The 72089-nt window shown below is 31.3% G+C and overlaps 1 long non-coding RNA gene across 1 annotated transcript; it reads right to left on the bottom strand.

Annotated features, from left to right (window-relative positions):
- Nucleotides 1-51563: 51563 nt before the first annotated feature.
- Nucleotides 51564-68466, bottom strand: LOC143238485 (uncharacterized). The gene is made up of 3 exons (XR_013020604.1): nt 67679-68466; nt 57812-58010; nt 51564-52384 (listed from the first exon to the last, which is right to left on the bottom strand). It is a non-coding gene; the product is annotated as an uncharacterized LOC143238485 (long non-coding RNA).
- Nucleotides 68467-72089: the final 3623 nt, after the last annotated feature.

Genomic DNA, 72089 nt, shown 5'->3' with positions numbered 1-72089 from the left:
GATGATGTCGCTACTAATAACGAATCGCTCGTTAACAATGAATTTAAAACCACATTTAAGAGGTTTTAACATGATCGTCATCAGAAATCGTAACATTTACTTTCAATATCTAATATCACTGGTGAACTATTTAAATAAAAGAAAAGATAATTCGTGAACGAAGAACGTTGTTTGACTCTTTACGTAGTGCTTTGTCTACCCATACCAGCCGTTTTATTAACATATACATATATAAAAGAAAAGATAGTTCTGCTGACACACATACAGTAGAGGTACACTAATATTAATATTACTGGTAATCTATTTATATAGACGAGAAATAATTATGTTTATACACAAACAGTAAAGATGCACCAACACTAATATCACTGGTAAACTATTTAAATAAGAGAGAAGATACTTCTGTTTATACACAAACAGTAAAGATGCACCAACACTAGTATCACTGGTAAACTATTTAAATAAGAGAGAAGATACTTCTGTTTATACACAAACAGTAAAGATGCACCAACACTAATATCGCTGGTAAACTATTTAAATTAGAGAGAAGATACTTCTGTTTACACACAAACAGTAAAGATGCACCAACACTAGTATCACTGGTAAACTATTTAAATAAGACAGAAGATAGTTATGTTTATACACAAACAGTAAAGATGCACCAACACTAATATCACTGGTAAACTATTTAAATAAGAGAGAAGATACTTCTGTTTATACACAAACAGTAAAGATGCACCAACACTAATATCGCTGGTAAACTATTTAAATTAGAGAGAAGATACTTCTGTTTACACACAAACAGTAAAGATGCACCAACACTAGTATTACTGGTAAACTATTTAAATAAGACAGAAGATAGTTCTGTTTATACACAAACAGTAAAGATGCACCAACACTAATATCACTGGTAAACTATTTAAATAAGACAGAAGATAGTTATGTTTACACACAAACAGTAAAGATGCACCAACACTAATATCGCTGGAAAACTATTTAAATAAGACAGAAGATACTTCTGTTTATACACAAACAGTAAAGATTCACCAACACTAATATCACTGGTAAACTATTTAAATAAGACAGAAGATAGTTATGTTTATACACAAACAGTAAAAATTCACCAACACTAGTATCACTGGTAAACTATTTAAATAAGACAGAAGATAGTTATGTTTATACACAAACAGTAAAGATGCACCAACACTAATATCACTGGTAAACTATTTAAATAAGACAGAAGATAGTTAAGTTTATACACAAACAGTAAAGATTCACCAACACTAATATCACTGGTAAACTATTTAAATAAGACAGAAGATAGTTATGTTTATACACAAACAGTAAAGATTCACCAACACTAATATCACTGGTAAACTATTTAAATAAGAGAGAAGATAGTTATGTTTATACACAAACAGTAAAGATGCACCAACACTAATATCATTGGTAAACTATTTAAATTAGACAGAAGATACTTCTGTTTATACACATACAGTAAAGATGCACCAACACTAATATCACTGGTAAACTATTTAAATAAGACAGAAGATACTTCTGTTTATACACAAACAGTAAAGATTCACCAACACTAGTATCACTGGTAAACTATTTAAATAAGACAGAAGATAGTTATGTTTATACACAAACAGTAAAGATTCACCAACACTAATATCACTGGTAAACTATTTAAATAAGACAGAAGATACTTCTGTTTACTCACATACAGTAAAGATGCACCAACACTAATATCACTGGTAAACTATTTAAATAAGACAGAAGATACTTCTGTTTACACACATACAGTAAAGATGCACCAACACTAATATCACTGGTAAACTATTTAAATAAGAGAGAAGATAGTTATGTTTATACACAAACAGTAAAGATTCACCAACACTAGTATCACTGGTAAACTATTTAAATAAGACAGAAGATAGTTATGTTTATACACAAACAGTAAAGATGCACTAACACTAGTATCACTGGAAAACTATTTAAATAAGACAGAAGATAGTTATGTTTATACACAAACAGTAAAGATTCACCAACACTAGTATCACTGGTAAACTATTTAGATAAGACAGAAGATACTTCTGTTTATACACAGACAGTAAAGATGCACCAACACTAATATCACTGGTAAACTATTTAAATAAGACAGAAGATACTTCTGTTTATACACAAACAGTAAAGATGCACCAACACTAGTATCACTGGTAAACTATTTAAATAAGAGAGAAGATACTTCTGTTTATACACAGACAGTAAAGATGCACCAACACTAATATCACTGGTAAACTATTTAAATAAGAGAGAAGATACTTCTGTTTATACACATACAGTAAAGATGCACCAACACTAATATCACTGGTAAACTATTTAAATAAGAGAGAAGATACTTCTGTATATACACAGACAGTAAAGATGCACCAACACTAATATCACTGGTAAACTATTTAAATAAGACAGAAGATACTTCTGTTTATACACAAACAGTAAAGATGCACCAACACTAGTATCACTGGTAAACTATTTAAATAAGAGAGAAGATACTTCTGTTTATACACATACAGTAAAGATGCACCAACACTAATATCACTGGTAAACTATTTAAATAAGAGAGAAGATACTTCTGTTTATACACAAACAGTAAAGATGCACCAACACTAATATCACTGGTAAACTATTTAAATAAGAGAGAAGATAGTTATGTTTATACACATACAGTAAAGATGCACCAACACTAGTATCACTGGTAAACTATTTAAATAAGACAGAAGATAGTTATGTTTATACAGAAACAGTAAAGATTCACCAACACTAGTATTACTGGTAAACTATTTAAATAAGACAGAAGATAGTTATGTTTATACACAAACAGTAAAGATTCACCAACACTAGTATCACTGGTAAACTATTTAAATAAGACAGAAGATAGTTATGTTTATACACAAACAGTAAAGATTCACCAACACTAGTATTACTGGTAAACTATTTAAATAAGACAGAAGATAGTCATGTTTATACACAAACAGTAAAGATTCACCAACACTAGTATCACTGGTAAACTATTTAAATAAGACAGAAGATAGTTATGTTTATACACAAACAGTAAAGATGCACCAACACTAATATCACTGGTAAACTATTTAAATAAGAGAGAAGATAGTTATGTTTATACACAAACAGTAAAGATTCACCAACACTAGTATCACTGGTAAACTATTTAAATAAGACAGAAGATAGTTATGTTTATACACAAACAGTAAAGATGCACTAACACTAGTATCACTGGTAAACTATTTAAATAAGACAGAAGATAGTTATGTTTATACACAAACAGTAAAGATGCACCAACACTAATATCATTGGTAAACTATTTAAATTAGAGAGAAGATACTTCTGTTTACACACATACAGTAAAGATGCACCAACACTAGTATCACTGGTAAACTATTTAAATAAGACAGAAGATAGTTATGTTTATACACAAACAGTAAAGATTCACCAACACTAGTATTACTGGTAAACTATTTAAATAAGACAGAAGATAGTCATGTTTATACACAAACAGTAAAGATTCACCAACACTAGTATCACTGGTAAACTATTTAAATAAGACAGAAGATAGTTATGTTTATACACAAACAGTAAAGATGCACCAACACTAATATCACTGGTAAACTATTTAAATAAGAGACAAGATAGTTATGTTTATACACAAACAGTAAAGATTCACCAACACTAGTATCACTGGTAAACTATTTAAATAAGACAGAAGATAGTTATGTTTATACACAAACAGTAAAGATGCACCAACACTAATATCACTGGTAAACTATTTAAATAAGAGAGAAGATAGTTATGTTTATACACAAACAGTAAAGATTCACCAACACTAGTATCACTGGTAAACTATTTAAATAAGACAGAAGATAGTTATGTTTATACACAAACAGTAAAGATTCACCAACACTAGTATCACTGGTAAACTATTTAAATAAGACAGAAGATAGTTATGTTTATACACAAACAGTAAAGATGCACTAACACTAGTATCACTGGTAAACTATTTAAATAAGACAGAAGATAGTTATGTTTATACACAAACAGTAAAGATGCACCAACACTAATATCATTGGTAAACTATTTAAATTAGAGAGAAGATACTTCTGTTTACACACATACAGTAAAGATGCACCAACACTAGTATCACTGGTAAACTATTTAAATAAGACAGAAGATAGTTATGTTTATACACAAACAGTAAAGATGCACCAACACTAATATCATTGGTAAACTATTTAAATAAGAGAAGATACTTCTGTTTACACACATACAGTAAAGATGCACCAACACTAGTATCACTGGTAAACTATTTAAATAAGACAGAAGATAGTTATGTTTATACACAAACAGTAAAGATTCACCAACACTAGTATCACTGGTAAACTATTTAAATAAGACAGAAGATAGTTATGTTTATACACAAACAGTAAAGATGCACCAACACTAATATCACTGGTAAACTATTTAAATAAGAGAGAAGATAGTTATGTTTATACACAAACAGTAAAGATGCACTAACACTAGTATCACTGGTAAACAATTTAAATAAGACAGAAGATAGTTATGTTTATACACAAACAGTAAAAATGCACCAACACTAATATCATTGGTAAACTATTTAAATTAGAGAGAAGATACTTCTGTTTACACACATACAGTAAAGATGCACCAACACTAGTATCACTGGTAAACTATTTAAATAAGACAGAAGATAGTTATGTTTATACACAAACAGTAAAGATGCACCAACACTAATATCACTGGTAAACTATTTAAATAGGAGAGAAGATACTTCTGTTTACACACAAACAGTAAAGATGCACCAACACTAATATCACTGGTAAACTATTTAAATAAGACAGAAGATAGTTCTGTTTATACACAAACAGTAAAGATGCACCAACACTAATATCACTGGTAAACTATTTAAATAAGACAGAAGATAGTTATGTTTATACACAAACAGTAAAGATGCACCAACACTAGTATCACTGGTAAACTATTTAAATAAGAGAGAAGATAGTTATGTTTACACACAAACAGTAAAGATGCACCAACACTAATATCACTGGTAAACTATTTAAATAAGACAGAAGATAGTTATGTTTATACACAAACAGTAAAGATGCACCAACACTAGTATCACTGGTAAACTATTTAAATAAAAGAGAAGATACTTCTGTTTACACACATACAGTAAAGATGCACCAACACTAGTATCACTGGTAAACTATTTAAATAAGACAGAAGATAGTTATGTTTATACACAAACAGTAAAGATGCACCAACACTAATATCACTGGTAAACTATTTAAATAAGAGAGAAGATACTTCTGTTTACACAGAAAAAAGAAAGATGCACCAACACTAATATCACTGGTAAACTATTTAAATAAGACAGAAGATAGTTCTGTTTATACACAAACAGTAAAGATGCACCAACACTAATATCACTGGTAAACTATTTAATTAAGACAGAAGATAGTTATGTTTATACACAAAGAGTAAAGATTCACCAACACTAGTATCACTGGTAAACTATTTAAATAAGACAGAAGATAGTTATGTTTATACACAAACAGTAAAGATGCACTAACACTAGTATCACTGGTAAACTATTTAAATAGGACAGAAGATAGTTATGTTTATACACAAACAGTAAAGATGCACCAACACTAATATCATTGGTAAACTATTTAAATTAGAGAGAAGATACTTCTGTTTACACACATACAGTAAAGATGCACCAACACTAGTATCACTGGTAAACTATTTAAATAAGACAGAAGATAGTTATGTTTATACACAAACAGTAAAGATGCACCAACACTAATATCACTGGTAAACTATTTAAATAAGAGAGAAGATACTTCTGTTTACACACAAACAGTAAAGATGCACCAACACTAATATCACTGGTAAACTATTTAAATAAGACAGAAGATAGTTATGTTTATACACAAACAGTAAAGATGCACCAACACTAATATCACTGGTAAACTATTTAAATAAGAGAGAAGATACTTCTGTTTACACACAAACAGTAAAGATGCACCAACACTAATATCACTGGTAAACTATTTAAATAAGACAGAAGATACTTCTGTTTATACACAAACAGTAAAGATGCACCAACACTAATATCACTGGTAAACTATTTAAATAAGAGAGAAGATAGTTATGTTTACACACAAACAGTAAAGATGCACCAACACTAATATCACTGGTAAACTATATAAATAAGACAGAAGATAGTTATGTTTATACACAAACAGTAAAGATGCACCAACACTAGTATCACTGGTAAACTATTTAAATAAGAGAGAAGATAGTTATGTTTACACACAAACAGTAAAGATGCACCAACACTAATATCACTGGTAAACTATTTAAATAAGACAGAAGATACTTCTGTTTATACACAAACAGTAAAGATGCACCAACACTAGTATCACTGGTAAACAATTTAAATAAGAGAGAAGATACTTCTGTTTACACACATACAGTAAAGATGCACCAACACTAGTATCACTGGTAAACTATTTAAATAAGACAGAAGATAGTTATGTTTATACACAGACAGTAAAGATGCACCAACACTAATATCACTGGTAAACTATTTAAATAAGACAGAAGATACTTCTGTTTATACAGAAACAGTAAAGATGCACCAACACTAGTATCACTGGTAAACTATTTAAATAAGAGAGAAGATACTTCTGTTTATACACAGACAGTAAAGATGCACCAACACTAATATCACTGGTAAACTATTTAAATAAGAGAGAAGATACTTCTGTTTATACACATACAGTAAAGATGCACCAACACTAATATCACTGGTAAACTATTTAAATAAGAGAGAAGATACTTCTGTTTATACACAGACAGTAAAGATGCACCAACACTAATATCACTGGTAAACTATTTAAATAAGACAGAAGATACTTCTGTTTATACACAAACAGTAAAGATGCACCAACACTAGTATCACTGGTAAACTATTTAAATAAGAGAGAAGATACTTCTGTTTATACACATACAGTAAAGATGCACCAACACTAATATCACTGGTAAACTATTTAAATAAGAGAGAAGATACTTCTGTTTATACACAAACAGTAAAGATGCACCAACACTAATATCACTGGTAAACTATTTAAATAAGAGAGAAGATAGTTATGTTTATACACATACAGTAAAGATGCACCAACACTAGTATCACTGGTAAACTATTTAAATAAGACAGAAGATAGTTATGTTTATACAGAAACAGTAAAGATTCACCAACACTAGTATCACTGGTAAACTATTTAAATAAGACAGAAGATAGTTATGTTTATACACAAACAGTAAAGATGCACCAACACTAATATCACTGGTGAACTATTTAAATAAGAGAGAAGATAGTTATGTTTATACACAAACAGTAAAGATTCACCAACACTAGAATCACTGGTAAACTATTTAAATAAGACAGAAGATAGTTATGTTTATACACAAACAGTAAAGATGCACTAACACTAGTATCACTGGTAAACTATTTAAATAAGACAGAAGATAGTTATGTTTATACACAAACAGTAAAGATGTACCAACACTAATATCATTGGTAAACTATTTAAATTAGAGAGAAGATACTTCTGTTTACACACATACAGTAAAGATGCACCAACACGAGTATCACTGGTAAACTATTTAAATAAGACAGAAGATAGTTATGTTTATACACAAACAGTAAAGATTCACCAACACTAGTATTACTGGTAAACTATTTAAATAAGACAGAAGATAGTCATGTTTATACACAAACAGTAAAGATTCACCAACACTAGTATCACTGGTAAACTATTTAAATAAGACAGAAGATAGTTATGTTTATACACAAACAGTAAAGATGCACCAACACTAATATCATTGGTAAACTATTTAAATTAGAGAGAAGATACTTCTGTTTACACACATACAGTAAAGATGCACCAACACTAGTATCACTGGTAAACTATTTAAATAAGACAGAAGATACTTCTGTTTATACACAAACAGTAAAGATGCACCAACACTAATATCACTGGTAAACTATTTAAATAAGAGAGAAGATACTTCTGTTTACACACAAACAGTAAAGATGCACCAACACTAATATCACTGGTAAACTATTTAAATAAGACAGAAGATAGTTATGTTTATACACAAACAGTAAAGATGCACCAACACTAATATCACTGGTAAACTATTTAAATAAGAGAGAAGATACTTCTGTTTACACACAAACAGTAAAGATGCACCAACACTAATATCACTGGTAAACTATTTAAATAAGACAGAAGATACTTCTGTTTATACACAAACAGTAAAGATGCACCAACACTAATATCACTGGTAAACTATTTAAATAAGAGAGAAGATAGTTATGTTTACACACAAACAGTAAAGATGCACCAACACTAATATCACTGGTAAACTATTTAAATAAGACAGAAGATAGTTATGTTTATACACAAACAGTAAAGATGCACCAACACTAGTATCACTGGTAAACTATTTAAATAAGAGAGAAGATAGTTATGTTTACACACAAACAGTAAAGATGCACCAACACTAATATCACTGGTAAACTATTTAAATAAGACAGAAGATAGTTATGTTTATACACTAACAGTAAAGATGCAACAAAAATAGTATCACTGGTAAACTATTTAAATAAGAGAGAAGATACTTCTGTTTACACACATACAGTAAAGATGCACCAACACTAGTATCACTGGTAAACTATTTAAATAAGACAGAAGATAGTTATGTTTATACACAGACAGTAAAGATGCACCAACACTAATATCACTGGTAAACTATTTAAATAAGACAGAAGATACTTCTGTTTATACAGAAACAGTAAAGATGCACCAACACTAGTATCACTGGTAAACTATTTAAATAAGAGAGAAGATACTTCTGTTTATACACAGACAGTAAAGATGCACCAACACTAATATCACTGGTAAACTATTTAAATAAGAGAGAAGATACTTCTGTTTATACACATACAGTAAAGATGCACCAACACTAATATCACTGGTAAACTATTTAAATAAGAGAGAAGATACTTCTGTTTATACACAGACAGTAAAGATGCACCAACACTAATATCACTGGTAAACTATTTAAATAAGAGAGAAGATACTTCTGTTTATACACAAACAGTAAAGATGCACCAACACTAGTATCACTGGTAAACTATTTAAATAAGAGAGAAGATACTTCTGTTTATACACATACAGTAAAGATGCACCAACACTAATATCACTGGTAAACTATTTAAATAAGAGAGAAGATAGTTATGTTTATACACAAACAGTAAAGATGCACCAACACTAGTATCACTGGTAAACTATTTAAATAAGACAGAAGATAGTTATGTTTATACACAAACAGTAAAGATTCACCAACACTAGTATCACTGGTAAACTATTTAAATAAGACAGAAGATAGTTATGTTTATACACAAACAGTAAAGATTCACCAACACTAGTATCACTGGTAAACTATTTAAATAAGACAGAAGATAGTTATGTTTATACACAAACAGTAAAGATTCACCAACACTAGTATCACTGGTAAACTATTTAAATAAGACAGAAGATAGTCATGTTTATACACAAACAGTAAAGATTCACCAACACTAGTATCACTGGTAAACTATTTAAATAAGACAGAAGATAGTTATGTTTATACACAAACAGTAAAGATGCACCAACACTAATATCACTGGTAAACTATTTAAATAAGAGAGAAGATAGTTATGTTTATACACAAACAGTAAAGATTCACCAACACTAGAATCACTGGTAAACTATTTAAATAAGACAGAAGATAGTTATGTTTATACACAAACAGTAAAGATGCACTAACACTAGTATCACTGGTAAACTATTTAAATAAGACAGAAGATAGTTATGTTTATACACAAACAGTAAAGATGTACCAACACTAATATCATTGGTAAACTATTTAAATTAGAGAGAAGATACTTCTGTTTACACACATACAGTAAAGATGCACCAACACTAGTATCACTGGTAAACTATTTAAATAAGACAGAAGATAGTTATGTTTATACACAAACAGTAAAGATTCACCAACACTAGTATTACTGGTAAACTATTTAAATAAGACAGAAGATAGTCATGTTTATACACAAACAGTAAAGATTCACCAACACTAGTATCACTGGTAAACTATTTAAATAAGACAGAAGATAGTTATGTTTATACACAAACAGTAAAGATGCACCAACACTAATATCACTGGTAAACTATTTAAATAAGAGAGAAGATAGTTATGTTTATACACAAACAGTAAAGATGCACCAACACTAGTATCACTGGTAAACTATTTAAATAAGACAGAAGATAGTTATGTTTATACACAAACAGTAAAGATGCACCAACACTAGTATCACTGGTAAACTATTTAAATAAGAGAGAAGATAGTTATGTTTACACACAAACAGTAAAGATGCACCAACACTAATATCACTGGTAAACTATTTAAATAAGACAGAAGATAGTTATGTTTATACACAAACAGTAAAGATGCACCAACACTAGTATCACTGGTAAACTATTTAAATAAGAGAGAAGATACTTCTGTTTACACACATACAGTAAAGATGCACCAACACTAGTATCACTGGTAAACTATTTAAATAAGACAGAAGATAGTTATGTTTATACACAAACAGTAAAGATGCACCAACACTAATATCATTGGTAAACTATTTAAATAAGAGAGAAGATACTTCTGTTTACACACATACAGTAAAGATTCACCAACACTAGTATCACTGGTAAACTATTTAAATAAGACAGAAGATAGTTATGTTTATACACAAACAGTAAAGATGCACCAACACTAATATCACTGGTAAACTATTTAAATAAGAGAGAAGATAGTTATGTTTATACACAAACAGTAAATATGCACCAACACTAATATCATTGGTAAACTATTTAAATTAGAGAGAAGATACTTCTGTTTACACACATACAGTAAAGATGCACCAACACTAGTATCACTGGTAAACTATTTAAATAAGACAGAAGATAGTTATGTTTATACACAAACAGTAAAGATGCACCAACACTAATATCACTGGTAAACTATTTAAATAAGAGAGAAGATACTTCTGTTTACACACAAACAGTAAAGATGCACCAACACTAATATCACTGGTAAACTATTTAAATAAGACAGAAGATAGTTCTGTTTATACACAAACAGTAAAGATGCACCAACACTAATATCACTGGTAAACTATTTAAATAGAGAGAAGATAGTTATGTTTACACACAAACAGTAAAGATGCACCAACACTAATATCACTGGTAAACTATTTAAATAAGACAGAAGATAGTTATGTTTATACACAAACAGTAAAGATGCACCAACACTAGTATCACTGGTAAACTATTTAAATAAGAGAGAAGATAGTTATGTTTATACACAAACAGTAAAGATGCACCAACACTAATATCACTGGTAAACTATTTAAATAAGACAGAAGATACTTCTGTTTATACACAAACAGTAAAGATGCACCAACACTAATATCACTGGTAAACTATTTAAATAAGACAGAAGATAGTTCTGTTTATACACAAACAGTAAAGATGCACCAACACTAATATCACTGGTAAACTATTTAAATAAGAGAGAAGATACTTCTGTTTATACACAAACAGTAAAGATGCACCAACACTAATATCACTGGTAAACTATTTAAATAAGACAGAAGATACTTCTGTTTATACACAAACAGTAAAGATGCACCAACACTAATATCACTGGTAAACTATTTAAATAAGACAGAAGATAGTTCTGTTTATACACAAACAGTAAAGATGCACCAACACTAATATCACTGGTAAACTATTTAAATAAGAGAGAAGATACTTCTGTTTACACACAAACAGTAAAGATGCACCAACACTAATATCACTGGTAAACTATTTAAATAAGACAGAAGATAGTTATGTTTATACACAAAGAGTAAAGATTCACCAACACTAGTATCACTGGTAAACTATTTAAATAAGACAGAAGATAGTTATGTTTATACACAAACAGTAAAGATTCACCAACACTAGTATCACTGGTAAACTATTTAAATAAGACAGAAGATAGTTATGTTTATACACAAACAGTAAAGATGCACCAACACTAATATCACTGGTAAACTATTTAAATAAGACAGAAGATACTTCTGTTTATACACAAACAGTAAAGATGCACCAACACTAGTATCACTGGTAAACTATTTAAATAAGAGAGAAGATACTTCTGTTTATACACAGACAGTAAAGATGCACCAACACTAATATCACTGGTAAACTATTTAAATAAGAGAGAAGATACTTCTGTTTATACACAAACAGTAAAGATGCACCAACACTAATATCACTGGTAAACTATTTAAATAAGAGAGAAGATACTTCTGTTTATACACAAACAGTAAAGATGCACCAACACTAATATCACTGGTAAACTATTTAAATAAGACAGAAGATACTTCTGTTTATACACAAACAGTAAAGATGCACCAACACTAGTATCACTGGTAAACTATTTAAATAAGAGAGAAGATACTTCTGTTTATACACATACAGTAAAGATGCACCAACACTAATATCACTGGTAAACTATTTAAATAAGAGAGAAGATAGTTCTGTTTATACACAAACAGTAAAGATGCACCAACACTAATATCACTGGTAAACTATTTAAATAAGAGAGAAGATAGTTATGTTTATACACAAACAGTAAAGATGCACCAACACTAGTATCACTGGTAAACTATTTAAATAAGACAGAAGATAGTTATGTTTATACACAAACAGTAAAGATGCACCAACACTAGTATCACTGGTAAACTATTTAAATAAGACAGAGATAGTTAGTTATGTTTATCACTGGTAAACTATTTAAATAAGACAGAAGATACTTCTGTTTATACACAAACAGTAAAGATGCACCAACACTAGTATCACTGGTAAACTATTTAAATAAGAGAGAAGATACTTCTGTTTATACACAAACAGTAAAGATGCACCAACACTAATATCACTGGTAAACTATTTAAATAAGACAGAAGATAGTTATGTTTATACACAGACAGTAAAGATGCACCAACACTAATATCACTGGTAAACTATTTAAATAAGACAGAAGATACTTCTGTTTATACACAAACAGTAAAGATGCACCAACACTAATATCACTGGTAAACTATTTAAATAAGAGAGAAGATACTTCTGTTTATACACAAACAGTAAAGATGCACCAACACTAATATCACTGGTAAACTATTTAAATAAGAGAGAAGATACTTCTGTTTATACACATACAGTAAAGATGCACCAACACTAATATCACTGGTAAACTATTTAAATAAGAGAGAAGATACTTCTGTTTATACACAAACAGTAAAGATGCACCAACACTAATATCACTGGTAAACTATTTAAATAAGAGAGAAGATAGTTATGTTTATACACATACAGTAAAGATGCACCAACACTAATATCACTGGTAAACTATTTAAATAAGAGAGAAGATACTTCTCTTTATACACAGACAGTAAAGATGCACCAACACTAATATCACTGGTAAACTATTTAAATAAGACAGAAGATAGTTATGTTTATACACAAACAGTAAAGATGCACCAACACTAATATCACTGGTGAACTATTTAAATAAGAGAGAAGATAGTTATGTTTATACACAAACAGTAAAGATTCACCAACACTAGAATCACTGGTAAACTATTTAAATAAGACAGAAGATAGTTATGTTTATACACAAACAGTAAAGATGCACTAACACTAGTATCACTGGTAAACTATTTAAATAAGACAGAAGATAGTTATGTTTATACACAAACAGTAAAGATGTACCAACACTAATATCATTGGTAAACTATTTAAATTAGAGAGAAGATACTTCTGTTTACACACATACAGTAAAGATGCACCAACACTAGTATCACTGGTAAACTATTTAAATAAGACAGAAGATAGTTATGTTTATACACAAACAGTAAAGATTCACCAACACTAGTATTACTGGTAAACTATTTAAATAAGACAGAAGATAGTCATGTTTATACACAAACAGTAAAGATTCACCAACACTAGTATCACTGGTAAACTATTTAAATAAGACAGAAGATAGTTATGTTTATACACAAACAGTAAAGATGCACCAACACTAATATCATTGGTAAACTATTTAAATTAGAGAGAAGATACTTCTGTTTACACACATACAGTAAAGATGCACCAACACTAGTATCACTGGTAAACTATTTAAATAAGACAGAAGATACTTCTGTTTATACACAAACAGTAAAGATGCACCAACACTAATATCACTGGTAAACTATTTAAATAAGAGAGAAGATACTTCTGTTTACACACAAACAGTAAAGATGCACCAACACTAATATCACTGGTAAACTATTTAAATAAGACAGAAGATAGTTATGTTTATACACAAACAGTAAAGATGCACCAACACTAATATCACTGGTAAACTATTTAAATAAGAGAGAAGATACTTCTGTTTACACACAAACAGTAAAGATGCACCAACACTAATATCACTGGTAAACTATTTAAATAAGACAGAAGATACTTCTGTTTATACACAAACAGTAAAGATGCACCAACACTAATATCACTGGTAAACTATTTAAATAAGAGAGAAGATAGTTATGTTTACACACAAACAGTAAAGATGCACCAACACTAATATCACTGGTAAACTATTTAAATAAGACAGAAGATAGTTATGTTTATACACAAACAGTAAAGATGCACCAACACTAGTATCACTGGTAAACTATTTAAATAAGAGAGAAGATAGTTATGTTTACACACAAACAGTAAAGATGCACCAACACTAATATCACTGGTAAACTATTTAAATAAGACAGAAGATAGTTATGTTTATACACAAACAGTAAAGATGCAACAAAAATAGTATCACTGGTAAACTATTTAAATAAGAGAGAAGATACTTCTGTTTACACACATACAGTAAAGATGCACCAACACTAGTATCACTGGTAAACTATTTAAATAAGACAGAAGATAGTTATGTTTATACACAGACAGTAAAGATGCACCAACACTAATATCACTGGTAAACTATTTAAATAAGACAGAAGATACTTCTGTTTATACAGAAACAGTAAAGATGCACCAACACTAGTATCACTGGTAAACTATTTAAATAAGAGAGAAGATACTTCTGTTTATACACAGACAGTAAAGATGCACCAACACTAATATCACTGGTAAACTATTTAAATAAGAGAGAAGATACTTCTGTTTATACACATACAGTAAAGATGCACCAACACTAATATCACTGGTAAACTATTTAAATAAGAGAGAAGATACTTCTCTTTATACACAGACAGTAAAGATGCACCAACACTAATATCACTGGTAAACTATTTAAATAAGAGAGAAGATACTTCTGTTTATACACAAACAGTAAAGATGCACCAACACTAGTATCACTGGTAAACTATTTAAATAAGAGAGAAGATACTTCTGTTTATACACATACAGTAAAGATGCACCAACACTAATATCACTGGTAAACTATTTAAATAAGAGAGAAGATAGTTATGTTTATACACATACAGTAAAGATGCACCAACACTAGTATCACTGGTAAACTATTTAAATAAGACAGAAGATAGTTATGTTTATACAGAAACAGTAAAGATTCACCAACACTAGTATTACTGGTAAACTATTTAAATAAGACAGAAGATAGTTATGTTTATACACAAACAGTAAAGATTCACCAACACTAGTATCACTGGTAAACTATTTAAATAAGACAGAAGATAGTTATGTTTATACACAAACAGTAAAGATTCACCAACACTAGTATTACTGGTAAACTATTTAAATAAGACAGAAGATAGTCATGTTTATACACAAACAGTAAAGATTCACCAACACTAGTATCACTGGTAAACTATTTAAATAAGACAGAAGATAGTTATGTTTATACACAAACAGTAAAGATGCACCAACACTAATATCACTGGTAAACTATTTAAATAAGAGAGAAGATAGTTATGTTTATACACAAACAGTAAAGATTCACCAACACTAGAATCACTGGTAAACTATTTAAATAAGACAGAAGATAGTTATGTTTATACACAAACAGTAAAGATGCACCAACACTAGTATCACTGGTAAACTATTTAAATAAGACAGAAGATAGTTATGTTTATACACAAACAGTAAAGATGTACCAACACTAGTATCACTGGTAAACTATTTAAATAAGACAGAAGATAGTTATGTTTATACACAAACAGTAAAGATGCACCAACACTAATATCACTGGTAAACTATTTAAATAAGAGAGAAGATAGTTATGTTTATACACAAACAGTAAAGATTCACCAACACTAGTATCACTGGTAAACTATTTAAATAAGACAGAAGATAGTTATGTTTATACACAAACAGTAAAGATGCACTAACACTAGTATCACTGGTAAACTATTTAAATAAGACAGAAGATAGTTATGTTTATACACAAACAGTAAAGATGCACCAACACTAATATCATTGGTAAACTATTTAAATTAGAGAGAAGATACTTCTGTTTACACACATACAGTAAAGATGCACCAACACTAGTATCACTGGTAAACTATTTAAATAAGACAGAAGATAGTTATGTTTATACACAAACAGTAAAGATTCACCAACACTAGTATCACTGGTAAACTATTTAAATAAGACAGAAGATAGTCATGTTTATACACAAACAGTAAAGATTCACCAACACTAGTATCACTGGTAAACTATTTAAATAAGACAGAAGATAGTTATGTTTATACACAAACAGTAAAGATGCACCAACACTAATATCACTGGTAAACTATTTAAATAAGAGAGAAGATAGTTATGTTTATACACAAACAGTAAAGATTCACCAACACTAGTATCACTGGTAAACTATTTAAATAAGACAGAAGATAGTTATGTTTATACACAAACAGTAAAGATTCACCAACACTAGTATCACTGGTAAACTATTTAAATAAGACAGAAGATAGTTATGTTTATACACAAACAGTAAAGATGCACTAACACTAGTATCACTGGTAAACTATTTAAATAAGACAGAAGATAGTTATGTTTATACACAAACAGTAAAGATGCACCAACACTAATATCATTGGTAAACTATTTAAATTAGAGAGAAGATACTTCTGTTTACACACATACAGTAAAGATGCACCAACACTAATATCACTGGTAAACTATTTAAATAAGACAGAAGATAGTTATGTTTATACACAAACAGTAAAGATGCACCAACACTAATATCATTGGTAAACTATTTAAATAAGAGAGAAGATACTTCTGTTTACACACATACAGTAAAGATTCACCAACACTAGTATCACTGGTAAACTATTTAAATAAGACAGAAGATAGTTATGTTTATACAGAAACAGTAAAGATGCACCAACACTAATATCACTGGTAAACTATTTAAATAAGAGAGAAGATAGTTATGTTTATACACAAACAGTAAATATGCACCAACACTAATATTATTGGTAAACTATTTAAATTAGAGAGAAGATACTTCTGTTTACACACATACAGTAAAGATGCACCAACACTAGTATCACTGGTAAACTATTTAAATAAGACAGAAGATAGTTATGTTTATACACAAACAGTAAAGATGCACCAACACTAATATCACTGGTAAACTATTTAAATAAGAGAGAAGATACTTCTGTTTTACACAAACAGTAAAGATGCACCAACACTAATATCACTGGTAAACTATTTAAATAAGACAGAAGATAGTTATGTTTATACACAAACAGTAAAGATGCACCAACACTAGTATCACTGGTAAACTATTTAAATAAGAGAGAAGATAGTTATGTTTACACACAAACAGTAAAGATGCACCAACACTAATATCACTGGTAAACTATTTAAATAAGACAGAAGATACTTCTGTTTACACACAAACAGTAAAGATGCACCAACACTAATATCACTGGTAAACTATTTAAATAAGACAGAAGATAGTTCTGTTTATACACAAACAGTAAAGATGCACCAACACTAATATCACTGGTAAACTATTTAAATAAGAGAGAAGATAGTTATGTTTACACACAAACAGTAAAGATGCACCAACACTAATATCACTGGTAAACTATTTAAATAAGACAGAAGATACTTCTGTTTATACACAAACAGTAAAGATGCACCAACACTAATATCACTGGTAAACTATTTAAATAAGACAGAAGATAGTTCTGTTTATACACAAACAGTAAAGATGCACCAACACTAATATCACTGGTAAACTATTTAAATAAGAGAGAAGATACTTCTGTTTACACACAAACAGTAAAGATGCACCAACACTAATATCACTGGTAAACTATTTAAATAAGACAGAAGATAGTTATGTTTATACACAAAGAGTAAAGATTCACCAACACTAGTATCACTGGTAAACTATTTAAATAAGACAGAAGATAGTTATGTTTATACACAAACAGTAAAGATGCACTAACACTAGTATCACTGGTAAACTATTTAAATAAGACAGAAGATAGTTATGTTTATACACAAACAGTAAAGATGCACCAACACTAATATCATTGGTAAACTATTTAAATTAGAGAGAAGATACTTCTGTTTACACACATACAGTAAAGATGCACCAACACTAGTATCACTGGTAAACTATTTAAATAAGACAGAAGATAGTTATGTTTATACACAAACAGTAAAGATGCACCAACACTAATATCACTGGTAAACTATTTAAATAAGAGAGAAGATAGTTATGTTTATACACAAACAGTAAAGATTCACCAACACTAGTATCACTGGTAAACTATTTAAATAAGACAGAAGATACTTCTGTTTACACACAAACAGTAAAGATGCACCAACACTAATATCACTGGTAAACTATTTAAATAAGACAGAAGATACTTCTGTTTACACACAAACAGTAAAGATGCACCAACACTAATATCACTGGTAAACTATTTAAATAAGACAGAAGATAGTTATGTTTATACACAAACAGTAAAGATGCACCAACACTAATATCATTGGTAAACTATTTAAATAAGAGAGAAGATACTTCTGTTTACACACATACAGTAAAGATTCACCAACACTAGTATCACTGGTAAACTATTTAAATAAGACAGAAGATAGTTATGTTTATACAGAAACAGTAAAGATGCACCAACACTAATATCACTGGTAAACTATTTAAATAAGAGAGAAGATAGTTATGTTTATACACAAACAGTAAATATGCACCAACACTAATATTATTGGTAAACTATTTAAATTAGAGAGAAGATACTTCTGTTTACACACATACAGTAAAGATGCACCAACACTAGTATCACTGGTAAACTATTTAAATAAGACAGAAGATAGTTATGTTTATACACAAACAGTAAAGATGCACCAACACTAATATCACTGGTAAACTATTTAAATAAGAGAGAAGATACTTCTGTTTACACACAAACAGTAAAGATGCACCAACACTAATATCACTGGTAAACTATTTAAATAAGACAGAAGATAGTTATGTTTATACACAAACAGTAAAGATGCACCAACACTAGTATCACTGGTAAACTATTTAAATAAGAGAGAAGATAGTTATGTTTACACACAAACAGTAAAGATGCACCAACACTAATATCACTGGTAAACTATTTAAATAAGACAGAAGATACTTCTGTTTACACACAAACAGTAAAGATGCACCAACACTAATATCACTGGTAAACTATTTAAATAAGACAGAAGATAGTTCTGTTTATACACAAACAGTAAAGATGCATCAACACTAATATCACTGGTAAACTATTTAAATAAGAGAGAAGATACTTCTGTTTACACACAAACAGTAAAGATGCACCAACACTAATATCACTGGTAAACTATTTAAATAAGACAGAAGATAGTTATGTTTATACACAAAGAGTAAAGATTCACCAACACTAGTATCACTGGTAAACTATTTAAATAAGACAGAAGATAGCTATGTTTATACACAAACAGTAAAGATGCACTAACACTAGTATCACTGGTAAACTATTTAAATAAGACAGAAGATAGTTATGTTTATACACAAACAGTAAAGATGCACCAACACTAATATCATTGGTAAACTATTTAAATTAGAGAGAAGATACTTCTGTTTACACACATGCAGTAAAGATGCACCAACACTAGTATCACTGGTAAACTATTTAAATAAGACAGAAGATAGTTATGTTTATACACAAACAGTAAAGATGCACCAACACTAATATCACTGGTAAACTATTTAAATAAGAGAGAAGATAGTTATGTTTATACACAAACAGTAAAGATTCACCAACACTAGTATCACTGGTAAACTATTTAAATAAGACAGAAGATACTTCTGTTTACACACAAACAGTAAAGATGCACCAACACTAATATCACTGGTAAACTATTTAAATAAGACAGAAGATACTTCTGTTTACACACAAACAGTAAAGATGCACCAACACTAATATCACTGGTAAACTATTTAAATAAGACAGAAGATAGTTATGTTTATACACAAACAGTAAAGATGCACCAACACTAATATCACTGGTAAACTATTTAAATAAGACAGAAGATACTTCTGTTTACACACAAACAGTAAAGATGCACCAACACTAATATCACTGGTAAACTATTTAAATAAGACAGAAGATAGTTATGTTTATACACAAACAGTAAAGATGCACCAACACTAGTATCACTGGTAAACTATTTAAATAAGAGAGAAGATAGTTATGTTTACACACAAACAGTAAAGATGCGCCAACACTAATATCACTGGTAAACTATTTAAATAAGACAGAAGATAGTTATGTTTATACACAAACAGTAAAGATGCACCAACACTAGTATCACTGGTAAACTATTTAAATAAGAGAGAAGATAGTTCTGTTTATACACAAACAGTAAAGATGCACCAACACTAATATCACTGGTAAACTATTTAAATAAGAGAAGATACTTCTGTTTACACACAAACAGTAAAGATGCACCAACACTAATATCACTGGTAAACTATTTAAATAAGACAGAAGATAGTTATGTTTATACACAAAGAGTAAAGATTCACCAACACTAGTATCACTGGTAAACTATTTAAATAAGAGAGAAGATACTTCTGTTTACACACAAACAGTAAAGATGCACCAACACTAATATCACTGGTAAACTATTTAAATAAGACAGAAGATAGTTATGTTTATACACAAACAGTAAAGATTCACCAACACTAGTATCACTGGTAAACTATTTAAATAAGAGAGAAGATACTTCTGTTTACACACAAACAGTAAAGATGCACCAACACTAATATCACTGGTAAACTATTTAAATAAGACAGAAGATAGTTATGTTTATACACAAAGAGTAAAGATTCACCAACACTAGTATCACTGGTAAACTATTTAAATAAGACAGAAGATAGTTATGTTTATACACAAAGAGTAAAGATTCACCAACACTAGTATCACTGGTAAACTATTTAAATAAGACAGAAGATAGCTATGTTTATACACAAACAGTAAAGATGCACTAACACTAGTATCACTGGTAAACTATTTAAATAAGACAGAAGATAGTTATGTTTATACACAAACAGTAAAGATGCACCAACACTAATATCATTGGTAAACTATTTAAATTAGAGAGAAGATACTTCTGTTTACACACATGCAGTAAAGATGCACCAACACTAGTATCACTGGTAAACTATTTAAATAAGACAGAAGATAGTTATGTTTATACACAAACAGTAAAGATGCACCAACACTAATATCACTGGTAAACTATTTAAATAAGAGAGAAGATAGTTATGTTTATACACAAACAGTAAAGATTCACCAACACTAGTATCACTGGTAAACTATTTAAATAAGACAGAAGATACTTCTGTTTACACACAAACAGTAAAGATGCACCAACACTAATATCACTGGTAAACTATTTAAATAAGACAGAAGATACTTCTGTTTACACACAAACAGTAAAGATGCACCAACACTAATATCACTGGTAAATTATTTAAATAAGACAGAAGATAGTTATGTTTATACACAAACAGTAAAGATGCACCAACACTAATATCACTGGTAAACTATTTAAATAAGACAGAAGATACTTCTGTTTACACACAAACAGTAAAGATGCACCAACACTAATATCACTGGTAAACTATTTAAATAAGACAGAAGATAGTTATGTTTATACACAAACAGTAAAGATGCACCAACACTAGTATCACTGGTAAACTATTTAAATAGAGAGAAGATAGTTATGTTTACACACAAACAGTAAAGATGCACCAACACTAATATCACTGGTAAACTATTTAAATAAGACAGAAGATAGTTATGTTTATACACAAACAGTAAAGATGCACCAACACTAGTATCACTGGTAAACTATTTAAATAAGAGAGAAGATACTTCTGTTTACACACATACAGTAAAGATGCACCAACACTAGTATCACTGGTAAACTATTTAAATAAGACAGAAGATAGTTATGTTTATACACAAACAGTAAAGATGCACCAACACTAATATCACTGGTAAACTATTTAAATAAGAGAGAAGATACTTCTGTTTACACACAAACAGTAAAGATGCACCAACACTAATATCACTGGTAAACTATTTAAATAAGACAGAAGATAGTTCTGTTTATACACAAACAGTAAAGATGCACCAACACTAATATCACTGGTAAACTATTTAAATAAGAGAGAAGATACTTCTGTTTACACACAAACAGTAAAGATGCACCAACACTAATATCACTGGTAAACTATTTAAATAAGACAGAAGATAGTTATGTTTATACACAAACAGTAAAGATGCACCAACACTAGTATCACTGGTAAACTATTTAAATAAGAGAGAAGATAGTTATGTTTACACACAAACAGTAAAGATGCACCAACACTAGTATCACTGGTAAACTATTTAAATAAGACAGAAGATAGTTATGTCTATACACAAACAGTAAAGATGCACTAACACTAGTATCACTGGTAAACTATTTAAATAAGAGAGAAGATACTTCTGTTTCTATTAATTTATTATCATAGAATCGAGTGTTTTCTATATTTACATTTTCAGTACATCTACACTATCACTGTTTAAATACATTAACGTTTCTTTAGTTACCGCAGTTCCACTGATTTTATTTTAAGAACGTGTTTTTGAAAGAGGTGTTATAAAAAGTTTAATACATTAATGTCCTTAGTTTTCGTCATTAAGTGTTTTAAATATCATGTTTTACTGAGAAGATGACTAAAATATCATTATTTGACTTTCTCAACATTTGTAACATGTTAATTTATTGACATTTGTAAATAAGTTTGTCAAAATTTGCTGATATATAAAAAAATAAAATCGACGTTACATTTGTAAATTATGTCTTCATCTTCCTCCGTCTTTTTCTAACTGGTATTACATGTATATTTTGAGTATTTGAAACACAGTAATAGTTAGTGGTGGAAGTTTCTTTTTCTTTACGTAACGACTGATCGACCATTTTTTCTCATTTGTTCCATTTCAAAAAAGTAGTTCGTCAATAATGTCAAATGTACTTTCTGACAAAGCACCTTTGTATTCTATTTATCAACATGATATTCAAAAGTATTTCGTCAATAATGTCAAATGTACTTTCTGACAAAGCACCTTTGTATTCTATTTATCATCATGATATTCAAAAGTATTTCATCAATAATGTCAAATGTACTTTCTGATAAAACACCTTTGTATTCTATTTGTCATCATGATATTCAAAAGTATTTCGTCAATAATGTCAAATGTACTTTCTGACAAAGCACCTTTATATTCTATTTGTCATCATGATATTCAAAAGTATTTCGTCAGTAATGTCAAATGTACTTTCTGACAAAGCACCTTTGTATTCTATTTATTATCATGATATTCAAAAGTATTTCGTCATTGATGTCAAATGTACTTTCTGACAAAGCACCTTTGTATTCTATTTATCATCATGATATTGAAAAGTATTTCGTCATTGATGTCAAATGTACTTTCTGACAAAGCACCTTTGTATTCTATTTATCAACATGATATTCAAAAGTATTTCGTCAATAAAGTCAAATGTACTTTTTGACAAAGCACCTTTGTATTCTATTTGTCATCATGATATTCAAAAGATAATCTGATTTTGTTGACTATTTTACTTTTCTACCAAAAGATAAATATGTATTTAGAAATATTTGATTTGTAGTTTAACACGACTTTTTATTTATCCGTAATTATTTCAAGACTTCACAATCCAGAAATACCTTCATACCTTGAATTCTCACAAACATTTTAAGAAGAGCCTAATGAAACGTGAAAACCGTACATGTAAACGTTTGTTGGTAAGATGAGTTAGATATGTAAGTAGAAAAACATAATCATCGCATGTGTTTCTCGATCCACACTCATTACATTTTGCAGGTTGAATTTACTAACAGCGCACTCTTGGCACACTCATTACATTCTGCACGTTGAATTTACTAACAGCGCACTCTTGGTACTCATTACATTGGTTAAACAATATGTTTAAAGAGAAACACATTTCGAACAAGCATGTCATATATCAACGAATCTTCTAAAACATTCTGAAAGTATATCATGTTAAAACATGGTTGAACATCATAGTCTTAGTGTGAACTGAAAAGTTTACTTTAGAAACGTACATGAATCTGTTTATTAACATGATTGTTTGTTTTATAACCACTACAGTTAATAAATACATCCAGTATTTTCACTAATTAAACTAGAAAACAAAGTAAGCTCTAACTTGAACGGAATTGTTCTCTGTTAAATTACTGTCATACGTTGTGATGTTTCATTATATTTGTTTTACGTTGCTTCCCAGGAAATAGTTTCTCAGTTTTTGTTTTAAAAAATCTTCAAAGAGTTCGCCCAGAAGACAAACGTTACTTGATGCCTTGTTGTTAAAAACTGTCTATATATTTTTCTACCGATTCAATGTAAAAATAAAGACAACAGCGAGAAACTCAGAACTGAAACATTTAGATTTTGTGAATAAGACAATATAGAACCGATATAAATTTTAATTCATTTCTAGACATGACGAAGACAGTATTTTAAAAGTGTGCATAAGTAAATTACAGTATCCGGTTACTCTGTAAACAACCAGTTATTTATGTTTTCCGAACATAGTATATGAAAATGCTGATATTTAAATACTCATTAGATTAAAACTGAAATATTTTTGTTTTTCTGTTTAAATAGTTTTACTAATATAATCTTGTAGAATAAATCAAATACCAAACACTAACAAACCAAAATACATTTGAATTAGAGACAGCTAAACCACCACACCGAGAACAAAGATTCATTCATGGGTAAATGAATAAATAAAACACGTTTAATATAAATCAATGCCAGCTTGTATATACTAAATGAAAACATTTCTGGATGACGAAATAACGTGTCTTATCAATTAAATGTACAAGTGAGTACCGAGTGATTTCTAGAACACATAATATCATTATGATATCTGAATCTCGGGTTTGATTCATATAGTTATAATAATAAAAACATTTGACTGCATATACATGTATATAAGTTATATAGTAAACATGATAAACCACGTATCACCCTGAACCACAATAATCTGATAATAAACATAAAAAGCTAAGTACCCCCAGGACACATTAATAAGGTGATAAGAAATATCTCTTGATGACGAGAAACCCACTTGAAATAAAAATATATCTCAGAACGGCTGGTGGGTATTAACACTTGTACTGATAAGCAGCTCAGAACGGCTGGTGGGTATTAACACTTGTACTGATAAGCAGCTCAGAACGGCTGGTATTGGTATTAACACTTTTATTGATAAGCAGCTCAGAACGGCTGGTATTGGTATTAACACTTATATTGAAAAGCAGAGAGCAACGTTTCGACCTTCCAAGGTCATCTTGAGGTTAAGAAAATCCTAAGACGGTCGAAACGTTGTTCTCTTCTTATCAGTAAAAGTGTCAATAACCCTACCAGTCGTTCTAAGATATAAGATCTAAGTATCTGTACTGAACAGTACTGAACACAGTAATTAGGTAAGAAAGATTGAGATCTAAGTATATGTACTGAACAGTACTGAATACAGAAATTAGGTAAGAAAGATTGAGATCTAAGTATCCCCTTAACACAGCAATTAGGTGGTAAAGACTAAGATCTAATTATCCCCTCATCACAGTAATTAGGTAATATAGTTTAAGATCTAAGTTCGCTCTGGACACAGTAATTAGGTAATAAAGTTTAAGATCTAAGACCCTCTGGACACAGTAATTAGGTAATAAAGTTTAAAATCTAAGTACCCTCTGGACACAGTAATAAGGTAATAAAGTTTAAGATCTAAGTCCCATCTGGACACAGTAATTAGGTAATAAAGTTTAAGATCTAAGGCCCTCTGGACTCAGTAATTAGGTAATAAAGTTTAAGGTCTAAGTCCCCTTTGGACACAGTAATTAGGTAATAAAGTTTAAGATCTAAGTCCCCTCTGGAAAAACGAATCCTGAGTGTCACATCTGTCAAGATATCTGAAAACAAACGTTTCTTCCAGGTTTAGATACAGTATGTGAACTGTTCAAACGGTACAGAAACATCTGAACGGTCAAGACTAAAGGTTTTGTTCTATTTGATAGAAAAGTGTTTTAACAGAATATAAATATTGTCAAAATACTATTATTTATTTTAACTCAATTATTGAATACCACCCACCTTTAACCGTTCACAATCTCGATGGTATACGAGGCAGCCAGTCAACACCACCCACCTTTAACCGTTCACAATCTCGATGGTATATTAGGCAGTCAGTGAGCACCACCTACCTCTATCATTCATAATTTTGATGTTGTATGAGACAGTTAGTGAACACCACCTACTTTTAACCATTCCTAATTTTAATGTGACAGAAGGAAGCCTGTGAACACCACCTACTAAGAGCTCTTGAATTTCTTTTTTACTGACGAATAGCAGGATTGATCACAACATTATAATGGTCCAGGATTGAAAGTACGACCTTGTTGAATGATGGAATCAAATCCGCGATCTACAACTTTGGATGACTTGGTCTTACCAAGTCAAACCACACTTTTACAATAAAATCTTTAGAAATATTCCTTGTAGTTCAATATAAACTGGAACTATATATATAAACTGCTTAATGTGACTCATCTGCTTTCGTACAGATAATAAAGGAGTTTACTGGTGTTAACTTGTTAGGCCTTGTTTAGTCTTTTGACATCTAATATCATTGAATTTCAACTGACTAAACGTCTAATATCAAATTAATTAACTCTACCAAACTGGTCAAATATATTTTAACAATTACTATAACAATGTTATGAATAATATTTTGGTCTTTTTTTTTTTTCTAGTTGGGGTTAATTAACAATATACTATTGTTACCACTACAATAATAATGTTACATTGAGATTATCAGTAAAAAAAATATTTAGTAAGCCTAAAAGTTCCATCATAGCCAGGCGGTCTCTGTCTCTCTGTCGGTGTTTGGGTAAGATAAGTTCATACCCTGGAGGGTCAAGTTCCCTATGTCCATGTATTGTGGCTCATATATAGTGATTATTTTATTCTATCAGCAAAATGTCAAGTTTGTTGGTGGCATTTTTATTATTGTTTAATACATATATATGTATGTATATATTATTATTATTTTTATATATTTTCATTTATTTTTATATTTAAAATATAAATTAATTGGGGAGAGATATTTAGGACTAGCTTCATCATGTATGAGGTACCTATCTAGTTCGCATAGTAATTCGTTTTTCATCCCATTCTTATCGAAGTACATTATTGTACTATGTAGGAGTCTATCTGGTATGGTTGGTATGTTCGAGTATTTGTGAATGAACTGAGATGATATAGTTCTTGGAACTCTGTATGCAGTTGTGAGTAGTGTGTTTTGGATTGTTTGTAGTTTGGTTTTAATTATTTTATTGCTTACAGTTATCCATGCTGGAACTGCATAATGTATTACAGGTCTAATATATGTTTTATAGATTTTTAGTATGTTATCTGTAGATGCTCCACTGTTTTTACCAGTTAGACTCCTAGCATAGTCAGGCGGTTAAGGCGCTAGACTTGTAATCTGAAATTTCCGGGTTCTACTCCCCGTCACACCAACCATGCTCGCCCTTTTAGCCGTGGGGCATTATTATATACGCTCACTCATACTATTCGTTAATAAAAAAGTAGCCCAAGAGTTGGTGGTGAGTGGTTATGACTAGCTGCCTAGTTTTACACTGCTAAATTAGGGTCGGCTAGCGCAGACAGCTCTCGTGCAGCTTTGTGCGAAATTCATAAACAAACAAACAAAGAAATAAGGAAATTAAGCCGGTAGATATTTAGGTCAGCCCTCAGCCCCTTAAGTTTAGATCTGTTGGTAAATATTTAGGTCAGCCCCTTAAGTTTAGATCTGTTGGTAAATATTTAGGTCAGCCACTTGAGCTTAGATCTGTTGGATATTTTTAATTACTTTGAGCTTTATAAAAATATTTAATGACATACATATATATATATTTAGGTGACATACACAGCTGAGTAAACAAGATAATTCTAATATACATATTTTCTTGTTGCTGGGTTGTCTTCTCCCTGGTACAAAAGTTAATTAATTCTTGATGCTTTGATTGAATTTATTTCAACCTAAAGAATGTTATGGTTCTTGTAACGTAACTCGATCTATTCCAATTTGTCCAATGGTTTTCGTTTGCAAGGTTTCCTTAATGAATTAAAACATTCGTCTTCAACGGGAAGTGTAGGTTCAGAGTCAAGATATCGAATTTCACACTTTAGTGTGTTTGATGAGATACATAATATTGCACATTTGTAAAGACAGAGAATTCCACACTTTAGTGTGTTTGATAAGATACATAATATTGCACATTTGTAAAGACAGAGAATTCTACACTTTAGTGTGTTTGATAAGATACATAATATTGCACATTTGTAAAGACAGAGAATTCCACACTTTAGAGTGTTTGATAAGATACATAATATTGCACATTTGTAAAGACAGAGAATTCCACACTTTAGTGTGTTTGATAAGATACATAATATTGCACATTTGTCAAGATAGAGAATTGCACACTTCAGTGTGTTTGATAAGATACATAATATTACACATTTGTAAAGACAGAAAATTCCACACTTTAGTGTGTTTGATAAGATACATAATATTGCACATTTGTAAAGACAGAGAATTCCACACTTTAGAGTGTTTGATAAGATACATAATATTGCACATTTGTAAAGAAAGAGAATTCCACACTTTAGTGTGTTTGATAAGATACATAATATTGCATATTTGTAAAGACAGAGAATTCCACACTTTAGTGTGTTTGATAAGATACATAATATTACACGTTTGTCAAGATAGAGAATTTCACGAGTGAATTTTACTGAGAATATAATGAAACAAATATTTTCTGTTGTTAAAAAGACTAGGTAACATTTTTGAATATCCTTTAATACCACAGAGAGCCAATAATTGTAAGGGACTTTCTGCAAACATGACGGATGACTTCAATAAATTGCAATGTGTATTATCAAATAGTTTCTATCTTAATAAAAATAGTTTAGAATATTGTAAAAAAAAGAAAGAGAGAAAACTTCTAATAGTCACTCGAGTTGAATACAAAAGGTAAACAGTAGTTTAACTTATTTACAGAAAATGACTTTATACAAAACAGAAATTCGATTTTAGATCAAACAGCCTGGAATCTAATATTAACAACAAACATTCTGCTGCAGTTAACCAGATCAATATAATGTATCATAAAAATACAAATCGTTCACTGTGTTGCCAAGCAACTTGTGTAACAATATAAAATGAGACACTTTGTTACACAGGATCGAACACTGTGTAACCGGTGATCTGTGTAACAAGATACAGGATCGAACACTGTGTAACCAGTGATCTGTATAACAAGATACAGGGTCGAATACTGTGTAACCAGTGATCTGTGTAACAAGATACAGGGTCGAACACTATGTAACCAGTGATCTGTGTAACAAGATACAGGATCGAACACTGTGTAACCAGTGATCTGTATAACAAGATACAGGATCGAACACTGTGTAACCGGTGATCTGTGTAACAAGATACAGGATCGAACACTGTGTAACCAGTGATCTGTATAACAAGATACAGGATCGAACACTGTGTAACCAGTGATCTGTATAACAAGATACAGGATCGAACACTGTGTAACCAGTGATCTGTGTAACAAGATACAGGGTCGAACACTGTGTAACCAGTGATCTGTGTAACAAGATACAGGATCGAACACTGTGTAACCAGTGACCTGTATAACAAGATACAGGATCGAACACTGTGTAACTAGTGATCTGTGTAACAAGATACAGGATCGAACACTGTGTAACCAGTGATCTGTGTAACAAGATATAGGATCGAACACTGTGTAACCAGTGATCTGTGTAACAAGATACAGGATCGAACACTGTGTAACCAAAGATCTGTGTAAGAAGATACGGGATCGAACACTGTGTAACTAAATAAATGACATATCAGCAAAATTAAAATTATTTATTTTCTACTGAATAATTTGCATCAAAGAAAACAAATACAGAAATAATACAGGACACCGTTTAAAGAACAGGATGCTAATACAGAACACCGTTTAGAGAATAGGATGCTAATACAGGACACCGTTTAGAGAACAGGATGCTAATACAGGACACTGTTTAGAGAACAGGATACTAATACAGGACACCGTTTAGAGAACAGAATGTTAATACAGGACACCGTTTAGAGAACAGGATGCTAATACAGGACACGTTTAGAAAACAGGATGCTAATACAGGACACCGTTTAGAGAACAGGATGCTAATACAGGACACTGTTTAGAGAACAGGATGCTAATACAGGACACCGTTTAGAGAACAGGATGCTATTTATTGTGTGAAACACTACATCAATTGTCTGTGTTATTGAAAAGGTATCACAGGGATACCACCGATTTTACAGTGCAACCAATTATTCAACACACAAGTAAAAAATGGAGATTCGACTCTGTATTTTGGATGAAGTAAGTTGCTAGAATATGATTTCTTTCTTACAAACGTTATTTTATTTATCACTCTTATTTTATATCTGATATTGTATCATCACAACAGTAGCTTACAAGTCTTAATCCTTGAACCACAGAGTTTGGTTATTTTAAGGAATCATATAATGATTAGAGATCTAACAATTAGTGTTTAAGGAACATCGAATGTTGCTTACATAATGTTAAGATTAAACTGACTGGTGCTATAATATTTCATTTCTTTCTTGTATGCTTCTGTGAGCTCGTTTCAAGTTTTTCCTTCCTTTTACAGTTGACGTAGTAAAGAGATTACGTATTCAACTTCTAGTAAGACAACAATAAGGTCTTGTAATATATTTAATTGTTTATTGATTGTATGTGAATAACGTTCACGATATGAAGAGTTCGAAACTGGAACGTACTTGAAGTGAACAATTTGAAATCCTAATTCTTTCTCTCACTACAGCATAAAGGACGTAACGATACTCGTGTGATGTACAGACTAAAACGTAATGCTGTAACTCAACACAAGACATTCGGTTATTAAATAATGAGTTATAAAGCACCTTGTATTTTTTTACGTACTTAAGTACTGGAACATAATTTTATTTAAAGAAGTGAACAATCATCAAATTATTATATTTTTGTTTATTTGGTTTTCAAATTTTCTTTCATAACATAATTTATTTCGGGTGTGGCCTTGGTATCGATTTACTAACGTCCTCTAGCTTCGCCCTTGAACGCAAACATCATATAAAATGGCTGCCGATATTCGCAGTTGTTTGTTTTCTAGAGTTAAAACCATAGATGGCACCACTAGTGTGCGACTATAAAAAACAAAAAAAAACAAAAAAAATTTGGGGCATAATTAACAGAAGTTGACACAACTATACCACTGTTGAATGTATGAGGACAACTAGAAAGTTGATACAACTATACCACTGTTGAATGTGTGAGGACAACTAGAAAGTTGATACAACTATACCACTGTTGAATGTGTGAGGACAACTAGAAAGTTGACACAATTATACCACTGTTGAATGTATGAGGACAACTAGAAAGCTGACACAACTATACCACTGTTGAATGTATGAGGACAACTAAAAAGTTGACACAACTATACCACTGTTGAATGTGTGAGGACAACTAGAAAGTTGACACAACTATACCACTGTTGAATGTATGAGGACAACTAGAAAGTTGACACAACTATACCACTGTTGAATGTGTGAGGACAACTAGAAAGTTGACACAACTATACCACTGTTGAATGTATGAATGTATGAGGACAACTAGAAAGTTGACACAACTATACCACTGTTGAATGTATGAGGACAACTAAAAAGTTGACACAACTATACCACTGTTGAATGTATGAGGACAACTAGAAAGTTGACACAACTATACCACTGTTGAATGTATGAGGACAACTAGAAAGTTGACACAACTATACCACTGTTGAATGTATGAATGTATGAGGACAACTAGAAAGTTGACACAACTATACCACTGTTGAATGTATGAATGTATGAAGACAACTAAAAAGTTGATACAACTATACCACTGTTGAATGTATGAGGACAACTAAAAAGTTGATACAACTATACCACTGTTGAATGTATGAGTTTTGTTAAAGTCCTTACATAATGATAACAGGTTTATATTAATACTTTAAGTCGAAAACCACTTGGAGAACAATCTCTTTACTACCATTACTCGAGTAGTACATTAAAAAATATATATAATCAAAACCCCAGATGTTAACCGATGACATTCCATTAAAGAGTAAATCTTAATAATATATGCAATAAAAAAGTAAAACTGGTAAGATTAAACTTACACTATTAACCGACAGACCTGTAATTACACTAACACTTCTAGCACTATACCATATGAAACAAGTCTACAGAAGAAATACTTTATTGTCAAAACCATATCAGCAAGTACACCCTACCAAACTTACCAGGCACAATGTGTGATGAGCTACCAGAAGAAAGTGATCCGTACCATTACATACAGTTGTCCACTTATGTTTGATGGTGACAAAATTTGTTTGAATAAATTTTAAATCAGCTACACATTGTGGAGATGTAAGTCCACTTATACTTGATGTTGTTTGTAATCACTCGGTCTCCTTAGACTGTATAACAATCAACTGGATAAACATGAGTTATAAACTGTACAGATAGAAACACGAGTTATAAACTGTACGAATAGAAACACGAGTTATAAACTGTACGAATAGAAACACGAGTTATAAACTGTACAGATAGAAACACAGTTATAAACTGTACAGATAGAAACACGAGTTATAAACTGTACAAATAGAAACATGAGTTATAAACTGTACAGATAGAAACACGAGTTATAAACTGTACAAATAGAAACACGAGTTATAAACTGTACAAATAGAAACACGAGTTATAAACTGTACAAATAGAAACACGAGTTATAAACTGTACAGATAGAAACACGAGTTATAAACTGTACAGATAGAAACACGAGTTATAAACTGTACAAATAGAAACACGAGTTATAAACTGTACAGATAGAAACATGAGTTATAAACTGTACAGATAGAAATGAGTTATAAACTGTACAAATAGAAACATGAGTTATAAACTGTACAGATAGAAACACGAGTTATAAACTGTACAAATAGAAACACGAGTTATAAACTGTACAAATAGAAACATGAGTTATAAACTGTACAAATAGAAACACGAGTTATAAACTGTACAAATAGAAACACGAGTTATAAACTGTACAAATAGAAACACGAGTTATAAACTGTACAAATAGAAACACGAGTTATAAACTGTACAAATAGAAACACGAGTTATAAACTGTACAAATAGAAACACGAGTTATAAACTTATAAACTGTACAGATAGAAACACGAGTTATAAACTGTACAGATAGAAACACGAGTTATAAACTGTACAGATAGAAACACGAGTTATAAACTGTACAAATAGAAACACGAGTTATAAACTGTGTACTGTAAATAGAAACACGAGTTATAAACTGTACAGATAGAAACACGAGTTATAAACTGTACAGATAGAAACACGAGTTATAAACTGTACAGATAGAAACACGAGTTATAAACTGTACAAATAGAAACACGAGTTATAAACTGTACAGATAGAAACACGAGTTATAAACTGTACAAATAGAAACATGAGTTATAAACTGTACAGATAGAAACGAGTTATAAACTGTACAAATAGAAACACGAGTTATAAACTGTACAAATAGAAACACGAGTTATAAACTGTACAAATAGAAACACGAGTTATAAACTGTACAAATAGAAACACGAGTTATAAACTGTACAAATAGAAACACGAGTTATAAACTGTACAAATAGAAACACGAGTTATAAACTGTACAAATAGAAACACGAGTTATAAACTGTACAGATAGAAACACGAGTTATAAACTGTACAGATAGAAACACGAGTTATAAACTGTACAGATAGAAACACGAGTTATAAACTGTACAAATAGAAACACGAGTTATAAACTGTACAAATAGAAACACGAGTTATAAACTGTACAGATAGAAACACAGTTATAAACTGTACAGATAGAAACACGAGTTATAAACTGTACAAATAGAAACACGAGTTATAAACTGTACGAATAGAAACACGAGTTATAAACTGTACAGATAGAAACACAGTTATAAACTGTACAAATAGAAACACGAGTTATAAACTGTACATGAGTTATAAACTGTACAAATAGAAACACGAGTTATAAACTGTACAAATAGAAACACGAGTTATAAACTGTACGAATAGAAACACAGATAGAGTTATAAACTGTACAGATAGAAACACGAGTTATAAACTGTACAAATAGAAACACGAGTTATAAACTGTACAAATAGAAACACGAGTTATAAACTGTACAGATAGAAACACGAGTTATAAACTGTACAAATAGAAACACGAGTTATAAACTGTACGAATAGAAACACGAGTTATAAACTGTACAAATAGAAACACGAGTTATAAACTGTACAAATAGAAACATGAGTTATAAACTGTACAAATAGAAACACGAGTTATAAACTGTACAAATAGATAGAAACGAGTTATAAACTGTACAGATAGAAACACGAGTTATAAACTGTACAGATAGAAACACGAGTTATAAACTGTACAAATAGAAACACGAGTTATAAACTGTACAGATAGAAACACGAGTTATAAACTGTACAGATAGAAACACGAGTTATAAACTGTACAGATAGAAACACGAGTTATAAACTGTACAAATAGAAACACGAGTTATAAACTGTACAAATAGAAACACGAGTTATAAACTGTACAGATAGAAACACGAGTTATAAACTGTACAAATAGAAACACGAGTTATAAACTAGAAACACGAGTACTAGAAACACGAGTTATACTGTAAATAGAAACACGAGTTATAAACTGTACAGATAGAAACACGAGTTATAAACTGTACAGATAGAAACACGAGTTATAAACTGTACAGATAGAAACACGAGTTATAAACTGTACAAATAGAAACACGAGTTATAAACTGTACAAATAGAAACATGAGTTATAAACTGTACAAATAGAAACACGAGTTATAAACTGTACAAATAGAAACATGAGTTATAAACTGTACAGAATAGAAACACGAGTTATAAACTGTACAAATAGAAACATGAGTTATAAACTGTACAGATAGAAACACGAGTTATAAACTGTACAGATAGAAACACGAGTTATAAACTGTACGAATAGAAACACGAGTTATAAACTGTACAGATAGAAACACATGAGTTATAAACTGTACAGATAGAAACACGAGTTATAAACTGTACAAATAGAAACACGAGTTATAAACTGTACGAATAGAAACACGAGTTATAAACTGTACAAATAGAAACATGAGTTATAAACTGTACAGATAGAAACACAGTTATAAACTGTACAGATAGAAACACGAGTTATAAACTGTACGAATAGAAACACGAGTTATAAACTGTACAGATAGAAACACAGTTATAAACTGTACAGATAGAAACACGAGTTATAAACTGTACAAATAGAAACACGAGTTATAAACTGTACAGATAGAAACACGAGTTATAAACTGTACAGAATAGAAACACGAGTTATAAACTGTACAAATAGAAACACGAGTTATAAACTGTACGAATAGAAACACGAGTTATAAACTGTACAGATAGAAACACAGTTATAAACTGTACAGATAGAAACACGAGTTATAAACTGTACAAATAGAAACACGAGTTATAAACTGTACAGATAGAAACATGAGTTATAAACTGTACAGATAGAAACATGAGTTATAAACTGTACAGATAGAAACACAGTTATAAACTGTACAGATAGAAACACGAGTTATAAACTGTACAAATAGAAACACGAGTTATAAACTGTACAGATAGAAACACGAGTTATAAACTGTACAAATAGAAACACGAGTTATAAACTGTACAGATAGAAACACGAGTTATAAACTGTACAGATAGAAACACGAGTTATAAACTGTACAGATAGAAACACGAGTTATAAACTGTACAAATAGAAACACGAGTTATAAACTGTACAAATAGAAACACGAGTTATAAACTGTACAGATAGAAACACGAGTTATAAACTGTACAGATAGAAACACGAGTTATAAACTGTACAAATAGAAACACGAGTTATAAACTGTACAGATAGAAACACGAGTTATAAACTGTACTGTACAATAGAAACACGAGTTATAAACTGTACAAATAGAAACATGAGTTATAAACTGTACGAATAGAAACACGAGTTATAAACTGTACAGATAGAAACATGAGTTATAAACTGTACGAATAGAAACACGAGTTATAAACTGTACAAATAGAAACACGAGTTATAAACTGTACAAATAGAAACATGAGTTATAAACTGTACAAATAGAAACACGAGTTATAAACTGTACAAATAGAAACACGAGTTATAAACTGTACAAATAGAAACACGAGTTATAAACTGTACAGATAGAAACACGAGTTATAAACTGTACAAATAGAAACACGAGTTATAAACTGTACAGATAGAAACACGAGTTATAAACTGTACAGATAGAAACACGAGTTATAAACTGTACAGATAGAAACACGAGTTATAAACTGTACAAATAGAAACACGAGTTATAAACTGTACGAATAGAAACACGAGTTATAAACTGTACAGATAGAAACACAGTTATAAACTGTACAGATAGAAACACGAGTTATAAACTGTACAAATAGAAACACGAGTTATAAACTGTACGAATAGAAACACGAGTTATAAACTGTACAGATAGAAACACAGTTATAAACTGTACAAATAGAAACACGAGTTATAAACTGTACAAATAGAAACATGAGTTATAAACTGTACAAATAGAAACACGAGTTATAAACTGTACAAATAGAAACACGAGTTATAAACTGTACGAATAGAAACACGAGTTATAAACTGTACAGATAGAAACACAGTTATAAACTGTACAGATAGAAACACGAGTTATAAACTGTACAAATAGAAACACGAGTTATAAACTGTACAAATAGAAACACGAGTTATAAACTGTACAAATAGAAACACGAGTTATAAACTGTACAAATAGAAACATGAGTTATAAACTGTACAAATAGAAACACGAGTTATAAACTGTACAAATAGAAACATGAGTTATAAACTGTACGAATAGAAACACGAGTTATAAACTGTACAAATAGAAACATGAGTTTTTAACTGTACAGATAGAAACACAGTTATAAACTGTACAGATAGAAACACGAGTTATAAACTGTACGAATAGAAACACGAGTTATAAACTGTACAGATAGAAACACAGTTATAAACTGTACAGATAGAAACACGAGTTATAAACTGTACAAATAGAAACACGAGTTATAAACTGTACGAATAGAAACACGAGTTATAAACTGTACAAATAGAAACATGAGTTATAAACTGTACAGATAGAAACACAGTTATAAACTGTACAGATAGAAACACGAGTTATAAACTGTACGAATAGAAACACGAGTTATAAACTGTACAGATAGAAACACAGTTATAAACTGTACAGATAGAAACACGAGTTATAAACTGTACAAATAGAAACACGAGTTATAAACTGTACAGATAGAAACACGAGTTCTAAACTGTACGAATAGAAACACGAGTTATAAACTGTACAAATAGAAACACGAGTTATAAACTGTACGAATAGAAACACGAGTTATAAACTGTACAGATAGAAACACGAGTTATAAACTGTACAGATAGAAACACGAGTTATAAACTGTACAAATAGAAACACGAGTTATAAACTGTACAGATAGAAACACGAGTTATAAACTGTACAGATAGAAACACGAGTTATAAACTGTACAGATAGAAACACAGTTATAAACTGTACAGATAGAAACACGAGTTATAAACTGTACAAATAGAAACACGAGTTATAAACTGTACAGATAGAAACACGAGTTATAAACTGTACAAATAGAAACACGAGTTATAAACTGTACAGATAGAAACATGAGTTATAAACTGTACAGATAGAAACACGAGTTATAAACTGTACAGATAGAAACACGAGTTATAAACTGTACAAATAGAAACACAGTTATAAACTGTACAAATAGAAACACAAGTTATAAACTGTACAGATAGAAACACGAGTTATAAACTGTACAAATAGAAACACGAGTTATAAATTGTACAGATAGAAACACGAGTTATAAACTGTACAGATAGAAACATGAGTTATAAACTGTACAGATAGAAACACAGTTATAAACTGTACAGATAGAAACACGAGTTATAAACTGTACGAATAGAAACACGAGTTATAAACTGTACAGATAGAAACACAGTTATAAACTGTACAGATAGAAACACGAGTTATAAACTGTACAAATAGAAACACGAGTTATAAACTGTACAGATAGAAACACGAGTTCTAAACTGTACGAATAGAAACACGAGTTATAAACTGTACAAATAGAAACACGAGTTATAAACTGTACGAATAGAAACACGAGTTATAAACTGTACAGATAGAAACACAGTTATAAACTGTACAGATAGAAACACGAGTTATAAACTGTACAAATAGAAACACGAGTTATAAACTGTACAGATAGAAACATGAGTTATAAACTGTACAGATAGAAACATGAGTTATAAACTGTACAGATAGAAACACAGTTATAAACTGTACAGATAGAAACACGAGTTATAAACTGTACAAGATAGAAACACGAGTTATAAACTGTACAGATAGAAACACGAGTTATAAACTGTACAAATAGAAACACGAGTTATAAACTGTACAGATAGAAACACGAGTTATAAACTGTACAGATAGAAACACGAGTTATAAACTGTACAGATAGAAACACGAGTTATAAACTGTACGAGTTATAAACTGTACAAATAGAAACACGAGTTATAAACTGTACAGATAGAAACACGAGTTATAAACTGTACAAATAGAAACATGAGTTATAAACTGTACAGATAGAAACACGAGTTATAAACTGTACAAATAGAAACATGAGTTATAAACTGTACAGATAGAAACACGGTTATACACTATGTAGAAAAAATACAGTGATACTCTGCGATTTTCAGTGTAAAAGGGAGAGCTGTATTAGTGTATTTATCCAAATAGAGACAAACATTGTTCTCCAGTAATTGGTTTTAGGAAATCGTGTGTTTAATGTTTGTAGTGCAAAACGGAGGATTGTATTCATTGTTACAAAGTCAAATAAAAGATAGCCTATGACTCCACAAACCATTAATGGATTTGTTTAAGCTGATGTTTCGCCACTTCGGCTTCCTCTGGACGAACAGAAGAACATTCGTTAAGTGAGTTAGGCTTTGTTTAATTAGTTGTTTGTTAACGGAGCAAAGACACACTGGACGATCTGCTGCGTTCACCGCGGATAATCAAACCCCGGATTTTAGCGTAACAATTCTGTAGACTTACTGTTGTCACTTCGGGTGACAATTTAGGATTCGACAAAATATATTCAACTTATTCGAGCCGACGTAAGAAGATGGACTTCGCGATGGAAAATATATATAAATGTCTTGCTGTAATGCTATATTGTTTACCTTATGAAACTGCAATTACATGTATAGACATAAAATCATATTATTTAAGGTGTAAATGAGACGTATTTGTAGAATAATTACATTCAAAGAGAAGATAATAAAATAATGAACAATCCGGTGTGATGTTTGTTGAACTTTAGTTGGTTCTCTGCTTATTTAAACACTTGTGACACAGAGTAAAGCAAGTGGGGCAATCAGTATGAATAGTTTATTTCGTTAATGCAGTTCCTGTTGATGTATACAGAACCACAAAGTGTACATGTCAAATTACATACCACATATCTGTATTTACGGTAACATTTTGAATCTAATTTACAACCTGCACGTTTTTTTGCGGCTTTATTGCATGTTTTGAGTTTCAAGACTGGCCTTAGTAAGTACTGTTTAAAATTCTAAGTGGTTTCTCTGTAACTCAGTGATAAAGATGTGATTATCTGTTTAATACGATCTGTAATCTTAACACTAACAATTGGTTTAAAACATTCAAGGGAAATTCGGTTTTCTTGGCGTTAATGTATTTCTTAACAGTGTGTAATATGAAGGTGTAACTGTGTGTAATATTACAGTATATATGATAATCGTGTAATATTACAGCATATATGATAATTGTGTGTAATACACTGAAAACACACACACTTTTAAAAACTAAATAATAATTATATCTCTTCCAAAGCTGAGAAAATAAAACACGTTATTAAGTACACATATCACTGTAATCAGTAGACTGTGGTTAGTAAGTACACATATCACTGTAATCGGTAGACTGTGGTTAGTAAGTACACATATCACTGTAATCAGTAGACTGTGGTTAGTAAGTACACATATCACTGTAATCAGTAGACTGTGGTTAGTAAGTGCACATATCACTGTAATCAGTAGACTGTGGTTAGTAAGTACACATATCACTGTAATCAGTAGACTGTGGTTAGTAAGTACACATATCACTGTAATCAGTAGACTGTGGTTAGTAAGTACACATATCACTGTAATCAGTGGACCGTGGTTAGTAAGTACACATATCACTGTAATCAGTAGACCGTGGTTAGTAAGTACACATATCACTGTAATCAGTGGACCGTGGTTAGTAAGTACACATATCACTGTAATCAGTAGACCGTGGTTTAGTAAGTACACATATCACTGTAATCAGTAGACCGTGGTTAGTAAGTACACATATCACTGTAATCAGTAGACCGTGGTTAGTAAGTACACATATCACTGTAATCAGTAGACTGTGGTTAGTAAGTACACATATCACTGTAATCAGTAGACCGTGGTTAGTAAGTACACATATCACTGTAATCAGTAGACCGTGGTTAGTAAGTACACATATCACTGTAATCAGTAGACCGTGGTTAGTAAGTACACATATCACTGTAATCAGTAGACCGTGGTTAGTAAGTACACATATCACTGTAATCAGTAGACCGTGGTTAGTAAGTACACATATCACTGTAATCAGTAGACCGTGGTTAGTAAGTACACATATCACTGTAATCAGTAGACTGTGGTTAGTAAGTACACATATCACTGTAATCAGTAGACTGTGGTTAGTAAGTACACATATCACTGTAATCAGTAGACTGTGGTTAGTAAGTACACATATCACTGTAATCAGTAGACCGTGGTTAGTAAGTACACATATCACTGTAATCAGTAGACCGTGGTTAGTAAGTACACATATCACTGTAATCAGTAGACTGTGGTTAGTAAGTACACATATCACTGTAATCAGTAGATTGTGGTTAGTAAGTACACATATCACTGTAATCAGTGGACTGTGGTTAGTAAGTACACATATCACTGTAATAAGTGAATTGTGGTTAGTAAGTACACATATCACTGTAATCAGTAGACCGTGGGTTAGTAAGTACACACATCACTGTAATCAGTAGACTGTGGTTAGTAAGTACACATATCACTGTAATAAGTGGACCGTGGTTAGTAAGTACACATATCACTGTAATCAGTAGACTGTGGTTAGTAAGTACACATATCACTGTAATCAGTAGACTGTGGTTAGTAAGTACACATATCACTGTAATCAGTAGACTGTGGTTAGTAAGTACACATATCACTGTAATCAGTAGACTGTGGTTAGTAAGTACACATATCACTGTAATCAGTAGACCGTGGTTAGTAAGTACACATATCACTGTAATCAGTAGACCGTGGTTAGTAAGTACACATATCACTGTAATCAGTAGACCGTGGTTAGTAAGTACACATATCATTGTAATCAGTAGACCGTGGTTAGTAAGTACACATATCACTGTAATCAGTAGACTGTGGTTAGTAAGTACACATATCACTGTAATCAGTAGACTGTGGTTAGTAAGTACACATATCACTGTAATCAGTAGACTGTGGTTAGTAAGTACACATATCACTGTAATCAGTAGACTGTGGTTAGTAAGTACACATATCACTGTAATCAGTAGACCGTGGTTAGTAAGTACACATATCACTGTAATCAGTAGACCGTGGTTAGTAAGTACACATATCACTGTAATCAGTAGACTGTGGTTAGTAAGTACACATATCACTGTAATCAGTAGATTGTGGTTAGTAAGTACACATATCACTGTAATAAGTGGACTGTGGTTAGTAAGTACACATATCACTGTAATAAGTGAATTGTGGTTAGTAAGTACACATATCACTGTAATCAGTAGACCGTGGTTAGTAAGTACACATATCACTGTAATCAGTAGACTGTGGTTAGTAAGTACACATATCACTGTAATAAGTGGACCGTGGTTAGTAAGTACACATATCACTGTAATCAGTAGACTGTGGTTAGTAAGTACACATATCACTGTAATCAGTAGACTGTGGTTAGTAAGTACACATATCACTGTAATCAGTAGACTGTGGTTAGTAAGTACACATATCACTGTAATCAGTAGACTGTGGTTAGTAAGTACACATATCACTGTAATCAGTAGACCGTGGTTAGTAAGTACACATATCACTGTAATCAGTAGACCGTGGTTAGTAAGTACACATATCACTGTAATCAGTAGACTGTGGTTAGTAAGTGCACATATCACTGTAATCAGTAGACTGTGGTTAGTAAGTACACATATCACTGTAATCAGTAGACTGTGGTTAGTAAGTACACATATCACTGTAATAAGTGGACTGTGGTTTGTAAGTACACATATCACTGTAATAAGTGGATTGTGGTTAGTAAGTACACATATCACTGTAATCAGTAGACCGTGGTTAGTAAGTACACATATCACTGTAATCAGTAGACTGTGGTTAGTAAGTACACATATCACTGTAATAAGTGGACTGTGGTTAGTAAGTACACATATCACTGTAATCAGTAGACTGTGGTTAGTAAGTACACATATCACTGTAACCAGTAGACTGTGGTTAGTAAAAACACATATCACTGTAATCAGTAGACTGTGGTTAGTAAGTACACATATCACTGTAATCAGTAGACTGTGGTTAGTAAAAACACATACCAGTGTAAGTTAGTAGACCGTGGTGAGTAAGTACACATATCACTGTAATCAGTAGACTGTGGTTAGTAAAAACACATATCACTGTAATCAGTAGACTGTGGTTAGTAAGTACACATATCACTGTAATCAGTAGACTGTGGTTAGTAAAAACACATACCAGTGTAAGTTAGTAGACCGTGGTGAGTAAGTACACATATCACAGTAACCACTGATGTGAGACCTTGTTGATATGTTATGTAACGACTAGTTTGGAGATACATAAAAACACGTACAAGTGTTCTATTATATTTAATACAGTAAAACCTGTGCAAGTCGGAAATATCAAAATTTTACAGCATTATCTTAAGATTTTTCTTATAAAACGCCCTCTATATGGCAGAACCTCAGTAACGCGGACAGAAAACTTACCTCATCTATCAACAAGTAGGATTAGAACCCGACTTAGGCGGAAAAATTGTTTTTAATTAAATATTAATAACATTTCTAATTAATAATTTCTTTAAATATTAATAAATTCTAGGACATTTTGTTACAGTAATTATTGGTTAAATATATTCTGTTATTTTTTCTGCTGTCATGATTTTTGCTGTTAAATTAGATTCATGATTTATAAAAATATATTTGTGTTTTAGGTGCACAATTCTATTCTTTAAATAATTCTCACGAAAAAATAAATTTATATCTTTCCTAATTTTAAAATGTGTAAAGAGTGAAAAATCATGCTGTTTCAGGAAGAATGAACTTCCTGTAGAATGGAAAGTGAATAATAAAACATGGATGACAAGTGTTATATTCAAGGAATTTTTGAACAAATTAAACAAAATAATAGAACAAGAAAATAGGAATATTCTACTAGATAATGCAATTTGTCACCCAAACATTCAACTTTCAAATGTTTGTTTATTCTTTCTACCTAAATGTACAACATCAGTTCTACAGTCACTAGGTAATGGAATGTATAAGATTGAAATACAGAATATTGATGCTTCAGCATATTATTGTAAACATGGACGACTGTAAGAGAGCATCTGAAATGACCATGAAAATTGATGTGTTAGATGCAATTGCATTTTTAAGTCATTCAAATGTGTAATAAAGTGCTTTCAAAACTGTGGATTTATTCTTGATAATGGTGGAGAATATATAAGTTATTTATGACGATTCTAGTGAAATCCAAACTCTGATTGATGTAGGTTTATACAGATGATTCTGTGAACGCAGAAAGTTTTGTGAACGTTGACTTGAATGTTTTAACAGATACTGATCAAACTGATTTATAATCTGTAGTAGAATCACAAGATGGTAACAGTGTGAGAGATGCAGAAGATGAACAAAATGTAAAAGATAGCGAGGAAATGGAAATTTATACTTCATCACAAGTGTTAAGTTTTATTAACACTATCAAGTTGTATGGAAAAATGAAGGGGGAAAATGAACTTCATGAAAAGGTCGTAGAATTGTCGTTCTCTTTTAACCGCATGAGAAAGTCCACTAGAAAACTAAACAGTTGAAAGAGAACAGTTTCTTCAAATAAATTTGATTAAGATTGTGTATTTATGTATATTTTGAATGTTTATTTTTGTTCTTATTCTAATAAATATAACATAAACAGTATAATAACTTTATTCACAGACGTCTTACTTCCCTTGAGTTAAGCAAGTATAACGTTCTGCTCAAAAATTATATATATTAAGGAAATCCATGTTCACTGTCTGAGCCGGAAAATCTGCTTAAACCGGAAATTTTACTCGGTCCCGTGCGATTCCGCCTTATACAGGTTTTACTGTATAACGATTAGTTTGTAGGTAGTTACATACAGCTTTTAACAATATGTTCAAATCTTGTTACGAGTGTTATATAAGGATTAGTTTGTAGGTAATTACATACATCTTTTAACAATATGTTCAAATCTTGTTCCCAGTGTTATATAAGGATTAGTTTGTAGGTAGTTACATACAGCTTTTAACAATACGTTCAAATCTTGTTCCGAGTGTTATATAAGGATTAGTTTGTAGGTAGTTTCATACAGCTTTTAACAATATGTTCAAATCTTGTTCCGAGTGTTATATAAGGATTAGTTTGTAGGTAGTTTCATACGGCTTTTAACAATATGTTCAAATCTTGTTCCGAGTTTTATATAATGATTAGTTTGCAGGTAGTTACATACAGCTTTTAACAATACGTTCAAATCTTGTTCCGAGTGTTATATAAGGATTAGTTTGCAGGTAGTTACATACAGCTTTTAACAATATGTTCAAATCTTGTTCCGAGTGTTATATAATGATTAGTTTGCAGGTAGTTACATATAGCTTTTAACAATATGTTCAAATCTTGTTCCGAGTGATATATTAGGATTAGTTTGCAGGTAGTTACATACAGCTTTTAACAATATGTTCAAATCTTGTTCCGAGTGTTATATAAGGATTAGTTTGTAGGTAATTACATACATCTTTTAACAATATGTTCAAATCTTGTTCCGAGTGTTATATAAGGATTAGTTTGTAGGTAGTTACATACAGCTTTTAACAATATGTTCAAATCTTGTTCCGAGTGTTATATAAGGATTAGTTTGCAGGTAGTTACATATAGCTTTTAACAATATGTTCAAATCTTGTTCCGAGTGATATATTAGGATTAGTTTGCAGGTAGTTACATACAGCTTATATAGAAATATATATAGAAATCTTGATCTGAGAATGTTTGACGTATTATGTAAGGATTCGTTTGAAATTTGGCAACTGTATTTTTCGAACTATTATTATAGTTGAAACAGAGATTAAACGTACTAAGTTATCCGACAACTTTCTAATCAAAACGATTGTCATTATATTTTGACAACTACAATCCTCAGAATGATTAACCATTAGTATTAGAAAACCAATTTAAAGTTACTTCAAACTTGATATATTGAAGACGAATAGTTGGGTTTCTTTGTTCTAGCGTAAAACTACCAACTGAATATGAGTGCTGTGTCTAACGTTAAAATCTAACTCTGATTTGTATCAATTATAAACGTCTGAAGAAACACACTGTATATAAAATCGCTCTCTAGTGGCACCACGGTATGGGTGCGGGTGTTATCGCTAGAAACCGGGTTTCAATATTCATGTAGCTGTGTGCTTAATACAAACAACAAGATATAATTTTGATTTAATTATTTCAACTTGTGGCATGATGGTGGGTTAAACAAACCCAGCTAACTAATTAATTAACATCTGTTTTTTTTATGAATTTCGCACAAAGCTACTCGAGGGCTATCTGTGCTAGCCGTCCCTAATTTAGCAGTGTAAGACTAAAGGGAAGGCAGCTAGTCATCACCACCCACCGCCAACGCTTGGGCTACTCTTTTACCAACGAATAGTGGGATTGACCGTCACACTATAACGCCTCCACGGCTGAAAGGACGAGCATGTTTGGCGCGACGGGGATGCGAACCCGCGACCCTCAGATTACGAGTCGCACGCCTTAACACGCTTGGATTAACATTTACTTTAGAATTGATACCAGTGTTATAAATGTAGCTGTCAGCTTTTATGTCGATCATTTAAGTTTCACATTAAATCATTTTTAGACCTCATCTTTTATGTAAAGTGTTTTTATTTAGCTGTTAAATCGCTGTACGTATTAACTTTGTTCTTATCAAAATTTTACGTTTTTCTGTTTTCAATGTTAAAAGTATTTAGGATAATTTTGTGATCGCTATAAACATATTTATATTATATTATATTATATTATATTATATTATATTATATTATATTATATTATATTATATTATATTATATTATATTATATTATATTATATTATATTATATTATATTATATTATATTATATTATATTATATTATATTATATTTACAAACATCAACAACGTCAAATCTATTTATTCTGTTATTAATTTCTATTATTTAGTTTGAAATGTTGGCGCTAATTAGATTTTTAACTACAATATATTAATATATTAATAATGACAGAGAAAAAAAATAATAATTCAACGCCCCTAGCGGCTTAGCAGTGAGTATAAGGACTTACATTGTTATAAACCGGGGTTCGATGCTTATAGTGGGCACAGCACAGATAGCCTATTGTGTAGCTTTGTGCTTAATAACTAGTAAACAAACGAATAAATAGTCACATTTTGTATAAAGTAATGACTAAGTATAACTGAACTTGTGGACATTTTCAATGACTTATTTATAATTGTCAACGAACACTTCTATACAAGTAATTTACCTTCAGCATATTCATTGTTTTAGTTGTTTTAAAGATAATACGGTCATCGTTTACTCTAAACAAGGTACTGTTTATTATAATTCCATCCCATGTAGGCGTAGACTATGTGCTGTACTGAATACAACGAACCGTGGACTATGTGCTGTACTGAATACAACGAACCGTGGACTATGTGCTGTACTGAATACAACGAACCGTGGACTATGTGCTGTACTGAATACAACGAACCATGGACTATGTGCTGTACTGAATACAACGAACAGTGGACTATGTGCTGTACTGATTACAACGAACAGTGGACTATGTGCTGTACTGAATACAACGAACCGTGGACTATGTGCTGTACTGAATACAACGAACCGTGGACTATGTGCTGTACTGAATACAACGAACCGTGGACTATGTCCTATATTGAATACAATGAACCGTGGACTATGTGCTGTACTGAATACAACGAACCGTGGACTATGTGCTGTACTGAACACAACGAACCGTGGACTATGTGCTGTACTGAATACAATGAACCGTGGACTATGTCCTGTACTGAATACAATGGACCGTGGACTATGGGCTGTACTGAATACAATGAACCGTGGACTATGCGCTGCACTGAATACAACGAACCGTGAACTATGTCCTGTACTGAATACAACGAACCGTGGACTATGTCCTGTACTGAATACAATGGACCGTGGACTATGGCCTGTACTGAATACAATGAACCGTGGACTATGTCCTGTACTGAATACAACGAACCGTGAACTATGTCCTGTACTGAATACAACGAACCGTGGACTATGTGCTGTACTGAATACAACGAACCGTGGACTATGTCCTGTACTGAATACAACGAACCGTGGACTATGTCCTGTACTGAATACAATGAACCGTGGACTACGTCCTGTACTGAATACAATGAACCGTGGACTATGTCCTGTACTGAATACAACGAACCGTGGACTATGTCCTGTACTGAATACAATGAACCGTGGACTATGTCCTGTACTGAATACAATGAACCGTGGACTATGCCGAATAGGTCTTTTACCCACTACAAAAGCTCTTTATGCCAGTTTGTACAGAATAGTGGCCGAGATGCTATATATATTATATGATATATATATATTATATATATTATCAAATTGTTTGGTAATTAATTAATTTGTCATAATTATAGTTATAGTATTTTAACATTGGTTTCTTTTTCTACTTGAAACTAGTTTTACTCATAGCTCCGAAGAACCAGCAAGTTTCTTCCTGGTGACCACATTAGTTATTCTACGAATTTTAGACTAAAAGCAAAGTAGAATATACAACGTTTCTCAGCATGTTGTCTACCATCACTGAACACAACTCTATGTTGAATATTTATAACATATATTGTAATATTTACCGAGTAGCATGTTGTCTACCATCACTGAACACAACTCTATGTTGAATATTCGTAACATATATTGTAATATTTACCGAGTAGCATGTTGTCTACCATCACTGAACACAACTCTATGTTGAATATTTATAACATATATTGTAATATTTACCGAGTAGCATGTTGTCTACCATCACTGAACACAACTCTATGTTGAATATTCATAACATATATTGTAATATTTACCGAGTAGCATGTTGTCTACCATCACTGAACACAACTCTATGTTGAATATTCATAACATATATTGTAATATTTACCGAGTAGCATGTTGTCTACCATCACTGAACACAACTCTATGTTGAATATTCATAACATTTATTGTAATATTTACCGAGTAGCATGTTGTCTACCATCACTGAACACAACTCTATGTTGAATATTTATAACATATATTGTAATATTTACCGAGTAGCATGTTGTCTACCATCACTGAACACAACTCTATGTTGAATATTCGTAACATATATTGTAATATTTACCGAGTAGCATGTTGTCTACCATCACTGAACACAACTCTATGTTGAATATTTATAACATATATTGTAATATTTACCGAGTAGCATGTTGTCTACCATCACTGAACACAACTCTATGATGAATATTCATAACATATATTGTAATATTTACCGAGTAGCTTGTTGTCTACCATCACTGAACACAACTCTATGTTGAATATTCATAACATATATTGTAATATTTACCGAGTAGCATGTTGTCTACCATCACTGAACACAACTCTATGTTGAATATTCATAACATATTGTAATATTTCTAAAGTGGTTCAACAAGTAGAACGTCAGGTGTCGCCCCAAACATAAGAACTTTTATAACTTTTAGTATCTAAAACAACCATTAACTTACGAATTACCTAGTTCTATATGACCGAAGTATTGATGACGTAAAAACTTCGTAGTTCAGGTTTTGAAATAATGTTTTACGAGTATTACTTTGTTTCATACAACAATAGTGTTATTACTTTTATAATTTTACTGAGTCTCTTGAGTTGAGTATTACTTTGTTTCATACAACAATAGTGTTATTACTTTTATAATTTTACTAATTCTCTTGAGTTGAAAGGTTGTAGTAAAAATGATGTTTTGTTCCGGAAATCTGTGTCTAATCATTTCATTGAAAAGGTATAAGAAAGCTGGTCCTAAATAAAGGTCCTATAATAGCCCATAAAGTAATAATGTTGTTGTTTTTGAATTAAGCACGAAGCTACATAGTGGGCTATCTATGTTCTGCCCACCACAAAACTAGCATTGCACGTCCACAGACATAGCAATGTGACACTGGGGACAAATTTTAATGACCAAATAAAAACAGACATCTAGTATTACCTGAATCTGACCGTTAAGTAACACTTCGAATCTGACGGATATGTCGAAACTTGGTCTGTAGCAACGTTAAGTAACACTTCGAACCTGACGGATATGTCGAAACTTGGTTTGTAGCAACGTTAAGTAACACTTCGAACCTGACGGATATGTCGGAACTTGGTTTGTAGCAACGTTAAGTAACACTTCGAACCTGACGGATATGTCGAAACTTGGTTTGTGGCAACGTTAAGTAACACTTCGAACCTGACGGATATGTCGGAACTTGGTTTGTAGCAACTCAAGATGATTTCGTCTCTTCTTTGAACCCTTTCGGCACAAATGAGCCACTCGAGGAACATTAAACTCAAGGACACGAAGAACACGATTTACTCAACGGACGAACCGTGGGAAAACCTGTTCACTCCTTACACAACCCTTTGTTCCCACCGTCGCGTTACGGTATACGTTGCGTCGTTGTTAAAGAGAACGTTTTGCCTCACTATGGATACATAACATAAACCGTGTGTGCCAGCAGACCATCTGGTAGGCCTTTTATCAAAAAACAAGTTCTCTCTGTCATCCGCTTTCTTACCAGTGGAACAATAGGCTGCTGGTATAGAAGGGGTGTAAGGTTCCCTTTGTTAACGTTTTTTTTTTTATTCTAGGGGTATGAAAACACCTTGCCGTTCCTTTAAGGGGCACGTTTGGGGAGATAGTTTCATATATATGTATGTATGTATCAAAACTTTGTGTTTGGTCAGCGTAACAACTAAAACTTTGACTAAGTAATCTGAGGGAAATATTGAGTGATTTTTATTACACTGTTTTGGTTGGTAGTTTACAAAATATGAGAATGGTTTGAAATCGGGGTGATCTTTAGTTGACAAGATGTTGCGATCACTGAACAAAGTCTGAAACTGTCTCTCACAATCCTCCATCTTTGTTTAAAATCTGCTTATCCTCCTTTCTAAGGTATTGGAATCGTCCTATCTTGAAATGCAAGTATTTCGCTTTAGCGATGTGTACGGTAGAGTGACTGTTCTGTTATTGGTTCACGGGTATCACATGGCAACGCTCGCGGTATACAACTGGTTTTCAGAGAGAGGTTCACGTTCTTTACTTTTTATCTGGAAGTTAAAGTGTAGACGAACGCCGAGCAGCAGTTATCGTCTTGCTTTCGTTACGAACAATCCCGCGTGAATTTTACAAGGATTGACGTAAATCCCAAGAGCGGCAAAAGACGAGATGGAGAGACAGCTAGATTGGTGCGGTATTTCAAAATGTCTAATTGCACAGCATGATCCGACAGCACATGGTGGAGTTTTGGAAGTTTCGGAGATGTGTTTGTTTTCTCGAAATACAAACAGAAACCACTGAGCATTTTATGATGAGTTAACAGAGTTGAAACTAGAAGATAAGTGGATAAAATTGGAAGATAAATGGATTAACAGATAACAAGAGGAGGTTATATCCTTAAGAAGACTGACGTGAAAACTTTGGAAAGGTAAACGTGGATTTAGTCGTGTGGAAAACACTGTGTATACTTTCGTTATTCATGAGTACAAAACTACACAGTGGACTACCTGTTCATTTCTCACTGAGCGTATCGAAACTAGGATTTTAGCGCTATAAGTCCTCAGACTTACCGCTGAGTCAAGAAGGGATAGCGTGAACAGATAACAAACGATTAAATAGTGGAGAATAAAATGAAACCTTTCATCATTTCATTAATTATCATAAAGTTTTCTATTTCAAATGCATCCTTTATTTTAGATGAGAGAATAATTATATTTACGTAAAGACATCCTTTAAATTTGACGATATAGGTTTTGATTAAATATATGTACATAAACCTATTCGAATTTATGAAATCATAAGGTAAATACTTACTATGGTGTGCGTGTTCCACGTGAGACAGTTAGTATTTTAATACATTTATTTCTTTGTTCTTTTGTTCCTGATATTTGCACAAAGCTATATTAGTGTTGTCTTTGCTAATTGTCTCTAATTTTAACCCGATAGATTAGAGAGAAGATAGCTAGTCAACAGTACCCACCGCCAGCTCTTGGACTACCTTAACCGAATAATGCGTGTTGACTGTCTATCTTATAACGAATCCACTGCTTCACGACGTAGGATGTCATTTTGAAACAACAGGTCACAAAGTAGATACCACCTTGAAGTACGCTGGGCCAAACCTACTTTAATATTTAAATTATTTAGAGATGATTAAGCATTTTATGTCTCATTTTAACTGAAATATTTATGTAATATTTTCAATATATATTATTTTGGGCAAATATAGCGGGTTTCAATACACGTGGTGAGTAGAGCATAGATAGCCCCTTGTGTAACTTTGTACTTCAGTACAGCCGAACATATTATAGTCATGTAGTTTGGAAAATGACTTTGTTGAAACTTTGTGTTTAGTGCCTGATGCACATTCCAGTAAAACAGTTTTTAAATAAACAGGTGTGCATCATTAACGACGATTATGGCGATTACAAACAATTAAAACTATGTTTAAACTTTATAATTGTTAAATTCAGCCCCCTGGTGGGACGGAGGTAAGTTTATGGACTCACAAGGCTAAAATTCTTTCTAAAACAAAAAGTCACATCCAACATAACAATGTTGTTAAGAAATTTCCAAACAATATTTTGCTCCAAACAATAAATCATACATTGTTTTATTATGACTGACTTTTAAAATAATCTTCTATCACATTAAATATATATTTTAAACAAAGAAATGAGACCAAACAAGTTTATTCTTAATTTGAGTCGAAGAAAAGTTAATGTAAGATAAACATTAAATCCATTCTTGCTATTCTAAGAAATATATTAAAACTATTTCAGTTTCTTAACCCGAAAGTATAAGTAATTAAAACAGGTGACTTTCAAATAATTGCCTGAAGTTATATACACTCTAATTATAAAAGGTAACATTCCATACAGAGTAGCTATATTAGGTCACTTTCGAATGTTTGATTTTAACCTGAAGTTATAGACGGAGTAACGGCATCAGGTGGAGCTGAGATCTGTCTTTATTGTTGTAGTTTAACAATTATAAAACCTGTGTAGTTCTATTAAATCTGAAATCTGTCTTTATTGTTGTAGTTTAACAATTATAAAACCTGTGTAGTTATAGTAAACCTGAGATCTGTCTTTATTGTTGTAGATTAACAATTAACAAAACAGTTAGTTCTGGTAAACCTGAGATCTGTCTTTATTGTTGTAGTTTAACAATTATAAAACCTGTGTAGTTCTAGTAAACCTGAGATCTGTCTTTATTGTTGTAGATTAACAATTAACAAAACAGTGTAGTTCTGGTAAACCTGAAGTCTGTCTTTATTGTTGTAGTTTAACAATTATAAAACCTGTGTAGTTCTATTAAATCTGAAATCTGTCTTTATTGTTGTAGTTTAACAATTATAAAACCTGTGTAGTTATAGTAAACCTGAGATCTGTCTTTATTGTTGTAGTTTAACAATTATAAAACCTGTGTAGTTCTAGTAAACCTGAGATCTGTCTTTATTGTTGTAGATTAACAATTAACAAAACAGTGTAGTTCTGGTAATCCTGAGATCTGTCTTTATTGTTGTAGTTTAACAATTATAAAACCTGTGTAGTTCTAGTAAACCTGAGATCTGTCTTTATTGTTGTAGATTAACAATTAACAAAACAGTGTAGTTCTGGTAAACCTGAGATCTGTCTTTATTGTTGTAGTTTAACAATTATAAAACCTGTGTAGTTCTAGTAAACCTGAGATCTGTCTTTATTGTTGTAGATTAACAATTAACAAAACAGTGTAGTTCTGGTAAACCTGAGATCTGTCTTTATTGTTGTTGTTTAACAATTATAAAACCTGTGTAGTTCTAGTAAACCTGAGATCTGTCTTTATTGTTGTAGATTAACAATTAACAAAACAGTGTAGTTCTGGTAAACCTGAGATCTGTCTTTATTGTTGTAGATTAACAATTAACAAAACAGTGTAGTTCTGGTAATCCTGAGATCTGTCTTTATTGTTGTAGTTTAACAATTATAAAACTTGTGTAGTTCTGGTAAACCTGAAGTCTGTCTTTATTGTTGTAGTTTAACAATTATAAAACCTGTGTAGTTCTAGTAAACCTGAGATCTGTCTTTATTGTTGTAGATTAACAATTAACAAAACAGTGTAGTTCTGGTAAACCTGAGATCTGTCTTTATTGTTGTAGTTTAACAATTATAAAACCTGTGTAGTTCTAGTAAACCTGAGATCTGTCTTTATTGTTGTAGATTAACAATTAACAAAACAGTGTAGTTCTGGTAAACCTGAGATCTGTCTTTATTGTTGTTGTTTAACAATTATAAAACCTGTGTAGTTCTAGTAAACCTGAGATCTGTCTTTATTGTTGTAGATTAACAATTAACAAAACAGTGTAGTTCTGGTAAACCTGAGATCTGTCTTTATTGTTGTAGATTAACAATTAACAAAACAGTGTAGTTCTAGTAAACCTGAGATCTGTCTTTATTGTTGTAGTTTAACAATTATAAAACATGTGTAGTTCTGGTAATCCTGAGATCTGTCTTTATTGTTGTAGTTTAACAATTATAAAACTTGTGTAGTTCTGGTAAACCTGAAGTCTGTCTTTATTGTTGTAGTTTAACAATTATAGAACATGTGTAGTTCTATTAAATCTGAGAGCTGTCTTTATTGTTGTAGATTAACAATTAACAAAACAGTGTAGTTCTGATAAACCTGAGATCTGTCTTTATTGTTGTAGTTTAACAATTATAAAACATGTGTAGTTCTGATAAACCTGAGATCTGTCTTTATTGTTGTAGTTTAACAATTATAAAACATGTGTAGTTCTAGTAAACCTGAAATCTGTCTTTATTGTTATAGTTTAATAGATATCAAATCACTGTAGTTCTACTAAACATGAAATTTGTCTTTATTGTTATAGTTTAATAGATATCAAACCACTGTAGTTCTACTAAACATGAAATCTGTCTTTATTGTTATAGTTTAATATATATCAAACCACTATAGTTCTACTAAACATGACATTTGTCTATTTTTTTTTAGTAATGTCAGAAGTTAGGTATGTTTAATAACTTTACTTTGAGTAATCTCAAACAGTTTGAGCTTTTATGGATAACTATAAACCTGGAAACATTCAGTTGTCGTGTAAACCTAGAAACATTCAGTTGTCATGTATAAACCGATGTTTCGTTGTTTCAGCATGAATTTTATTTTTAATTGTAAAAATTAAAATATTTTTGCTGTAAAAGGAACTGAGTTTTCTGTTTATATAGAGACCGAACTGTAAAATGTAGTGAAACGGTAATTCATTGTTAGGCTTAATCATATGCATCAGTTAAGTTAGGGATTTTCGCACTTTAGAAATTATGGATATTTGAGTTGTTATAACTAAAATCAGTTTGTTCGTTGACCTGCTTCTTGATGTTGAAGATGAAAGCTTTAGGTCAGAAACAAGAATATTTTTGTTGAAGAAGATAAACTACAGTGTGGTAAAATGAAGATCTGCAGATATTAAAACATGTGACAATATTCCTGTGGAAGCTCGACTCTGAACGTCTGACTTTTGTTATTATTTTGAAAGAAATATTCGACGGGTCTTCTTTCACTAAGTACAAACGTAGTTCACTGATGTTGTTTCTAGGAGTTCCTACTGATTGAAATATTTACTTTCGTTCCCAGACGTCAAGTACACCCCTACTACACTCTGCTCAGAAGTGTATATTACTTCACTATAAAGAAAGAATGGACCTCTTTATTCGACAAATTATACCAAGAATGATTATGTGTGGAGAATTACACAAAGTATGATATCCCATATATTATATCCGATCCAACATATTATTCACAACCGATATGTTTGTCGTAGACAGTAGTAGTTAAAGGGTTCACCTTAGAATTGGCTGTTCTAAACACTGCTTATGGATCCCTCTAACAATAGAGAAAAAACAACTTTATTTTGTTTCTAATCCTTGATGACTGCAGCCATTTTTAAAGAATCTACAACAGAGAAGTTACATCTCAGTCACATTACGATGGCTCTACCATCATAATTAAGACTATGTACTAATTACTACAGGTCTATTACTCCAACATTTTTAACATGTGCTGTTAGGTATGAGTTTTCAACCATCAATAACATTGATGCTACTATAAGATAATTTCTAGTTGGACCACGACGATTTAGAGGGTAAAATATAAATAGTCCTTGTTTCTGATCAGGGTTCACACTACCAGCTGTTAGAAAATGAATGACAGTATTTACAAATGATTATACATATGTGTAGGGATGGGCCGAGAAAACATGGATGTCGTATTCAATATATTACTCTGAAATGATTAAAAATAGCTGCCAAAATTCAGTTACACAGTTTTTTGAGCACCTGATTGCTATTATCGAGTGTTTGAAAGTTTATGTAAAAGAAATGTTATTGTTCTTCGACCACACGTATTTTGTCGAGAAATAATAAAAAAAGGAAAACTACCGCTCAGCAGTGAGTTCAGTTTATAAACGTTTATCAATAACAGCTTCAATTTTGTCGCTAGATGGCAGAACAAACTGTCCTTATATCACGACAGTTTTGACTTTTCATTGCACAAACATGATATCTGTCAGAGCAATTTCAATAAAAATAAAAAAATAAAAAAGATAAGCTCATTAACATGAACGTATCATGAAAATTATGTGTTTATGAAACTGACACAACTGTGTACATGTTAAACATGAGTTTTAAAATAACAGTTTCTTAGTTATCAAACAATACATATATATATTGAAGCTTACTTTACTATATATATATAGAGGCTTACTTTACTTCAACGTTGCAGAGATTACAAGCCTAATTCGTGTCTTGGGATCTCTAAGCTGGCTTCCCTATTAATCGACACCGAGCACGTGGTGGAATAGATATTAGGAACATTCTCTGAAGAGAAAAGACTTGGACTCTGTAAGCATCCAGTTTAAGTCAGTCCAGGATATTTATAGTGTCTTGAAAGAACCATTCCTGTCCTACAGGCCCCCAGTGTAATACAGAATAAGAGAAACTAATAAGATATTAACAAAATATATTAACACTGCATTTAAAAATAAAACAAATATCCACTTGTTAACCTACTTCAATAAAACAAATATTCACTTGTTAACCTACTTCAATAAAACAAATATTCACTTGTTAACCTACTTCAATAAAACAAATATTCACTTGTTAACCTACTTCAATAAAACAAATACCCACTTGTTAACCTACTTCAATAAAACAAATATTCACTTGTTAACCTGCTCCAATAAAACAAATATTCACTTGTTAACCTACTTCAATAAAACAAATATCCACTTGTTAACCTACTTCAATAAAACAAATATCCACTTGTTAACCTACTTCAATAAAACAAATATTCCCTTGTTAACCTATTTCAATAAAACTGAATACAAAGAAAGTGGAACAAGTAAAAAATTTAAAAGATTGAGAATTGTGTAGGGATGGCAAAACCAACAGTTGCATAAACAAGGCAGAGATGAATACAGAAAACCCATATATAGTATTCATCCGAACACTATACTTAATGCTGGAATTATGTTATTCCTAAAGTATGTAAGTATGACTCAATTAAGTAACATATTGTTACCCGCTGGTACAGCGGTACTTCTATGGATTCACAACGCTAAAATTAGGGGTTCGATTCCACATGCCACATATATGATTACTAAGGTAGTAATATATATCACACATATAATTACTAAAGTAGAAATATATATCACATATATTATTAAGTAGTAGAAAACATGCCACACATGGTATTGTTAAAATAGTAAGATATGTTACGTATACTATTGTTAAAGTACTACTAACACATGTCACATATACAATTGTTAAAGTACTAGTAACACATGCCACATATACTATTGTTAAAGTACTAGTAACACATTCCACATATACTATTGTTAAAGTACTAGTAACACATTCCACATATACTATTGTTAAAGTACTAGTAACACATGCCACATATATTATTGTTAAAGTACTACTAACACATGTCACATATACAATTGTTAAAGTACTAGTAACACATGCCACATATATTATTGTTAAAGTACTACTAACACATGTCACATATACAATTGTTAAAGTACTAGTAACACATGCCACATATACCATTGTTAAAGTACTAGTAACACATGCCACATATACTATTGTTAAAGTACTAGTAACACATGCCACATATACTATTGTTAAAGTACTAGTAACACATGTCACATACACTACTGTTAATGTACTAGTAACACATGTCACATATATTATTGTTAAAGTACTAGTAACACATGCCACATATATTATTGTTAATGTACTAGTAACACATGTCACATTTATTACAGGTATTCCATATAAATTCTAAACTTGCCACTTTCTTCCACGATATCAAGTACAAGGCTCAATGAGTTTTTGTTGTTCAAGTTTCATGTATTGCGGTTACTACACAACTTACTTAGTGTGTAAAGTCAACATGTGTTTAAAACACGAACATTTTTCTTGGACTCTTAATGAACACAAAATTTTATAACCAAGTCTGGACCAAATGTTACCTTATTTATATTAGAGAAAAACTGTAATTTCATAAATTTCAGACCTTTTTAAGATATGTAAAAACACGATAATATTAAATAACGACGACAGAAACCTGTAATTCTAACTGACCAAATCACAATAAGATATGTAAAAACACGACAATAATAAACAACGACGACAAAAATCTGTAATTCTAACTGACCAAATCACAATAACATATGTAAAAACACGATAATATTAAATAACGACGACAGAAACCATGAAGTCTAACTGATTAAATCACAATAAAATATGTAAAAACACGAAAATATTAAACAACGACGACAGAATCCTGCAATTCTAACTGACCAAATCACAATAAGATATGTAAAAACACGACAATATTAAATAACGACGACAAAAACCTGTAATTCTAACTGACCAAGTCACAATAAGATATGTAAAAACACGATAATATTTTAAACCTCAACGACAAAAATCTGTAATTCTAACTGACCAAATCACAATAAGATATGTAAAAACAAAATATTAAATAACGACGACAGAAACCTGTAATTCTAAATGACCAAACCACAAGAAGATATGTAAAAACACGACAATATTTCAAACCCCAACTACAAAAACCTGTAATTCTAGCTGACTAGATCACAATAAGATATGTAAAAATACGACAATATTTTAAACCACAACGACAGAAACCTGTAATTCAAGCTGACTAGATCACTATAAGATATGTAAAATCAATAATATTTTTAACCACAACGACAAAAACCTGTAATTGCAGCTGACTAGGTCACAATAAGATATGTAAAATCAACAATATTTTTAACCACAACGACAGAAACCTGTAATTATAGCTGACCAAACCACAATAAAATATGTAAAAACACGACAATATTTTAAACCACAACGACAGAAACCTGTAATTATAGCTGACTAGATCACAATAAGATATGTAAAAACACGACAATATTTTAAACCACAACGACAAAACCTGTAATTCTAACTGACCAAATCACAATAAGATATGTAAAAACATGACAATATTAAATAACGACGACAGAATCCAGTAATTCTAACTGACCAAATCACAATAAGATATGTAAAAAACACGTCAATATTAATCACAATAAGATATGTAAAAACACGAGAATATTAAATAACGACGACAAAAACAACGAATTCTGACTGACCAAATCACAATAAGATATGTAAAAACACGACAATAATAAACAACGACGACAGAATCCAGTAATTCTAACTGACCAAATCACAATAAGATATGTAAAAAACACGTCAATATTAATCACAATAAGATATGTAAAAACACGAGAATATTAAATAACGACGACAAAAAACCATGAATTCTAACTGACCAAATCGCAATAAGATATGTAAAAACACGACAATATTAAATAACGATGACAAAAACCATGAAGTCTAACTGACCAAATCACAATAAGATATGTAAAAACACGACAATAATTTAAACCACAACTACAAAAACCTGTAATTCAAGCTGACTAGAACACAAAAAGATATGTAAAAACACGACAATATTAAGCAACGACGACAAAAATCTGTAATTCTAACTGACCAAATCACAATAAGATATGTAAAAACACGACAATATTAAATAACGATGACAAAAACCATGAAGTCTAACTGACCAAACCACAGTAATGTATGTACAAACACGATAATATTAAATTACGACGACAGAATCCAGTAATTCTAACTGACCAAATCACAATAATGTATGTAAAAACACGATAATATTAAATAACGATGACAAAAACCATGAAGTCTAACTGACCAAATCACAATAAGATATGTAAAAACACGACAATAATTTAAACCACAACTACAAAAACCTGTAATTCAAGCTGACTAGAACACAAAAAGATATGTAAAAACACGACAATATTAAGCAACGACGACAAAAATCTGTAATTCTAACTGACCAAATCACAGTAATGTATGTACAAACACGACAATATTAAGCAACGACGACAAAAATCTGTAATTCTAACTGACCAAATCACAGTAATGTATGTACAAACACGATAATATTAAATTACGACGACAGAATCCTGTAATTCTAACTGACCAAATCACAATAATGTATGTAAAAACACGATAATATTTTAAACCACAACGACAGAAACCTGTAATTCAAGCTGACTAGATCACTATAAGATATGTAAAATCAATAATATTTTTAACCACAACGACAAAAACCTGTAATTGCAGCTGACTAGGTCACAATAAGATATGTAAGATCAACAATATTTTTAACCACAACGACAGAAACCTGTAATTATAGCTGACCAAATCACAATAAAATATGTAAAAACACGACAATATTTTAAACCACAACGACAAAACCTGTAATTCTAACTGACCAAATCACAATAAGATATGTAAAAACATGACAATATTAAATAACGACGACAGAATCCAGTAATTCTAACTGACCAAATCACAATAAGATATGTAAAAAACACGTCAATATTAATCACAATAAGATATGTAAAAACACGAGAATATTAAATAACGACGACAAAAACCACGAATTCTGACTGACCAAATCACAATAAGATATGTAAAAACACGACAATAATAAACAACGACGACAGAATCCAGTAATTCTAATTGACCAAATCACAATAAGATATGTAAAAAACACGTCAATATTAATCACAATAAGATATGTAAAAACACGAGAATATTAAGCAACGACGACAAAAAACCATGAATTCTAACTGACCAAATCGCAATAAGATATGTAAAAACACGACAATATTAAATAACGATGACAAAAACCATGAAGTCTAACTGACCAAATCACAATAAGATATGTAAAAACACGACAATAATTTAAACCACAACTACAAAAACCTGTAATTCAAGCTGACTAGAACACAAAAGATATGTAAAAACACGACAATATTAAGCAACGACGACAAAATCTGTAATTCTAACTGACCAAATCACAATAAGATATGTAAAAACACGACAATATTAAATAACGATGACAAAACCATGAAGTCTAACTGACCAAATCACAATAAGATATGTAAAAAACACGACAATAATTTAAACCACAACTACAAAACCTGTAATTCAAGCTGACTAGAACACAAAAAGATATGTACAAACACGATAATATTAATTTACGACGACAGAATCCTGTAATTCTAACTGACCAAATCACAATAATGTATGTAAAAACACGATAATATTTTAAACCACAACGACAGAAACCTGTAATTCAAGCTGACTAGATCACAATAAGATATGTAAAAACACGACAATATTTTAAACCACAACGACAGAAACCTGTAATTCAAGCTGACTAGGTCACAATAAGATATGTAAAATCAACAATATTTTTAACCACAACGACAGAAACCTGTAATTATAGCTGACCAAATCACAATAAAATATGTAAAAACACGACAATATTTTAAACCACAACGACAGAAACCTGTAATTGTAGCTGACTAGATCACAATAAGATATGTAAAAACACGACAATATTTTAAACCACAACGACAAAAACCTGTAATTCTAACTGACCAAATCACAATAAGATATGCAAAAACATGACAATATTAAATAACGACGACAGAATCCAGTAATTCTAACTGACCAAATCACAATAAGATATGTAAAAAACACGTCAATATTAATCACAATAAGATATGTAAAAACACGAGAATATTAAATAACGACGACAAAAACCACGAATTCTGACTGACCAAATCACAATAAGATATGTAAAAAACACGTCAATATTAATCACAATAAGATATGTAAAAACACGAGAATATTAAATAACGACGACAAAAAACCATGAATTCTAACTGACCAAATCACAATAAGATATGTAAAAACACGACAATATTAAATAACGATGACAAAAACCATGAAGTCTAACTGACCAAATCACAATAAGATATGTAAAAACACGACAATAATTTAAACCACAACTACAAAAACCTGTAATTCAAGCTGACCAGAACACAAAAAGATATGTAAAAACACGACAATATTAAGCAACGACGACAAAAATCTGTAATTCTAACTGACCAAATCACAATAAGATATGTAAAAACACGAAAATATTAAATAACGATGACAAAAACCATGTTGTCTAACTGACCAAATCACAATAAGATATGTAAAAACACGACAATAATTTAAACCACAACTACAAAAACCTGTATTTCAAGCTGACTAGAACACAATAAGATATGTAAAAACACGACAATATTAAGCAACGACGACAAAAATCTGTAATTCTAACTGACCAAATCACAGTAATATATGTACAAACACGATAATATTTTAAACCACAACGACAGAAACCTGTAATCATAGCTGACTAGATCACAATAAGGTATGTAAAAACACGACAATATTTTAAACCACAACGACAGAAACCTGTAATTGCAGCTGACTAGATCACAATAAGATATGTAAAAACACGACAATATTTTAAACCACAACGACAGAGACCTGTAATTATAGCTGACTAGAACACAATAAGATATGTAAAAACACGACAATATTTTAAACCACAACGACAGAAACCTGTAATTGCAGCTGACTAGATCACAATAAGATATGTAAAAACACGACAATATTTTAAACCACAACGACAGAAATCTGTAATTCTAGCTGACTAGACAACAATAAGATATGTAAAAACACGACAATATTTTAAACCACAACAAAAAACCATGAATTCTAACTGACCAAATCACAATAAGATATGTAAAAACACGACAATATTTTAAACCACAACTACAAAAACCTGTAATTATAGCTGACTAGATTACAATAAGATATGTGAAAACATGACAATATTAAATAACGACGACAGAAACCTGTAATTTTACTGACCAAATCACAATAAGATTGTATAAAAACACGACAATATTTTAAACCACAACGACAGAAACCTGTAATTATAGCTGAATAGATCACAATAAAATATGTTAAAACACGACAATATTTTAAACCACAACGACAGAAACCTGTAATTATAGCTGACTAGATCAGAATAAGATATGTAAAAACACGACAATATTTTAAACCACAACGACAGAAACCTGTAATTGCAGCTGACTAGATCACAATAAGATATGTAAAAACACGACAATATTTTAAACCACAACGACAGAAACCTGTAATTGCAGCTGACTAGATCACAATAAGATATGTAAAAACACGACAATATTTTAAACCACAACGACAGAGACCTGTAATTATAGCTGACTAGAACACAATAAGATATGTAAAAACACGACAATATTTTAAACCACAACGACAGAAACCTGTAATTGCAGCTGACTAGATCACAATAAGATATGTAAAAACACGACAATATTTTAAACCACAACGACAGAAATCTGTAATTCTAGCTGACTAGACAACAATAAGATATGTAAAAACACGACAATATTTTAAACCACAACAAAAAACCATGAATTCTAACTGACCAAATCACAATAAGATATGTAAAAACACGACAATATTTTAAACCACAACTACAAAAACCTGTAATTATAGCTGACTAGATTACAATAAGATATGTGAAAACATGACAATATTAAATAACGACGACAGAAACCTGTAATTTTACTGACCAAATCACAATAAGATTGTATAAAACACGACAATATTTTAAACCACAACGACAGAAACCTGTAATTATAGCTGAATAGATCACAATAAAATATGTTAAAACACGACAATATTTTAAACCACAACGACAGAAACCTGTAATTATAGCTGACTAGATCAGAATAAGATATGTAAAAACACGACAATATTTTAAACCACAACGACAGAAACCTGTAATTGCAGCTGACTAGATCACAATAAGATATGTAAAAACACGACAATATTTTAAACCACAACGACAGAAACCTGTAATTATAGCTGAATAGATCACAATAAGATATGTAAAAACACGACAATATTTTAAACCACAACGACAGAAACCTGTAATTATAGCTGACTAGATCAGAATAAGATATGTAAAAACACGACAATATTTTAAACCACAACGACAGAAACCTGTAATTTCAGCTGACTAGACAACGATAAGATATGTAAAAACACTAGAATATTTAAAACCACAACGACAGAAACCTGTAATTCTAATTTACTGTATCACAATGAGACGTGTGAAAAACAATATTATTAAACAACAATGACATAATACGGTAATTCTAATTGACTTGATCTCAATAAGACGTGTGAAAGACAATAGCATTTTAAACAACAATACCATACTGAGATGAGTGTTTAAACAAATTCTGTGAATATGACTGACATGTTTTTCATGAGTTGTTCGAACAGTTTGTATGTCAGTGGATATCAAGTATCTATTTTTACGGTAGTATATATAGATATTTCTTTTACTTGTTTCACTTACATGATCAAGTGTGTCTCTTATTGAAATTCTAGCAGTAAAATGGAAACAAGCTTCTATCTAGAACTGCAATTAAACATTTTAGAAATGACCAGAAAACATATTTTCACCTCGGATAAAGATAAAAAATAGAAAATACAGTTTACATTACATGGGACTATCATTCATAAAATCTTCGAGTTTAATTATTCAAATATCATTGATAAGTTACAGAACATGTGATTCATTTAGCCCCATGACTATGTTCAATTAATGTTTTTGTTAGTTATTCTTGTCAGAATATTTTATTGTATGTGTCTTGTCTCTGCTAAATGAAATGTATTTTTAAATTATCAGTAAGTTTTACATGTTGCCAGATAAATTTTTGTGTCATTAACGTTTTGCTGCATAGACGTACTTTTCGAATAAATATTGACCACCTTACAACTAAACAAGAGAACATCTGATAATAACAATGTTATGTGTAATAAATCACTGTTTGTGATGACAAATTATAAGAACTAAAAGAAAATCTAAACTCAGACTTTCCTTGGTCTGGACTAAAAATGAGGCTTAATTTATCAATAAAATAGAATCCTGTTTTTAAGGAACAAGAGGGAATACCCAACAGCCTCTGCTGTAAATAGACTGCAAATCAGTCAAGAGATGAAGTTAACAGCTAAAGGTTTGTAATTGAAAGAGAAATCTAAGAGCCATTCTATGAGCCGCTATGCTGTGGCTGAAAATTATTAACCCTATTCTTTTCAAGACATTTATTGGTGGAATCGATGTAATTTTCAACAATGGTACTGTTGTACAGCTTTACTAACAAAACAGCCCATACGTCTTTCAGATATATTCTTGAACCTTGACATGGACCTGTCGAATTTCCCTTTATCGACAACTTGCTAGCTCTCAAGGGCAAACGTTCACAAATACAATGATATTGTGTATTATATGTTGGTAACGTTCACAGACACAATGATATTGTGTATTATATGTTGATAACGTTCACAGACACAATGATATTGTGTATTATATGATGGTAACGTTCACAGACACAAGAGATTACATTGACTGATAAAATTATTTCTATCTGTGTATATCTTTGTATATATGCTACACTAGTATAATTTGTCTACTGGGCTACGAATTAGTGATTTTCCAGTTTATCTTATTTACCTCCACATGGTGATAACTTATTATTATTTTCTTCTTCTTTACTTTGGAGAGTAGTTATCTTCTCATATATGTCTGTAGAGGGTGAAGGGTGATATAAATGTGGGACGTTGTGGACTTGAGTACCAACATCTCGCTCTCCTAATTTATATGTATTTTGCTTATTTTAGTATTATTATTTAATTTTGATTATATTATTATTTTTCGTGTGAGACTGGTGAAGGGAAGTTAATAGAGATAGACAATGTATCCCTACCGCAACGCGAGTCTACTTTTCAGTCACCTCCAAAACCAAGGATACATTTTACATTCCACCTTATAGCCTGTACTTTGGGGATCCTTTTGATTTGTGAAGTATTTCTGATTATCGATTGGACTTGTTTTTGTTCATTAGAAAATACGTTTGATTATACACACACACACACACACACACACACAATATCCTAAAACTCTGAGTTGCTATAAATATATACAGATGTGTCGCTCTGAGGGTATTCTACAACTTACCTGAAACACTGATAGACTGAACTTATGCTCGGAGAAAGCTCTCATTGTTTTACTTTACTGCCCAGCGATGTTCTCGTGCATACGACAGTGCCACCACACATCCACTGTCAGTGTGCACACATCCCTCGTTGTTATCCTGGAAAGCTATCACTTGTTTCCGTACACGCCCGCCTCTTAACTTGTTGGAGTGTGTTTAGTCGTTTGAGTATGTGTTGTGTAACAGCAGAACTGACATCTTTGTTTTGTTTCTGTATAGGTAGTTACCAGTTGTCATACAATCTCTGACAAACGTTCTATAATGGTGGTGATAGCCAATACTTTACGATCTTCCATATATCCATTTATTGTTTCTGACACACTTTTGTAACAACGAAGATTTTATTCTGCCATAGCATACATGTTACAGTTTCGTGAGAGAGATTCTAAATAGAACAACACTTAACGAGTTCATACATCCGGTTTGTAATGGTATAACCACATAAACACGTAACTAGGTTTTCAAAGACAGTTTGTAATGATCACAACAACACGTTACTAGATTTTACATCCAGATTGTAATGGTATAACCACAACAACACGTCATTAGGTTTCTACATTCAGTTTGTAATAACCACAACAACACGTCATTAGGTTTCTACATTCAGTTTGTAATAACCACAACAACACGTCATTAGGTTTCTACATTCAGTTTGTAATGATCTAACCACAACAACACGTCATTAGGTTTCTACATTCAGTTTCTAATAACTACAACAACACGTTACTAGATTTTACATCCAGATTGTAATGGTATAACTACAACAACACATCACGAGATTTTTAAATCCAGTTTATAATAATCAGAACAACACACTACTAGGTTTTAAAATCCATTTTATAATGATATAACCACAACAACACGTCACTTGGTTTTTACATCCAGTTTGTAATGATCTAACAACAACAAAAAATCATTAAGAATTTATATCCAGTTTGTAATAACCACAACAAAACATCACTAAGTTTCTACATCCAATTTCTAATGGTATAACCACAACAACACATATAACTACCTAATTGTAAGGTATGGATCCATTCAGTAGAACTGTAGCTGAATTACAATATTAACTGCCTAATAGTAAGATATGGATCCAAACAGCAGACCTGTGAGTGAATAGCAATATTAACTACCTAATAGTAAGATATGGATCCGTACAGTAGAACTGTGAGTGAATAGCAATATTAACTACCTAATAGTAAAATATGGATCAATACAGTAGACCTTGGAGTGAATAGCAATATTAACTACCTAATAGTAAAATATGGATCCATACAATAGACCTGTGAGTGAATAGCAATATTAACTATTTAATATTAAGATATGGATCCATACAGTGGACCTGTAAGTGAATAGCAATATTAACTACCTAATAGTAAGATATGGATCCATACAGTAGACCTGTGATTGAATAACAATAATAACTATATCATATTACGGTATGGATCCATGCAGCAGACCTGTGAGGGAACAACAACAATAACTACATGATAGTAACGTATGGACCCATACTGTGGACCTGTGAGTGAATAACAACAATAACTACCTCATAGTAACGTATGGATCCATACAGTAGACCTGTGACTGAATAACAATAATAACTATATCATATTACGGTATGGATCCATGCAGCAGACCTGTGAGGGAACAACAACAATAACTACATGATAGTAACGTATGGACCCATACTGTGGACCTGTGAGTGAATAACAACAATAACTACCTCATAGTAACGTATGGATCCAAACAGTAGACCTGTGACTGAATAACAATAATAACTATATCATATTACGGTATGGATTCATGCAGCAGACCTGTGAGGGAACAACAACAATAACTACATGATAGTAACGTATGGACCCATACTGTGGACCTGTGAGTGAATAACAACAATAACTACCTCATAGTAACGTATGGATCCATACAGTAGACCTGTGATTGAACAACAATAATAACTACTTGATAATAAGGTATGGATCCGTAAAGAAGACCCGTGAGTGGATAACAATAACAACTACACGATAATTGTATAAAACCAATCCTTCAAAGTTAGACATATCTTACATGATATCTGTTTGCTATATTTTATAGGTACTTTACTGTTTTTGATGTATTATAGATAACTTGCTGCTTGTGATATATTATATATACTTTGCTGTATGTGATTAATTAAAGATACTTTACTGTTTGTGATATATTATAGATACTTGGCTGTATGTGATTGATTATAGATACTTGGCTGTTTCTCTTATATTCTCCACTACAGACTATTTCTGTTATATTCTCCGCTGCAGACTGTTTCTGCTGTATTCTCCACTATAGGCTGTTTCTGCTATATTCTCCACTACACACTGTTTCTCTTATATTTTCCACTACACACTGTTTCTGTTATATTCTCCACTACAGACTGTTTCTGCTATATTCTCCACTACAGAATGTTTTTGCTATATTCTCCACTACACACTGTTTCTGTTATATTCTCCACTACAGACTGTTTCTGCTATATTCTCCACTACAGAATGTTTTTGCTATATTCTCCACTACAGACTGTTTCTGCTATATTCTCTACTACAGACTGTTTCTGCTATATTCTCTACTACAGACTGTTTCTGCTATATTCTCTACTACAGACTGTTTCTGCTATATTCTCCACTACAGACTGTTTCTGTTATATTCTCCACTACAGGCTGTTTCCGTTATATTCATTACATAAGGCTTTTAGTAACTAAATATTTATTCTCGATATCTTGAAATGCATGGAAACATTTAAAATTTGTTAAAGTCAATGCTTGTTTCTAGATTTTCAACATTTTAAACGTATGTTTATGATGTTCGAGCACAATATTCTGTAATAACGAGTGTAGGATAAAATCATTGACAGTTTGTATTAACCATTACAAAGATAGATGTAGTAAACGACCTTCCAGTGGCTCAACCGTTGCGAACTTACCATACTATAAACCGGGTCTCGATTCATGTGGTGGGCACAGTTAGAGAGCCCTTCGTTTAGCCTTGTGCTTAACTTTTTACAATATTTGAACGAGCATTCCCTTTAACGAAGGATAAAGTTAGTCGAACGTTAATTCACACATGAATAATCACTTCTTTAGTTTATGCTATTTTCCCAACACAGAAATTCGTTATTCTACGCCTAATACATTTCAGAGTGAATGTAATATTTGCTGTTTTGGAGACATTCTATACGTAATTAAACAATAACTTCAGAACTATAGCTCTGCATATAGTAAGTAAGTAAGTATAGGAAGCAATGAAATAATAGTAACATCACTTTATCTCTATAGTGACGAGTTAAGAAACACGAAACTTATTCTTTCTGAATAAAAAAAGTGGACATTTCAGAAGATTTGAGGCTCAGCCCCATATTATTTGTTTCTATAATACAAGTATCTCACTGAAGGCTTATTACCTGGAGATTAAACCAGGTTTTATGCAACTCAAATCACAGACTATAATTTTTTGCCCGCATATCAGTTTGGTAATTTCCGGCTGGCTGTGTTATTAGTGTGGAGTTATGAATGAATAATTCTCTAGCCTTGTGATCAGGACAACTGCGCCGCCTAGTTTTTATTTCAAACCTTGCAGACCGCATCTCACTTTATTATCAAATGTAGAATTTAGTAAACTTAGTGTTGTATCCGGTATAAGGTTGTAAGAATGACGCATAAGACACAAAAGTAATAAAAAAAGACTGTTATTTTATTTGAAACTAAATATTAGTGGACTTTCAAAAATACAGCAGAAAAGAGAAGAAATGAAAAGAAATATAAAAAAGCGTCCAAAAATACCTAGCAAAAATTTTGTTACAACAAATTATAGAAACATAAACATCAAAAAGCAGTTTAGTTTTACTTTTGTCGAATGTCCGCTTTTTGTTTTCACAAAGCGGAATAATATCCTGTCAACAAACTCTCAGTAACGATTAATACACAATAACACTGAACATTGAGTGTGACAATAAGTTGTGTTTCACAATATTACTGAACAGTCAATTTAACAATAAGTTGTTTTGTACAATAACACTTAACAGTGAGTGTGACAATAAGTTGTGTTTCACAATATTACTGAACAGTCAATTTAACAATAAGTTGTTTTATACAATAACACTTAACAGTGAGTGTGACAATAAGTTGTGTTTCACAATATTACTGAACAGTCAATTTAACAATAAGTTGTTTTATACAATAACACTTAACATTGAGTGTGACATTAAATTGTGTTTCACAATATTACTAGTTTATAACATATTTGAACTAAACCTTATCAACCTAGTTTATAACATGTTTGAACTAAACCTTATCAACCTAGTTTATAACATATTTGAACTAAACCTTATCAACCTAGTTTATAACATGT

This window comes from Tachypleus tridentatus, chromosome 13 (assembly GCF_004210375.1).
Source record: "Tachypleus tridentatus isolate NWPU-2018 chromosome 13, ASM421037v1, whole genome shotgun sequence".
In the NCBI taxonomy this organism is placed as follows: domain Eukaryota; kingdom Metazoa; phylum Arthropoda; class Merostomata; order Xiphosura; family Limulidae; genus Tachypleus; species Tachypleus tridentatus.
This window is presented reverse-complemented; position numbering and strand designations above follow the sequence as displayed.